The sequence below is a fragment of the Dipteris shenzhenensis genome, chromosome 10 (assembly GCF_047967505.1).
Source record: "Dipteris shenzhenensis isolate YYH24624 ecotype China chromosome 10, Dip_SZ_1.0, whole genome shotgun sequence".
Taxonomy (NCBI): domain Eukaryota; kingdom Viridiplantae; phylum Streptophyta; class Polypodiopsida; order Gleicheniales; family Dipteridaceae; genus Dipteris; species Dipteris shenzhenensis.
This window is the reverse complement of record NC_141605.1, coordinates 30679723-30747325: the sequence shown is the minus strand read 5'-3', so window position 1 is coordinate 30747325 and position 67603 is coordinate 30679723. Positions and strand designations below refer to the sequence as shown.

Here is a 67603-nt window from a genome sequence, read left to right as displayed (position 1 = left end):
CAATCTCATCCACCAAATGCACTATAAGATGTAGTTGGCTTGTGAGAATAGAACGTGGAAATGTCTCCTCCAGTAAAAAAACCACCTCCACTGACATAACTCGAGCATGTGGTGGGATCTATTTCCTTTGAGCTCACATACCTAGAAATGAAAAAGTACACCATATTAGCAATATGAACACCTTGCATGGAGCATTGATACGCATCATATTTTGTATCATGTAAAGTACCTCACAAGCTCACCCATCTTGTAAATACAATCTTTCACGTCCTTCAATATACTACGTGAAACGCTAGTAGGTAGTATGAACTGAACCCACGAGGAGGTGGTTGATTAGTTGCTTATAATTATTCACTCACAAAATTGAAAGGAAAAAAACATTATGCACATAAAATACTTACTTGGAGCATCTTGTGCCAATCATGAGATTTCAAGCCATATAATTGCTCTACACCTCTTTTCTTGCTCTTTGTAAAGGCTCCCTTCAAACACCTCATGCATCCAGTGGGAGTACGAATTGTAGTAATAGCGTGCTTCACTGCTGCCATCTCTAGCTTTGATAAGCTCCACGATGCACGAGGTAAAAAAACACACCCATTTGGTCTTTGTTGTGGCCAAGATTCACACATCCTCCCTATGGTACGTAGATCCTCCCTTATGCCTACAGAATCTCGTGTCCCATTCAAATGCTCCCAAATGGTAGATGCCACATTCTTGAAGATATGCATGGGATCAAGCAGGTGATTGATCTTGAGGTGGAACAAATATGGTAAACAATAAAAGATGGAGTATCTAAACAAAATAAAGTGTTAGCGGGCAATCTTTATTTCCATCCAATATAGCACACAATAGTTACAAACCCTTACTGGCTCATGCCAAATGGTGGAGGAGTCATGGAACCATCCCAAATTCTCATCCAATCTCCCAAGGTGAGTGATTGTGGGAGGACTTCATTCCAAGGGGCAACATATCTAGGATGATCAGGTGGGAGAAATCACTGGTGATTCTCATAGTTGACCTTGTTCAATACGTCTGCCCATGAGGCAACTAGTGAAGGACCACAAACAGGACATGCATGGTAACCCGATGTAGTGAGACCTGAACAATAGACACAATTAAGAGTTGAAGTTGGGTTTAACATGCCACATCCTTTGCCTATTCATAATTAGAAGTGCAATGCTTACCTAAACACTTGCCATAGCTTGGGAAGTCATGCATCGTCCACATCAAGACTGCTTTGCAATTGAAGTCTCGTGAAGAGGGAGGCCTGCTCACATCATGCACCTTGATACCTCTCCAAAGTATCTCTAGCTCATCAATCAAAGGCTCCAATAAACATCAAGATTTTTGACTTTATGTTTCTCTGGATTTAGAAGGGACAGCATAACATGTCCTTTCTTAATAGCCATAGAGTGAGAAAGATTATAATTCACCAATATCACTGGCCATACACTGTAAGAGGTGCTTTTGAGACCAAATGGGTCCACACCGTTCATACCCAATCCAAGTCTCAAGCTCCTAGGTTCTTCCTTGAAGCTTGGCCACGTGTCTTCAATATGCTTTCACGCAGGAGAGTCTGTGAGAGTTCTCCACTTGCCATTGGTTGATCGATGGGAGGAATGCCATGACATGAGCTCTGCAATGGATTTGCACTTGAACATATGTTGGATGCAAGGGATTATAGAAAAATGTCGCAGAACCTTACGAGGCACATCCAAAGTTTTGAGATCTGCTCTATGTCTTGCCTCTCCACAAGTAGGGTACTCTCTTGCATCCTTATGTAGTCCAAGAAACAAAACGCAATCATTGACGCATGCATGGATGCACTTGTAATCTAATCCTCTAAGAGAGGTCACATGTTGCCTTGCCATATCTCTTGAGGTTGGTAATTTATTCTCCCTTGGAAGCATTTTACACAATAGCCTACATGTGAAGACCATAAATGAGGAAAATCGTTCGAGTAATTGACCCACTAGCATAATTCACCATGTTTGCAAAATAGACTTCAAAGCTTACTTGAGTAAATAATAATGCATTCAAACTTGCATTTCTCCATCCATAGATGGTTTGCAAGTTTAGTAACTCAAGGGAGGCATGTAGAACAGAGAATGTGCACCCCTCAAATAGTGGAGTCGATGCTATGGTAAAAAGATCATCCTGCTCCATGCTATCATCCCTCCCTTGATGGACATATGAATCCCGCACCATATCATCAAACACCTCCTCCTCCACAGCTTCATGAGGTAATGGTGGAGGGCTACTATCACCATCACTCCATGCATCCGTAACGGTCCATCTTGAAGATCCCACCTCATATCGCTGACAGTTTGCCTCCTCATGACGAGCATAGGGCAACATATGCAGGTGTGGCACTACATCCTGTATCAAATTAAAACGGGATCATAACTCAAACATATGAACACCCATAGGTATCTCAATCAACCTTAACTCTTTAACACTTACCATGTTTACATTCTCCATACTTTGAGATGTGATTGAGTGTAATCCTGCATGCACGATACATGTTTCCTCAACATCAATCACAAATACATTTAATTTTTTGCTCCAACCACATTTCGCGATGGTGGATACAGAGGGATTCATCCTCACTGGAGCTACTTGTTAAAGATGAAGACATCCTGCAAACAAACAACCCAAAAAAATTTGTTTTTCTACAAATATTTAATTTTAAAGCTCTGTGGTGCATCTAAAACCACGTCTGCCTATTCTGTGGTGTGCATCTACAAGCGCGTCTAAAACCGCATCTGATCTGTGTATCTAGATGCACAATTACATGCATATTTAGACGTGTGTATAGATGCGCTTATAGATGCGGTTTTTAAATCTGCTTTTAGTGTGCTCACTTTGCTTTTCTTCACATTACTTATACTTCACGCAGCTTGCTTGCTTTGCTATTAGCAGATCCACAATTTTGATGCTTAAGAGGAAGGCACCCACACTTACTTCCAAGCTTACACTTAAGAGGAAGGCACCCACACTTACTTTCAGGCTTAAAGGAGAAGAGGGTGAACAAGGAAGAGAAGCAACTTTGAAAAAGGAGAAAAAGCTTCCATACCTCTATCCAAGGTAAGTCTTTTTACGGTTGATCTTTTTTGGAAGTTGCTCTCTTTGGATTTGTCCTTTGTCATATTTAAGAAACGCATGGTGTTGGTATTAGTTTACGTTTTTGTGTCAGGCGCATGTCCTTTTCTACTTTTTAGAATAGTCCGTCTGTCAGAGTGCGTCTATAGACACATCTTAGAGTGCGTCTAAAGCCGCATCTACAAGTGCGTCTAGATGCGCGTCTAGCCTATTTGCAGACACAAACAACCGCATCTATAGATGTGTTGTTATACGTGAAAATAGATGTGCTTCTCAGACACGTCTATAGACACGCTCCGACAATAATCTTTTTCGACAGTAATCTTTTCTTCCGTTCCCCTTTCTTCACAGCTCATCAGTAATCGTCTTTTTTTCTTTTTTCCAGTTCATCATGTGGCCAGGAAGCTCTTCGCGCTCACCTGATCTGCGAGAGTCTATTTTTAGGGACTTATATAACCTTTTAGGGCACCCTCCAAGTCCTGCAGAGTTATATGAGTATATGACGGGTACTCTAAACACCCCCCAGGAGTCGGCACTATAGACTCCAAACCACCCTACACAAGTTGAGATTATCCTAGCAGAGTCAGCACAGCCCAGCCAGCTACACAGTCGAGGCCCTTCTCCCATGCTATCTTATGTCCCTTCCCCCATGCCGTCTTATGCCCCTTCCCCCATGCCATCTTATGCCCCTTCACCCATGCCGTTAGGAGGTCCTTGTGTCTCGCAAAGCCATCGGCGTACTCCTGTGTAGTCGAGACTCGGTTCTCCAGCTACGAGTGGTCCATGTAGTCTCGTGTAGTCTCCAGCTACGAGTGGCTAGTGTACTAGCTTGACATGACACAGTAGCAGGCGTAGTAGCAGGGAGAGCGGTGGGGGATGCATGGCATAGTGCTTTCGGATGGGTGGTGGTGGGGATGATGATGATTCAGAGGATTTAGACATGCCTCTGGGTGATGGTACGATCTTCTATGACATCACTCAAATAGGAGGCATCTTGATGGATGCACAAGGAAAGGACATCATGGCCTTCATGCACTCTATAATTGCTAACAATTACAGAGATTGCTTTATCCACTACAAAGACCAACCAAAGAGGTTGGCTGATGAGACCCTTGCTGCTGTTTGCTCTAGGTATCCTAACCCCCCCAATCGTCAATTCACAGATAAATGGGCCAAGTCAAAGATTGTTACGATACTTGGCAATAAAAGATCTTCACTTAAGAGGTAGGCACTAGCGGAGCTTGCCAGGCTTGAGGGAGGTCAACCACCAAGGGGCCCGCCCCACACCGCTCACAAGCATGAGTGGAAGAAAGCAATGAAGTCAACGAGGGAGGACCCCAGTCTGCAGCACGTGGAGGCACGAAGGATCCAGATGGAGCAATATGAAAGCATGCATTTTGGAGTAGGGGGTGTTGAATCATGGGAGGCCCAATTTGTAAGTATCTATCTCAAATTATATTGCTTATGTAGTTTATAAGGAGGTTGTTTCTTTGTACTAACCCCTCCGCAAATTGTATCATCTTGCAGCTTGATATCATGGGTAGATACCCTACTCCTGTCTAGATAGCCTACCACTGCCACCATCATAGAGGAGATACATGGTATTGAGGAGCAGTATATCCGGTCTACTGGAGCGGCCCCCGAGGTATTTGAAAGTAATTAAATAATGTCAATATTATAAGTAAAGATTTGATTTTTCATACATTGATATATGTTGTCCCTTGTTTACAGGTCCCTACACAAGACAATGACGAAGAAGACGACGAGGAAGTAGGCGAAGAAGGGAGCACAGAAGGGAGCATGGAAGGGAGCAAGGACATGGAGAACATATATTAGTCGTAGAAGTAGTGCTAGCTACTCTTTTTTGTACTTAAAACCACTGGCTTGGCTTCATGCCTCTTGTATATACACTCCTCTTATTTTTTGTACTTGAAGCCACATGACGTGGCTTAGCTTTGTGCTATATGTATATACAAGCACTTTTTGAGCTTTCAAAAGAGATTTTTGAGCAATATGAGAAGCAAATCTCTTAGAAGGTGACTTTTCAGCAAGAGAAAGCCACCGATGCAGCAAAGATAGTGCAACTTGAGAAAAGTCTCAGGGAAGGTGCACAAGCCAAGGTAGAGGAGGCACAAGCGAGGGCCTTGCAAGCACAAGTGCAAGCTGAGGCTCCTCTACAAAATTGGTTGACATGTAAAGGCATACAAGAGAAGAAGCAGAGAAGCGCATGAAGGAGCTCCGAGATAGGCTCGCAAAAGTGAGAAATGATAGGGACATGGTAGACAAGGAGCTAGAAAAGATGCGAAAGGACCTTGAAGATCAGAGAGCCAAAAAGGAGGGTCTTTACAAATGGCACTGCAACATGCATAATGCATTGAACATTGAAAAAGATAGATGATGGAGGAGCTAAAAAGGGAGAATGCAGAAACCAGAAAGGTGATGCAGGAACTACAAGAGAGCTTCAAGGCCAGGAAGGATGGGGTAGAGAGCAGCCGGGGTGGAGACAACAACGAGGTAGCTCCCCAAGCCAAGAAGGATGTAGAGAGAAGCCACGGCAGGCACCACAGTGGATCTAGTTCTAGCCACCATGGTGGAGCAATTTGCAGCAGCCAAAGAGAAAGCTACAAGACCCTGCAAGAAGATCAGGATAGATGTTTGCATGAGCTTCTCGTGACTTTTGATAGCTATGAAAAGAAATCTTTCGTCTCATGAGATTTCCAAACTAGAGTGGAAGTCTTGGAAACCCCCCATTTAGATGTTTTTCAGCAATTTACACAGCTTCAACGAATGCTGAGGGATTCAGATGAAGCTGTTGCACATAGTGATCAAAAAGTGGAGGAGATGAAGGAGAACATCCACATCCTTAGGATGAGGGAGGAAGGAATCAAGAAGCAGCTTTGTCATTTACACAGCAAGACTGTGATATTGATGGTGGCAATAGTTAAATCAGATGCCTATCCTACTAAACAACAGGGTCCAAAATGCATGGTCTTCTATACCCCCATCATAGATGATTGTTGTATTCAATGGCCTGCATGCTACCACCCTATGCACATTTTTTTGCTTTGGAGTGTTTATGCATACAAAATCGCTATGTAGAGAATGCCATTTGCCATTGCCTAGGTCATGGATAGATCCAATGTGCCATAGCAGCTCAATTTGCCATTTAGGCAAAAGATCTTAAAGACAAGGAGCTCAAATTGAAGAAGGCCAAGATAGAACTTGACTGTGAGGAAAAGGAGCTGAAGAGAGGAACCAGCCCCCTTTAGGAAAGGAGCAAGAAGGGCCGAGCTTGCAACTAGGAAGCTCAAATAAAGGAAAGAGGAAGCCGCATGAAGGGAAGGGCCGGTCCCCCACAACATGGAAGCAACCCCATTCTGGAAAGGAGCAAGGAGGGTCGAGCCTATAATCAGGGAGTTAATAATGAGTTCTTGAGATGTAATTTGCAAGCTGATGATGTAGGTTTCTTTTGGCAGGACATGATAGAGGCCAGGGATGTTTTTATCGAAGCTGTGCTTATATATTAATATAAAATCTTGGTGAAAGTTTTCAAGCTCATTGTTTTAGTTTCACAATATTGGTAGAATGTAGTACTTTTTTATATAGTTTCTTTTGAATTTTGAAGGAAAAAATGTAAATCCTGGCAAAACTTTACATTTTTTTACATAAAAGTTTCAAATCTTGGCGAATATTTCAAACATTTATTTTTATTAGGGCATATAAACTTTCGATCCCAATATAAAGGTTTAGCTTCTTAATGAAACTAACTTGAAAAAATCATCTATGATAGAGGCTCAAAGATGAATAGACTGCAAAGACCAATGAAAAGAGGACCCTCAGTAAAAGGAGTAGTTACTATGGGCATATAAATCGGAAGAGTCAAGCAAGTAGAGTGAAATCTAAGTGTACAAAGAGGTTTGCCATTGTGTAGCATACTGGCCTCAAGAGCTAGGAGATGCTTGCTATAGAGAGATTGATAAGATTGTTGGGAGTCGTGAATATCCTTGAAAAAGCAAAATATCGTTGTGTTTTGAAATAATAAAAATCTTGCAGACATTTCTTGAACTTGTGGATATTCTCATGGTGCTCGTAGTACATGATTTTGTATTGACTTGCTTTCATGTTAGTACTTAAATGTTTTAAGTATCCTGGTGGTTGAAATCTGAAGGTTAACTACACCCAGTCTAAAGGGCACTAACACTATGTAACAAATTTTAGGATAGCATGGCAGTAGTGTAGGGATAGCACAGTAGTAGTGCAGGACAAGTTATTGCCAATGCGGTGGTTGGTTGCACTAGAATATGAACAGCCACTAGTGTGGTGGTTTGCTTGAATGCGTGCCTATGGAGAGGTTGGTTGTAAGCCATGTTACAGCATCATGGGCATCATTGAGATTTTCTTGAGGGCATGCTAATTGGTGTTTAAATAGAGCTTGCTTAATAATAGCACCGCATCCATCATGTTCACCCTTGCCATGGCTAGACCCAAAGAAATTCCACATCATGTCTAGACTGGTCAAGGATTTGAACCTTGAGACGAAGTAGAATCCACATGCTAATTTAAATTGAGAGGCAGCACCATTTGACCACACCCAATGTTGTTTTATATTTTTTACATGGGGATTTTCCTTTTTCATGCATTCCCAATGTAGTAGCAAAGCATGCTACACAAATAGGGTGTCATGTTCCCTATCATCTAAAATGTAGAAATGGTAAGTGCATTGCACTGACCTAGACTCCTGTGAGTCAGCAAGAAGATTGGCATCAAGCATGGAAGAATCAAGCAAATGACTGGATGTGACATGCACAAGAATTGTTATTCTGCTTGTTGTACCAGTCAGCACTTTGTATCTTATCTTGTTCTTGAAAAGAATAATTTTCTGCAAAATCTATGACAGATACAATAGTGTCACCAAGAAAATTGGCAACACACGTCCTAAACTACTTATCTTGCCACAGCTGGCCATGAAATCGTGAAGTATAGATTTTGGGATGAATTAAACCATGTGACCTACAAGCTTCCTTCGCTGGGTGCTCTTATATCATAGTAGCCATCACTTTTTATTAGATCCTTCAACATTGAAATTTTCAAATCTCCTCCATTTTAGAGCAATGTGGTTGTCTTCCCTCATTTCATTCGAATAGACATTGAATGTCTTCTTCTTTAGATTCAAACTACAATGCTTGCATGTGCCATGAATGCATTCAATCTTGTGCCACTCATGGTGTCCCTTTGGACAAACCACTAGCTCCCATAGAGACCTCAGGCTACAAAACCTGCCCTCCCTTGCAACACATGATGAAGATCCAGGTGGCCTACAAACTGTGCATTCATTGGAGAGGCATGGGCATTGATCCCCATGGAGCAATGCTCCAACATGACCAGATCTCAAGTCTGCCAGGCCAAGTCAACGTCTATGTGTGTTTTGCAATAACAAACATTCCTGTCTTTGAGTTTCTTGATGTACCAGGGCTTACAATGCTCAAAGCTCCTCTACCCAATTGAAATGTCTGGATTTTGATCCACAAACTTGAGATATAACTCCGTCTTCTGACCCAACATGCCGGAACAACAAAACAATGAGCCCCCTTTTTGCTACTATAACTCAAAGAATACAAAACACAGTCGACACAGTCTAATTAAAGTATATAATGAGGTAAAACAATTTTCAACCACATCACTGGTTTAGAACAATCACAATTTCAATCACTGGGCTACTTGGGACAGTCAACCATTGAGCTGGTTTAGGACATGTTAAGGATAGTCACAATTTCAATCGCTGGGATGGTTTAGGACACTATCACAGTTTCAACCATCGGGATGGTTTAGCCTGATAGTCTCAACTTCACATATTAGACAATAACAAGCATATTTCTTTTCATTTCTGAATTTCACCATTAGAAAATAAGAATATATTAATTCTCATTTTTGAATTCCATAATTTAACAGTTGTATATGACCCGAATAGTAGGAAATTAAATTTAACGAATTTAAGTACTAAGAAACACAATAATTTCAACCAAAGCTGGTCAATAACTAATGTCTGTTTAACCACATTGGTTTAAGGCAATCACATAACTGGTGATTGAGCTGAAGCAGCCACAGTTGCATGATGTTCCAACCACCGGGCTGGTTTAGTAAAATAACAATATATTGCAAAATATATTGCTGTTAATTTCTGCTCAACCATGCCACCGGGCTAGACAACAACTAATGTATGTTCAACCACACTAATTCAGGGCAATCACATCACTGGTGATTGAGCTGAACTAACCTATGGTTGCATGATGTTCCAACCACTGGGCTAGTTTAGGAAAATCACATTTAGTCAAAGCATAGTTTAAGAAATGAAACAAGTAAACTATCCCAAAGCTCAATCACAAACAACCACCAAGCTAGTTTAGGCACCACTATCCTGCATTGTACCTAGCATGTGTATGATGTGCTCCTCAAACACCTTGCATCCGATCTGCTTCTTACAAATGTCCTTTCTATTTAGAGAAACTCTCATATTTTCATGCCAAAACATCATGTAGCAATGACTTCTACATGTAGGCTATCTCTCCTTTTCTTGCGTTCTGTTGAAGCCCAGAGACTTCTCAGATTGGGATGATTGTGTGTTGCTTCTGCTCTATGTTCAACCACTGGGGTCCATTGGTCTTTCTGATTGACAACATCTTCGACATTGTGCACCCAAGCCATTTCTCCTTTGTTTCAAGGAACACCAACATAGCTAATGTTGTCCTCTTTACAGCAATTTGATCTAAGCTTTGCACCCCTTTCACTTTCTGTAGGACATTTCTCAGGTTAGAGAGCATCGCCTCTTGGGTGTGCATCTCTCGAGGTGTTGGTAGGGTTATTACTCTACGAACTTTAGGGTGATGCAGGCTAAAGCTTGTGAAGACTCGAGACTGGTAATCACCTAACTGGCCTGATGTTGCTGCCTCAAATGCTCCCACCAATCATGACACCACAACTCATGTTCTTCGCTCCAATTGCAATGATCGACTGTGTGCATCTGCAACCACTTCTTGCTACTGCTCTGTAAGGAGTCTTCTTTGTTCTTGTTGTTTCTCCCTTTGTAGATGTCGCAAAAGTGTCTTCCGTTGTTGCCGATTCGATAACGTGCCAGCGCTTTCCTCAACCTACACTCTGTTCCTTATGCCTTGACTTGGCTTTTCGGCTTTCCTATCTTGCAGCCTCTGTCTACTTCTCTTGCACGCCAAGCCAAGCTGCATGTTGCCATTGATGCCATGGCCACGATCAGCAGTCCATAATAGACCTAGAGAAGCTAGCTGGTGAGGCAAGCAAAGAATAGAAAACAACTTACCCGAAAGAAGACAATGGCAAACCAAAGTCTACACAAGGTCATGTCAAGGTGCATGCAGATTGCAGGGCATTTGTAGGGCAAGGGCAAGTTGCAAGTACTTAATCTTCTAAGATTTGATGGGTGGGAGGTGTGAAAATTTAACATTCGCGAGAGTAGCGAAATTTAAGCTGCCAATTTTTCCCCCTCCAACGATACACATCAGCTGAAGTGGATATCCCAAACAAGTGCAATCTAGCCTAAAATTCTTCAAAACACAAATAAGCCAAAGGGCATGCTATCGGGTTTGATGCTGTGTATTATTAAATGCAATGACCTTTGGCATGCAATGAGCCATATAGGAAGCAAGTGCATGGAAAAAGAAACAATTCAAAATTGTAAATAGTGTTGGGTTTATTAAAATTTCCTTGCACATGCACAAATTTCACTTTTCTAACTTCTTCCATTTTAGGGTGAATTCAGATACCAATACCAACAACTATCAATGTTTTAAGACCACCATGCACTAGTCCCAATAGTTTGGATTCCAAACTTTCAATCCGTTTTGGTTTTCAACAAGTCAAAAGCTCGGGGGGGTCACTCATCATATGTAACCCTATCACGTGAGTTCAACAGAAGGATATTTTTAATTTCTAAATATTACAGAAGTTAATTTACATAAGGGAGTATTTAAAACAAATTTGGAAAAAAGTTACAGATTTGTATAGAAAAAGGGTACATTTTATTAGTGAAGAATTTACAGATAAGGGATTTTAGAAAGAGACCTTGAACGCACGTGATATAGAGGGTTTATAGATAGTGACCCCCCCGAGGTCAAAAGAAAGTTATGGAGCGTGCCTCAAATGGGCATGCATCACTTTAGCACAACATTGGAGGCCCTTTAACCTATGCATAATGATCTCATTTAGGTGTGTCCTTGGCTTAAGGAGAAGCTCACATAGTATACTTTAGAATGATTACTTGGTTCCATGTATGTATAGAACAAAATTTTGATGTTTTTGAATAAATTGCTATATCCTATAGTCTTCAGGATGCATGCTTTAGATGCAACATAGCACTTATAATGCTCTAACAGTCTCATTCCATATCCTTATTCCATAATTTTTTTCTCTCATGTTCAAGTTTGGAATGTGTACTACAACTTGAATACAAAGTTTTCCAAATTCTGTTGAGCAATGCATAAGTTATGGGTCATGCAAGATACCCATATACATAAAAGTCTCTGAACCTCGACAAAAATGGCTACACCCAAGCAAACAATGACCCAAATGACAAGTATTGAGGTTGCTATCGAATGATAACCCTAGCATCAAATGACATGTATCAAGGCTGCTATTGAATGATAACCCTAACATTAAATGAGCTTTTGAATTCCTTCAATGTAGCTACATTTGTGAAATTGATCTTTTTAATATCCAATATCCTCTCTTCATGCCTCTTCAACTCATCTGTGCTTACAACAAACCAAAAAGTGGTCAACTTTACTGCTTCATCTAAATCAATAGTCCAAAACTTTTTGAATTTACACTATTTCCTTAACACTAGTTTGGTAGAAGGACATAAAAATATCCTAGGACATTTTTATTTCTTATTAACTTAGCAACTTCCTAGAATTATTCTAAGGCATCAATAATGTATTTTGGGGTTTTGATTATTTGCCATAATAGCTTATATGCTGAAAAAAACTTGAAATAATTATGGATTTGGAACTTGCATCTATTACTTTGAGATCTACCTAAAGTTTTAAGGTCAACCTATGTTGAGATATCGAGCTCCACTCGCGATATGCCAGGGTGATCGTTGTGCATTTATGTCACTGACTTGTTAGCTGGAGATGCGGTTGGTACACCGCCCACAAATAATAGCTGTGGATGACAACTATCCTTATCTACTCTAGTTTGTGGCTCAGTTAGTATGCCACCTTAGTTAGTTGAGTTTGGTTGAGACCCACATATAGGGTTCTTCTATTTCTTTGTACTAGAGTTCTTTTGGCTTTCACAACTAAGAAGAGGAAAACTGTTTTCAGCCTCCACCTTTGTGTGTATTCCCCCATTGTGCATGTGAGAAAGCCACAAGTGAGACTCCTTCCCTCTCTCCCACTATCTTCACATGGTATCAGAGCCTTGTTCGTGGTAAGGAGATCAATAAAGCAAACCAAGTTCGCGGTGTCCTGGTAAGAGGACCAGTGTTGCTTTCCTATTTCGAGTTTGGGAGCAAATCTCTGCAGGTAGCACAGCCAGAAGTGCAAGAGTGCACTGTCTCAGATTGAGACGCCCTTCGCGGTGTGGCGAGAGCGCAGTATATGCTGCAGGCGAGGGCTGAGCCCTTGGTGACTTCATTTTTCTGATTCAAGGCCATTTCGGGGCCCGTTTTGAAGGCGGAAGTTCTTCACAGGCACTCAGAAAAAGCCCTGTTTTTGCTGTGCGACCACTGCTCAGCTAGTCGGTGAAAAGTTGCCGCAGAAACTACATCGTATGCCTGTGTGCATAGATATTGGGAGTTGCAGATCATGCTTGTTGCCTGTTGATGCAAAATCGTCACTAGGAAGTGACTGTGTGGTGAAATACCACTTTTGTCAGTTTTGCAGATCTGCCCGTGTGAGGCAAAAGCTGTGTTTTTTGCAGTGACAGAATATGTTGTGGTGTTCTGTAATGGCATCTGATTCTCTTTCACAGATTGTCACTGAAAAGCTTAACAAGAACAACTTCCAGGCATGGAAATTTAGAATAACGAATTTCCTTATGGGAAAAGGCTATTGGGAGTTCATTACAGGAAATGAAGAAGAACCTGTTCTTCCTAATGTTCCCAATCAACAGGAAATGCAGGCATTTAAAGGATGGCATGAGAGAGCCAGGAAAGTTATGTACTGGCTGTCTATCAGTATTTTGGACTCCATGATTGTGCATATTCAGGATGCAAGTACGCCAAAGGAGGCATGGGATACTTTGGCAAAAATGTACAGCACAAATACGCAAGCCAGCAAAATGCAGCTCAAACAGGAGTTGCACAATGTGCAGAGAGAAAATTTGACCATAAACGACTACCACATGAAGGTGAAGAAAATTGCACTTGCTTCCATTGGGTCACCAGTGGACGATGATGATCTAGTTTCTGTGACCTTGAATGGTCTAGGAAAGGATTATGCACAGTTCCGGACATCCATTGCCGTCCGTGAAAAATTTCCTGATTTTGAAGAGTTGTTTGCTCTTCTAATTTCTGAAGAGCAGAGAAATGGGGGTGCATCTTCTTCAGGAGGAACTTCAAAAGAAACTGTCTTCTACTCAAACGCTGGCAGAGGTAGAGGCAGAGGTAGAGGAGGCCAATCTGCAGGCCATGGTAGAAATCAGAATATGCAGCAAACTCAAGAAAACCAGTCCTATGTAGGAGGACGTGGTAACTGTAGAGGCAGGGGGAGCCAAAGAGGCTGTGCTGGATGGCAGAGAGGCCAAAATGCAAACAGCAATGTTGAATGCTACTATTGTGGTAAAATGGGTCATATGGCTAAGGACTGCTACAAAAAGCAGAATAACATTATGAATGGAAAATTGCAGCAAGGCAATAATGCATCTTCCAGTAGACAGGGTGATGATAGAAATGAGCATCTATTTATGGTGCAACATATGACCAATTCTGTGACAAGTGCAGAAGAACGAAATGATGTGTGGTATGTTGACTCAAGTGCGTCAAACCACATGACAGGTCATGTAGAATGGATGCAAGATGCAAGGAAAATGGAAAAGCCAGGATTTGTGGAGACTGGTGATGATACTGCACATCCTATTGTGCAGAATAGTAAAATTCCTTTGTCTATGCAGGATGGGAAAAAGAAATACCTGTCCGATGTATTTCATGTCCCAAACATGAACAAGAACCTGGTTTCTGTTGGTCAAATGGTTGAGCAGGGCTTGCAGGTCAGATTTAATCATCATGGATGCTTTGTTGAGGATATGAAAAATAACGATCACTTGATAGCAAAAGGAAAGAAGAAGGGAAGGATGTTTACGTTGGATGCAGACATGCCTGAATTGAGTGTAGCAATGTTTGCACATGGGACCGGTGTAGTTGCAGATATTGATATCTGGCACAAACGCATTGGTCATGTTAATATACAGCGACTTAAATCAATGCAAGCCCAAAATATTGTTGCAGGATTGCCTAAATTCAAGGTTGCAGAAATGCACAAGGTTTGTGAAGCCTGTCAATTTGGAAAACAGGCAAGGAAAACTTTTCGTAGGCATGTTCAAGAGAGTAAAAAGCCATTGGAATTAATCCACTCTGATGTGTGGACTACTAAAGATGCATCTATTGGAGGCTGTCACTATTTTGTCACATTTATTGATGACTTCAGCAGAAAACTTTGGGTGTATTTTATGAAGAAGAAAAGTGAAGTGTTTGGGCACTTCAAAGCTTTCAAATCTATGGTTGAAAAAGAAACAGGCCTGCAAATAAAATGCCTAAGGTCAGATGAAGGGGGAGAGTACCTCTCAAATGAGTTCGCAAGGTTCTTGCAGGAGCATGGTATAAAGCAGCAATATTCATGCAGTCATACCCCATAGCAAAATGGAATTGCAGAAAGGAAAAACAGGCATATTGGAGAGGTATCTCGGGCCATGCTAAATGGAAAAGATCTACCAGATTATTATTGGGCTGAAGCAGTTGCTACAGCAGTTTATATAATGAACAGGACTCCCACTGCAACAATACATGGCATGATGCCAGAGGAGATGTATACTGGTAGGAAACCAGACATTTCTCATTTGAAAATTTTTGGTTGCATTGCGTATGTCCATGTGCCAGATGAGTTGAGGTCCAAGTTGGATCCAAAAGCTGAGAAGTGCGTCTTTATTGGTTATTCTCTACAGGAGAAAGGAGATAGATGCTATAACCCTTCTACACGTAAGTTCACAGTGAGCAGAGATGTTTTTGATGAGATGAGCAGCTGGTATAAACCAGTAAATGTAATGATTGATGTAGATGCACAAAATGGTAATGCTGCACAGAATTCACAACAGCAATCACAAAATATTAGTGGACCTAGAGTGTCCTCTAGCAGTGGTTCACATACTTCACCATGGACAGGCAGATTGAGATCAGGAGAATCTCCTCAAAGCAATGCAGAGAGTGGTATGCAGGTATCATGAAAAGGAAAAGAGAAGGTAGATCAGCCCATGTTTGATGTGAATGTAGGTCACTCTTGTGTGGATGGTGAATCCAGTGGCTCAGAACAGAGCAGAACAGAGCATTGATGATGAGTTGGGTATTCCTTCTGTTGTTACACCTGGAGTAAGGAAGACCAGGGATGTTTTGAGAGCACCTGGAAGTGAGCCTATTTTGTGCAGGTCTACTAGGGTTAGGTATCCTGTGGATAGGCTGAAATATGATGGATTTACAGCCATTCACTATGCCTATATGGTCAAAGTGATACAAGAACCAGAACCCACTTCTTTTGAGCAAGCCATGGGAAATGAAAAATGAAAGAAAGCCATGGATGAAGAAATGGATGCCTTGGATGCAAATGCTACATGGGAATTGGTGCCTTTGCCTAAAGACAAGAATGCAATTGGCTGTAAGTGGGTTTATAAGATCAAGCACAATGCAGATGGTTCTGTGAATAGATACAAGGCAAGATTAGTTGTCAAGGAGTATGCACAGATATATGGCATTGATTATGAAGAAACTTTCAGCCCGATTGCAAGGATGGCAACCGTAAGAGCAGTCATTGCTATGGCTGCATCAAAGGGATGGTCTTTACATCAGATGGATGTAAAGAATGCCTTCTTGCATGGTGATTTGCAAGAAGAGGTCTTTATGGAGCAGCCAACAGGTTATGTTCATGCTATTCATCCTGAGTTTGTTTGCACGTTGAAGAAAGCCTTGTATGGCTTGAAGCAAGCACCTAGAGCATGGTGAGAGCATGGTCTGACAAGATAGGACAGTATCTTGTCACTATTGGCTTTCAGATTTCCAAGGCAGATTTCTCACTCTATGTGAGAAAAACAGAGAAAGGGATTATGCTGCTTGTCATTTATGTTGATGATTTGATCATCACAGGTGATAGTGATGAAGATATCCTTCATGTGAAAATGCTATTGAGGCAGAAGTTTGAGATGAAGGATTTGGGAGAGCTGCGTTATTTCTTGGGCATTGAGGTGATTAGATCACCAAGTGGGATACAGCTCTTGCAGAGGCAGTATGGATTGGACATGCTGTCCAAATATGGGATGACAGGCTGTAAGCCTATTTCAGTTTCTTTGGAGCAGAATGTGAAGCTGAGCACAGATGCAGGTGAGCTTTTGGAAGACCCTACTATGTACAGATGCATAGTAGGAAGTTTGATTTATATGACTATTACCAGGCTAGATTTAAGCTATGCTATTGGATTGGTAAGTCAGTTTATGCAGGCTCCAAGGAAACCGCATTTGGATGCAGCTAGACGCATACTCAGGTATGTGAAGTCCACATTGCAATATGGACTATTTTATGAGGCTGGGGTTCAGATACAGTTGCATGGATACACTGATGCTGATTGGGCTGGTAGTATTTCTGATAGATGATCTACCAGTGGATATGTGTTCTCTTTTGGGAGTGCTGCAGTCACTTGGAGTAGCAAGAAACAGCCTACAGTTGCCTTGTCGAGCACAGAGGCTGAGTACAGGGGTGCAGCAATGGCTACATGTGAGGTAGCTTGGTTGCATAAGCTACTTTATGATATGCATCAGTCTACAGATGGGCCAGTTGTCATTTATTGTAACATGAGCAGTATACACTTGGCAAAGAACCCAGTCTTTCATGCTAGAACAAAGCACATTGAGGTGCATTATCACTATGTGCGGGAGAAGGTTTTACTAGGTCTTATTGATCTAGTTTATGTCAGCACAGAGGATCAGGTAGCTGACATATTCACGAAGGCATGGGGCGCAGAGAAGCTGCGCAAGTTCAGAGACCTGCTTGGTGTGCGAGAATTGGGATTGAGCTCGAGGGGGAGTGTTGAGATATCGAGCTCCACTCGCGATATGCCAGGGTGACTGTTGTGCATTTATGTCACCGATTTAGCTGGAGATGCGGTTGGTACACCGCCCACGAATAATAGCTGGATGACAGCTATCCTTATCTACTCTAGTTTGTGGCTCAGTTAGTATGCCACCTTAGTTAGTTGAGTTTGGTTCAGACCCACATATAGGGTTCTTCTATTTCTTTGTACTAGAGTTCTTTTGGCTTTCACAACTAAGAAGAGGAAAACTGTTTTTAGCCTCCACCTTTGTGTGTATTCCCTCATTGTGCATGTGAGAAAGCTGCAAGTGAGACTCCTTCCCTCTCTCCCACTATCTTCACAACCTAATCCCGACATTTCAAGCTATTTTCTCAAGTTTTAGATAAAATGGCCATACTTCTTACTTAGAATGAGTTTTCTTAGAGTTTGTATGTCCTAGAGTCTAAGGATAACTATTTAACACATATGTTTATATTTCCTTGGAGCTAGATAATCATATTCATTATGATCTATGGCCTTAAATGTAATTTTAGTGAATGCTGATAGCGAGGTAAAACTTGATCTTTTACAAATTCTTTGACACATCTAGCAAGTTCAAAAATCAACGATACTTCGTATATGTCTTCAGTAGGATATATGGAGTAGTGTGAGTTTTTAGGGGACCTAATGTCATGTAGAACATGAAATTCAAATCGTATATTGATTGTTCCTTGTGTTGTAATTGATGCTAAATTCAAGATACAAGGGTTAAAGCATATCATAAGAGCCTTCATACATTTAAATTATACTTATAGAGTGTCTCCAATCATGAATGAGTGATACCAATTTAAAAAAGTTATATCCATAACACTTACATATGTGATAATTCAAAACTATAAATGTGAGATTTAATCCAAAACCTATTTAGTAGTTGGTAATAGGAGCACTTAATCTCTTCTAGTTTTAACCTTTATTGTGATCTGGTGAATTTCCCTTATGAAGAGCTCCCAGACTGTGTAGGGTCCATTACGAGAGGGGTAAGAAGTTGCATGAAGAGTGCAAGGGAGATAGAAAGGGTCGAGAGGGATAGAAGATGAAACAGTGAAGGAAATAGATTACTGGAGGCTTGAGTTTGCAGTATGATTGCAAGGGAGAAAGAAATGATTGAGAGGGATAAAAGATGAAGCAGTGAAGGAAATGGAATAGTCGAGGCTTGAGATTGCAAGGGAGAACGAAACAGTCAAGAGGGATAGAAGATAAAATGGTTAATGGAATGGAATAGTGGTTTGTAGCCTGACTATACTATCAAGGTGAGAGCCACCATGGTGGTTGTTGCCCAACTACACTATTCTCGATGTAATCACTCAAAAATACATAAGTGTAGCATGTGGGTTCAACAAAAGGTATTTTTTAAATCCTAGTTTTACACATTTTTCACATACAGATGGGTATCATATAAAGGAGGTATTCACAAATTGAATAGAATAAGGGGTGTTTTATTCATGATAAATTTACAGACAAGGGGTTTTATAAATAGTCCTTGAATGCATGTGATATATAGGGTTTTTACATAGTGACCCCTAGTAATGAGGGATTAGAGGTGATCAGGCTTCATGATTTACTTTTGTGGAAATTATGCCTGATGGTGGTGGTTGTCATCATCCACATCTATCGTGGCTACGATTCCGCGAAGCTACTACCACTACAAGGCACGAGCCATTTTTTGATGGAAATACCGACCTTTCTTACATTAAAAAGTTTTTTTTTACGGGCTCAAAGGTCAGTATTTATGTCGCTATTAGCATTGGAAAAGAAATGTCGCTATATAAGCATCGCTATATAGCAACTCTAGTAAACGTCGCTATATAGCGACACTAGTAAAGCGTCACTATATAGCGACACTTTACATAAACTTAAAAAGACATAAGTGGGGCTAAATAGGGCCACAACAAGCACTAATTTTTTTTTAGTAATTCCAAAAGAATGTTTACAAGCACACAAGCGAGATAAAACTCTGAAACCTTGTTTGTTACAAAAATTCCCTTGTGAAAGGGGTGATACAAAATGTCTCAAACGAGCCGAGAGACTGAAGCATATACATGTCAAAGTTACAAAATTACCCTTTCAAAAAGAGTGATACAAAATTGCTCAAACAAGCCGACATACAAAAGCCTATGCATGCCAAATTATATACAAAGTACTACTAATATTACTACCACTACTGCTCATCTGAATCATCATCCTTGTCCTCATCATCGTTGTATCCTTAGCCCTCATGAACTACACCTGATCCCTGGCCCTCGTCAAAGCTAAGTAAGCCAAGTCCCTTGTCATCACCACTCACCACTGCTCATTGGATGTTCGAGCTTGTACCCTAAGAGTGAAACCATATTAATTGGAAATTAGATTGGAACTGAGAGAATAAAACAATTTAAAAAGTGAGATTATAAGTAGGAGTAGATTTATACCACGCAAGCAGCCACCTCAACCCAATTGATTGTCACTCCCATGGCCTCCATCTCAATAAACCATGGCTTCACTCCTATGCATAATGCGCATCTCACCTCTATATCTATGGGAAGGTGACCCATTGCAACTTGATGTGGGCCCAATTTACGAGTTAGATAAAGTGCATGCAATATGTAATAAAACAAATGGAACAATAAATTAAATGAGAAGTAGACTTACTACCCATGCCTCAAATGCCAATCGTTTGCCTACACCAAAGTGTGAAGTACTTACGGAGTATGCAAGTGTGGATTTAGCCTTCCTCTTTGCAATGGAAGTATGCAAGGTTGACCTACAATGCTTCAAGAATAAACACATGCACTCTTTCATGTAAGAGTTACTGAACTCTCAATTTGGGGTGTTAGGGTATTGTCTTTTCAATTCATCAATGACTACATTCTTCTTTTCGTCATTCTAGTAACGCTAGTCTACTGTGAGCACTTACAGAGTGAGGAGTAGTAGAGAGAGTAGGAGAGGGCAAGGGACCTGACTGGTACTGGGTCTCATGACCAAGAGGAGACCTATAGGGATGTGAGTGTGCTGACTTGTCTACATCTCTCGAGTCAGTATAGTAGCCTTGACCCTTCCTACTCTTCCTTCCCTTACAATGCGTACGCCCAAGTGATGACCCCTCGGTCAAAGGAGCTAAAGGGGATGACTGTCGAGTAGGTTCAGCCATCGATGTAGGAGAGGGAAGAGATGAGGTCCTCTAGGATAGCAAAGAGAAGAATATCATTGCCTCCGCATCACTCATTTGTGTGACAAACTCGTCAAGACTCTCGGTGAAGCCATGGGCTGCTAGAAAAGAAGCTCCCTGAGGGGTAGTCGCAATGCTAGGTCTGAGAGGAGTCAGGCCAGGCGTAGGGGTAGTCCCCTAAGGAGTCGCCTGAGTGGAATTAAAGTCCTCTGGAGAGTAGAGATCATAATGTCTCCTCCTACAAGGGTTTCTGTGCCCATCGGATGTACGATGTGATCCCATGTCTAATTTGGTGGGATTGGATAAACGTAGACATAAACACAAAGACAAAAACAAATACAAGAGTGGGTAAGAAGTGAAAAGACAATTAATTACTTAAGACAATTATGAAATTCAAACTCAAGAAATTATCAAAAGGCAGTTTATCACTTGTGAAATTTATAAAATGACATCAACGCAGAAAGGACAATTATTTACTTAAGACAATTATGAAAAGCCAGTTTTGAAATGACAAATATTTATGAAAGTCAAGTGGAATCCAAGAAGGTTTTCATATATAAAAAATATCGCCAAAAATACTGTTTTTAAACAAAAGTTCTCATGTACAAAAAGAGAGCGCAAAATATGTCTCCAAAAGTATGCTTAAGCAAAATCTGTCTCCAAAAGAGACATTCTCCAAAATTGCCAAAATAGTGGAGATCTACTGTCTACAATACTGTCTGAGGTACTTTCTTCCCATGAGCCGCTAGGCAGGTCACTAGGAACCTCATCCTCCACTTCTTCTAATATGCAGTCATGCTCTTCAAGGATTATGTACTAGCAATACACGAAGGCCTCCACACAATCCATTATGTCCTTTATAAAATCATCTTTGGTGCTCTAGCAGTCATGGCAGTCTCTCCAAAACCTATGGAGATCTCGTAGGTTGTCATGCATTCCTTAGTTTTCCCTACTCCACTATCCTTCGGCTTGGACCCCACCTACGTGCACGCACCTAGACGTTGTACTTCACCCAGTCGCTATCTTGCACAATCTTGCACAATCTTCTATAATCCGTGTGACGTGGGGAACCTGGTGGGGGTTTTGGGAGGACAGCCGTGGATGAGGGCATGGTTGTTTCATTTAGAATCTGTTTGAAAAAAACAGAACCAAATACCAGTAAGGAGCAAAAGAAAAATGAACCAAATATGGCTAAGGAGAAAAGAGATGGAGAAATAAGAAAAGAGAGGGAAAAAGAGAGAGGGGAAAAGACAAGGAATGCATATGCATATGAAAAGAGTAAAAAAGATATGAAAGAGAGGGAAAAGAGAAGCATATGAGCATAAGCATAAGCATACGTGTAAGCATAAGTAAAATGCAAGAGGAGGAAAAGAGTAGAGAAGGAAGCGATTGAAAGAGAGAAAGAGAGGAGAGAGGATGAAAGAGAGGAAGGGAAAAGAGAGGGAAAAAGAAGAGAAGGAAGAGGGGAAAAGAGAAGGAAAAGAAAGAGGGGAAAATAAGAAAAGAGTGGAAAAAAGAGAGGGGAATAGAAGAAAAAGAGAGAAAGAGAGGGGGAAAAAGAAGGAAGCAATTGAAAGAGAGGAAGAGAGAGAGAGCATATGCTTATGCTTATGCATGGGCATATGAGCATAAGCATATAAGCATATGCTCATGTATATGCATAAGCATATGAGCATAAGCATAAGCATGCGTATAAGCATAAGCATAAGCATACATAAATGCAAGAGAAGGAAAAGAGTAGAGAAGGAAGTGATTGAAAGAGAGGAAGAGTGGAGAGAGGATGAAAGACAGGAAGGGAAAGGAGAGGGTAAAAGAAGAGAAGGAAGAGGGGAAAAGAGAAGGAAAAAGAAAAGGGGAAAATAAGAAAAGAGTGGAAAAAAGAGAGGGGAAAAGAAGAAAAAGAGAGAAAGAGAGGGGAAAAGAGAAGGAAGCGATTGAAAGAGAGGAAGAGAGAAGAGAGGAGGAAAGAGTAGAAGGAAAAGAGGGGAAGAGGGAAAGCATATGCTTATGCTTATGCATGGGCATATGAGCATATGCTCAGCATGAAAAGAGAAAAAAAAGAGAGGGAAAAATAAGAAAAGCATAAGCATATTAGCATAAGCATACATAAATGCAAGAGAAGGAAGAGAGGAGAGAGGGAAGCAATTGAAAGAGAGGAAGGGAGAAGAGAGGATGAAAGAGTAGAAGGAAAAGAGGTGAAGAGAGAAAGCATAAGCTTATGCTTATGCATGAGCATCTGAGCATATGCTCATGCATGAAAAGAGAAGAAAAAAGAGAGGGGAAAAGAGAGCAAATGCATATGCATATGAAAAGAGAGAAAAAGACATGAAAGAGAGGGGAAAAGAGGGAAAAAGAAGAGAAAGCATGTGCTTATGCTTATGCATGAGCATATGAGCATATGCTCATGCATCTACTTCAGCATATGAGCATGAGCATATGCAAATGCATATGCTTATGAAAAGAGAGAAAAGAGGAAGAAAGAGGGGAAAAGAGAGGGAAAAAGAGAGGGGAAAAGAAGAGGGGACACGGAAAAAAGAGGAAAAAAGAGAAGGAAAAATAGAAGGAAGAGAGGAAAAGAGAAGGAAAAAGAAGAGGGGAAAATAAGAAAAGAGTGGAAAAGAGAGAAATCATATGCTTATGCTTATGGATGAGCATATGAGCATATAAGCACATGCTTATGAAAAGAGAGAAAAAAAGATGAGAGGGGAAAAAGAAGAGAAGGATGCGATTGAAAGAGAGGAAGTTAGAAGAGAGGATGATAGAGTAGAAGGAAAAGAGAGGAAGAGAGAAAGCATATGCTTATGCTTATGCATGGTCATATGAGCATAAGAATATGTAAATGTAAGAGAAGGAAAAGAGGAGAAGGAAGAGAGGAAAAGAGAGAGAAAAAGAAAAGAAGTAAGAGGGAAAAAGAGAAGCATGTGAGCATAAGCTCATGCATAAGCATAAGCATATGAGCATATGCTCATGCATAAGCATAAGCATATGAGCATGTGCTTATGAGATCATGTATAATAATAAGCATATGAGCATATGCTCATGCATAAGCATAAGCATATGCAAAAGAGCTCATGCATAAGCATACACAAAAGAGAGGAAAAGAGAGGGGAGGAAGAAGAGGAAATAATAGAGGGAGGAAAAAAGGAGGGGAAAGAGGGAGGGAAAGAGGGAAAAAGGGAAAGAAGAGGGAATAAGAGAAGAGAGGGGAAGAGAGGGTTCCTACGCCCATCACTGCAACTGCAGGCCAATGAAAATAACGGAAATAAAAATAGGAAAAGAGAGGAAGCACTTTCTTACTTGGAACGGTGTTTCATGGAGTGGCCCTATGAAACAGAGAAAACATACCATTTTTCAGATAACTAGTTAGAGGAAGGAGAAGTTTGGAGAAGCAACTTTCCAAAGGGATTGGATTGAGGGGACAAGCATAAGCTTACAAACAAGGAGAAAGCATGAAAGGAAGGGAAAGAGGAGGAAGAGAAATACCAAAAAGAGAAAAGGTGAGTCTTCTTTCTTTCACCAAATCTGGTTTTTTATCATTAATCTCTAAAAATCAAGCATGAAAATTAGCACATATGCTTAGAAATGCAAGGAGAAACATGCTTCAACACTCACAAAACAAAATCTCACAAAAAATGAACCTACTTCTTGAAAAACTTCCTTTCACATGAGCAGAGAGAAAGAAGGGTGGAGAGGAAGCACAAGTGTTGGGAGAGGGACTGGGTAGGGGTGAGGAGTGTGGGGAAGAGAGAGGAGGAAAGCGAGGTAGCCAAATATAAGGTTGGAGGAGAGATTTTTGCTTTTCCTACAATAGAGTTGTGAAAGATAACGTCGCATGGGATTTTGTATTTTAGTCCCAGGCATCGCTATATAGCGACACTAGTCAGTCACTATATAGCGACACTTAATATTATAAAATCATTGAGAGAGGAAAGGAGCTCATGGGTGGCTATTTTTTGGATCTTAATGGATTTCCTTGCATTTTGTGCTATGATTTTGGAGTTGTGCTGATGGAAGGGACAAGTGGAAGCTCGTCAAATGATGCGCCAACACCCGAGAGCACAGAGTGGCTTATGGAGAGGTTGTATTGTCATTACACTCATTGCAAGCAAGAAGTATGACATCAATGCCGTATTGTCATGCACCACTTGCAGATGTATGGGAAGGAGCCCGAACTAGTACCCACCATTGGTGGTGATCATAGAGCATCGAGGGGGGTTGTAGTAGGCATGCTGAAGATGAGTGGGTGAGTAGCAGATGAACAAGGGAGAAGATGCAGTGATGAGAGTTGGAGGAGGGAGCGTGGAACAAAGTAGAGTAGGGGCGAAAAAGAGCTAAAGGAGGGATGTGGAGCAAAGTAGCAAAGCGTGTGGAGAAAAGTAGCAGAGCATGGGCAAATCAGAGCAATGTAGTAAAATGTCAAATGCCATGGATCCTATATATATTATAAAGTTCAAGTCATTAGGGTGGTTGGAGCCCGGGGTTCCATTCATATCAATTGCAAGACACCGCAGGGGAATCCCCCAGACCACGGGCTAGTAATCATGAATAAGATGCCATGTGGTGCCACTCTGATTGTTGGTAATTAACTGCCACCTCGATGGAATCTTAACCATGACAGACGTGGCTGATGAGAACCACCACCACCGGGTAGTAATTCCCAAAAAGGTAAATCATGTAGCTCTAATCACTCATTACCATGTCTAATCACTCATTACCATGCACTCTAGTTCTCTACTGAGCATGCGAGCCCACTGATTGGTAATTTTTACTGCACTCATAGTGATCATGCATGCTAAAGCATGGTGGTGGCAAGGTGGAATCATTGTGCCATGTTAGACATGGCTGATGAGGACAGGCACCACCATCAGGCAGTAATTCCCACAATAGTAAATCATGAAGCCTAATCACCTCTAATCCCTCATTACCATGCACTCTAGTACTCTCCTGAGCATGCAAGCCTGATGACTACTAATTTATTGCGCTCATAGTAATCATGCATGCAAGCCCGATGGTGTGGTAACTGGTAATTAACAGTAGTGGTTGGTAATTAACTACCACTCCAGTGGGTCTTAGCCGCAACCACAGATGTGGCTGGGAATCTTAGATGCCACCACCTCTAATCATTCATTACCATGAAAGTCACTACTTCCGCCTTGAATTATTCAAAATTCGGGCCAACCACAGTAGTGGCTCTCACCTTGACAATAGTCGGGGGCTACAACCATCGCGGTGGCTCTCACCTTAATAGTGTAGTCGGGCTACAAACTGACAAACTGCTATTATGTTTCCTTCACTACTTCATCTTCTATGTCTCTCAACCATTTGTTTCTCCCTTGCAATCACTGCAAACTCAAGCCTCGACTATTTCATTTCCTTCATTGTTTCATCTTCTATCCCTCTCGATAATTTCTATCTCCCTTGCACTCTTCTTGCAACTTCTATCCCCTCTTGTTATGGACCCTGCATAGTCCAGAAGCTCCTAACACAATCTTTCCTCCCCCTTTGTAGTAGCATAGTGCGAGAGCCCCTCCTCCCCTGATCTTGAAATCGTGACAATTTCTATCTCCCTTGCACTCTTCCTGCAACTTCTATCCCCTCTTGTTATGGACCCTGCATAGTCCAGAAGCTCCTCACACAATCTTTCCTCCCCCTTTGTAGTAGCATAGTGCGAGAGCCCCTCCTCCCCTGATCTTGAAATCGTGACATATGGGAGCTCCTCTCTCGCTCTTCAAAAGCCTAATTTGAATCCTCTCCAAAACTTCACCACGTTGGTACAGGAGGTGAACATGAAGGATGGGCAACTATTCTATCAAAGGTTAAAGTTTACCATCAATGAAAGTGTGATTGAAAATGCTCTAGGAATTTCTGGAGGGAGTTTGTAAGCACACTTTTTCCAGAAGTAGTGGAAGAGACATGATATTCTAGACGTACGCCCCAATGCTCAAATTAGTAAAGATGATGGAGTCAAGAGTTTGAGCTTGCCAACATACCTTCAAGATGTGTTGAAGAAGACCATTCACTTCTTTCTTGATATGAGAGGAACCTGCAAGTTCTGGCACATTCAAGCAACAATAAAACAACTCAAAGGATGTGATGTATCTTTCTCAAGGGCGATCTCCAAGAGCATGCTAACCAACTTGAAGAATTGCGTGGATGGCAAATCCCAATTGTCATTTTGAGCAATACGATAAGCAGATATCTCAGAAGGTGACTTTTCTACAAGAGAAAGCCACCGATGCAGCAAAGGCAACACAACTTGAGAAAATTCTCAGGGAAGGGGCATAAGCCACGGTAGAGGAGGCACAAGCAAGGGCCTTGCAGGCATAAGAGCAAGTTGAGGTCGCTACTACAAAATTGGTCGACATGGAAAGGCATAGAAGAGAAGCAAAGAAGCGCATGAAGGAGCTCCGAGATAGGATCAAATAAGTGAGAAATGACGAGGACATGGCGGACAAGGAGCTAGAAAAGATGTGAAAGGATCTTGAAGATGAGAGAGTAAAAAAGGAAGTTCCTTACAAATGACTTTGCAACATGCAAAACGCATTGAACATTGGAAAAGATCATATGATTGAGGAGCTGAAAAGGGAGAATGCAAAAACCAAAAAGGTGATGCAGGCACTGTGAGAGAGCTTCAAGGCCAAGAAGGATGAGGCAGAGAGAAGCCAAGGTGGAGAACAAAATGAGGTAGCTCCCCACGCCAAGAAGAATGTAGAGAGGAGCCACGGTGGAGCAAGTTCCAGCCACCATGGTGGAGCAAGATCTAGCCACCCCACCACGATGGAGCAATTTGTAGCAGCCACGGTGAGGGTTGTTTTTTCAAAGCACTATTGGAAGTCCTAAGAGCAACCTACAAGACCGTGCAAGAAGATCATGATGGATGTTTGCGTGAGCTTGCCATGGCTTTCTACCCTCAAAGGGATTTTTGAGCAATACGATAAGCAAATATCTCAGAAGGTAACTTTTCTACAAGAGAAAGCCATTGATGCAGCAAAGGTAGCGCAACTTCAGAAAAGTTTCAGGGAAGGTGCAGAAGCCAAAGTAGAGGAGGCACAAGCAAGAGCCTTGTAAGCATAAGAGCAAACTGAGGCCGCTACAAAATTGGTCGGCATTGAAAGGCATAGAGGAGAAGAAGCAGAGAAGTGCATGAAGGAGCTCCGAGATAGCAATGAAGAAGTGAGAAATGACAGGGACATGGTGGACAAGGAGCTAGAAAAGATGCAAAAAGAGCTTGAAGATGAGAGAGCTGAAAAGGAGTGTCTTTACAAATGACTCCGCAACATGCAGAACGCATTGAACATTGAAAAAGACAAGATGATGGAGGAACTCAAAAGGGAGAATGCAAAAACCAAAGAGGTGGTGTAGGAACTATGAGAGAGCTTCAAGGCCAAGAAGGATGGGGTAGAGAGAAGTCGGGGTGGAGAAGATAATGAGGCAGCTCCCCAGGCCACAGAGGATGCAAAGAGTAGCCACGGTGGAGCAAGTTCCAGCCACCCCACCACGGTGGAGCAATTTGCAGTAGCCATGGTGAGGGTTGTTTTTTTAAAACACTGTCAAAAGTCCAAAGAGCAAGTTACAAGACCCTACAAGAAGATCATAATGGATGTTTGCATGAGCTTGCTGTGGCTTTCGACAGTTATGAAAAGTAGTCCGTCATCTTGAGAGATTTTCAAAATAGAGTGGAAGTCTTGGAAACGGCCCATGAAGATGTTTTTTGCAATTTATGCAGCTTCAACAGATGCTGAGGGATTCAGATGAAGCTGTTGCATAGAGTGAACAAAAAGTAGAGGAGATGAAGGAGAACATCCACAACCTTAGGACGAGGGAGGAAGGCATCAAGAAGAACTTCATCATGTACAGAGCAAGAATGTGGTATTGACGGCCACAATAGTTAAATCGGATGCCTATCTTGCTATGCAGCAGGGTCTGAAATGTATGGGCTACCATACCCCCATCATAGATGACTGCTATATCTGGTGGCCTGCATGCTACCACCTTGTGCACGTTTTTTGCTTTGGAGTGTTTGTGCATACAAAATATCTATGTAGAGAATGCCATTTGCCATTGCCCAGGTCAGATCAAATGGTAGAGGTTGTTTGGCTTTTGGAGGGTATGTGGCCAGAGGATGTTTTGAGTGTAGATGTGTGTAGGGACGAGAATTTTGAATGAATATCTTTTTACTTTGTGATTATATTGTCCAGTTGCTTTTATTGTGGATGAGGGTAGCTATAAAGGCGGGGTAGATCTATCTTTTTTCTTCATCCGGGGTCAACTGAGGTGGTGCCTGAGGTTATGGAATTTCGAAAGTGGAAGGGGGTCCAGGAGGTCTTTGGAGAACTTCCAAGGCCAACATAGCTTCTCGCTCCTCAACTTCTTTATCAATGGGCTCTTCATTGTAGATGTTGAAAGTGGCATTATGCATGCACTTCTCTGCACGCTTGCCTACCTTTTCACCATTTAATGTAAAATGAAAGGACTCAGACATGCCATACTCCATGACCAATAGGTGTTCCTACACATACCTGAGAGTCCATTGTGACATGATGATCATATTCTTGACATCTCCTTAATCAGAATCAATACATAAAATTACTCCTATATTATCATCATGATTAGAGTTAAGAGGGAGCCAATTGCCACCTGTTTTCTTCTAGTGCCTATATTGGAAATCTAAATATAACATTTGGCGGGAGATGTGGTACTTGACAACCACATTGTTCTTACAAACATGGCATTAAAACGGATCACACTTTTGTTCACCTGACCTGCTTCCCCAATTCACCCCAAGCAATTCCTCAAGGGCATTCTCATGTAGGCGCTAACCACATGGTTTTTGTTATGTGCATCTAGATATTCTGAAACCAAGAAGAAAAAATGTGCAAAGGCATAAACCAAGACAACCTTACACATTTAGAGCCAAATGTAAACTTGATGGCCATGCCCACATCCTTTGCAATCTTTCCTTGTATGATTGCACTGTTTGTGTGTCCACCATCATTGCAATCCATGTCTTCAAGTTGTGGTGGTGCAATGCATTGAAGATGGCCATAGCTTGATGCCGTCCTTGGAGTAATGTAATTAGCATTATACCAATAGATATTTCTCTATTTCAAAGTAGATGACTTCTCTCCAGCATGCATTTGTTTTCCTAAATCCTTATGAATGGCAGTAAACTTACCTAAGAAGCACTTGACTAGTTCCCACTCCTCAGGGTCCGAAGGAAATACATCTGCTATGCACAAGTGCTATTTCAAAATACAATTTCAAACTGATTCATTACACTTAGAAATCTTACACAAAGCGCAGACTTACAATGTGATGGTATTGTCGATTGATTGCTTGACGGAGCAGGCGCATGTCCTTTCCCGTGTTGCACATTCCTTTCTTCCCAAGCTTGGACTTCATGATGTAGCCCTTCCATTCATGCAAGAGATCACCTCTCTTTCTCGTGCAAAGCTTATGTGGACCCTTGGCAGATCTTCTCATGACATTCCAATCGTTCAAGCTGGAGGTGCAAGGAACCCATTCACCTAGTGCATTTTTACTCTGTCGTATTATGATCGTCAATGGCTCGGTGAGCGACATCAACCAAGATGGCTTGTTGCATTGTGTGTCCATTCCTAGCTGTTAATCTAGTTGCCTCTATAAAAGAAGAGCGCGCTAGTATCCACCTAACAAGGCAGATGCCTCCCAAGGCACCGTAATTAGGCGAGCGAAATCACCCAAGATGGTTCAATGTGTTTTTTGTTTGTACTATAGTATCTGTTCCTAGGTTGGTCTCATCACTATAAAAGAAGACCTTCTCATGGTCCAAGTTCCTCAGTGATCATTACTCGCACGGCCTCTCAGTTTACCTGGACCCAAGCTTTCAGCACATGTGGAAGGTTGTCTAAGTGAGCACTACTTAATGTACTACTCTCATATGTTAGCGTTCTTTGCTTCCTTTCTTTTCTTTTTGTTTCCGAAGGATTTTTTTGCATAGCACACCTGTCCATCTCGTGCATCCATGATGATCCAAGATCAAAGCATCACAAGGGCCAAAATTATGAATTATCCCATGTTGTTTCTTTTCCTCATGCTAATGATGGCAATGACAATGGCATTTCATGCACAATTCATGTGCAATGGCTACTTTGGGGAAGGTCCAATGGCTACTTTGGGGAAGGTCCTGATGAGGTGAGCTACGAAGGCGCTATACAGCATTTTCGGAATTCACGTAGCTACAACATACCTGCACTAGGGGGTCAATTTGAATTCACACAAGGAAACTGTGTTGCAACCGTGGCAAACAATGGGCAAACTTCTATCACTTTGATGTATAGCACCATCATCGACAGTCTCGAGGATGTGCTTGAACTATGCGTTGTACAGAATGAGGCCGAAGGGCAGTTCTTCTATCCTCCCACCAGTACAATTTTAACATTGACGAAGTCCACATAGCTGCTAGGCACTGATCTAAAGCAAATAATCATCTTTGGCAATAGTAATGCTAATATGAAGTGCTGCCTTCAACGTCTACACGATAACGGGATGGAGCATCTGAGATGGAGGCGAATGCTTCTCATAATCAGGGCGGTTAACTACAATAGCTAGTTGCATTTTAATTTGAGTGCATAATTGCAGGAGTCTCGTACTTTCATGTAGAATCTGTTGTTACGTGATTCACTACTTTGTATACATTTGCTTGTGCCCTTTACAGCATCTCAGCAATCTGGATGTCTTGAATTGTATTGCAATCTCTCTTTTTTGTGTCTGTTCTTTTCAAAGTTGTACATGCATGGTATGATGACCTCAGGTTCCACCACGTGTCACCAGCTCATGCAATCTCACGTCTTGCCCATGCACCCGTTGTTAAGGGTTTGGTCCAAGAACATCCTAAGTGTCATTTGAGGCAAGCCGTTGCAAGCACTGATTGTATAAAGTTAGTCCAAGCATGCAATAGAGATGATCTGTAGTTTTAAGTCCTTTCTTGCAGTCGTGTCATCACCTTTGTCGCTCTTCTATCTCTCTGTCGTGTGCATCTCGCAGTTAACCTTTAGTTAGTCGTTATGTAAGTGGTGGAGACGCTGGCCCAATGGAGTCAAAACAATCTTCTCCTTCTTGTCAACAGATAACGACCAAAGTACTCGCAACTTTGTTGTTAGAACCAGTTTGAACAGTTAAACATGCATGTAGTTGAGAAAACTAGTTCAGCCAAACATGCATGTAGCAAACCTTACTGCCCATCTTACTTCCAGACAAATTGATAATCTAGGACATGATTCAGGAGTGCGGCCTAAACTGTTTTCTGGTACTCACTTGAAGAAGATGTCTATCTCTGGCTTGACCATTTCACCAATCTATCAGAGTATCACCGCTGGTCCGATGAACAGAAGGTCGATGAGATCAAACCATCTTTTCAAGGGCTTGCAACAGCATGGTATCACCAGCTGGACGAGGGAATAAAAAGATCGTGGCTTGTAACACAGATAGAGTGGAAGATATACTCACACAGCTTCAAGAACTCCAACAATTTTTTGGAGATAGTGTTTCTCAATTTGGTGTTAAAACAATATGTTTCAAGGAGGACGCAAGATCAAGGGCCGAAAACATTGAACGAAGCATTATTGATCACTCAACACATCAAATTTTCTCTGGTAAAGAACAATGTGAAAGTTTCTCCACTACCTCCTATGTTACCAATTCCGACTACAGTAACGCCTGTGGAGATCGAAAACGTTCAACATTTCCAGAAATAACAATTTAGGAATACGAGATCAAATTTTCAACTAAAAGAATGCGACTACTAGAGTGGGATCCCCAAGGTCGACCACACTATCGTATGCTACAACCAATGTAGAATGCACAAACTTGGGAGACCAACCCTAATAATTTCCTAGTTTCAAGAAAAGCTCAACTGAAGCGGTAAAGGAGGTTTCGACTTCAGAATCACATTAGGTTCCTCCGATAGCATTTGTAGTCGAAGCTATATGTAGAAATAAACCTCAATTAGTGTTAGTAGATACAGGAAGCTTTGTGACGACTTCCTTCAAACCTTTTTCATTTGATTAAAAAATCCCTTTGTATTATTTACCCAAAAGTAATGTCACATTTGGTGATAATCAAACTAAAGAAGACACAAATTTAGGAGCTACTATGGAAATATGTTTAGTAGTTAATAAGTTCATTATTCCCGGCACTACTGTGTTACTGAGCCAAATCTTTCCTCTGAGCTTAGGATGTGACTGGCTAAGTCAACAATGTTGAGAGAGAAGAAGAAGAGATGATAGACACACCAAATAGACTCCCAAAGACTGATTCATATTGATCACTAGTTACACATATATAGGTGAGACCTAGTTCAAGTTAGGGCAAGCTATATATATAGCTCTAACACCCCCACTCAAACAAAGGTCTCTAGCTACGGATGGAAAAACCCTTGGGGAGCACAAGGAAAAAACCCGAGCTCCTATATACAAGTTTACAAGTTGATCATTTGTACAATTATTAACAAGTATGTAATGCAGATGTGCATTTATATATAAAAGGTCACCCATAGGTGTGTTAATCTTGGAAGAGAGAAGCTGCAAGAACTCCAAGTTCTAATCGTAGCACTGTGAAGCATGCCTCTCTAAGCTCTTTAGTGAGAATATCTGCAACCATCTGAGAAGTGGGACAATGTTCAATCATTATCATCCCTTTCTTCACTTCATGGCTGACATAATGGTAATGAACAACAATATGCTTGGACTTATTATGCTAAACATAGTCTTTAGCTAGACGCATGGCACTTTGATTATCACATCTAGGAGGCGTACTGGATGATGGAGGATGACCGATATCTGCAAGCAATTGTCGCAACCAAACAAATTCTCAAGCTGCTAGAGAAGCCGCTACATACTCAGATTCTGTCGTAGAAATAGCAATCCAGCGTTGCTTCTTACTTGCCCAAGAGACCAGAAACCATTGATAAAGAAGGAATTACCGCTTATAGACTGCATAGAGAAGTAAGAGCTTGCCCAATCTGCATCTGTATATCCCAAAAGGTCAAGAGACATCACAGAAGATAATTCTGTATGACGTTGATAAACTAATCCAAAATCAAAAGTGCCTTTCAAATACTTTAGAACACGTTTTGCTACAAACCAATGTTGCATTGAGAGAGCAGCCAGATATTGACTTAGAAAATTGGCAGTAAAAGGAATATCTGGTCGAGTGTTCAAACTAACAAACTGTAGGCAACAACCAAGATTGGCATAGGGTTGATGTGAAACCTCAACATCATGAGTCAATCGAGTATTTTTTACAAAGCTCACAAGACAAGGAGTGGTCGCAGAGTGAGTATTCGTCAAGCCAAACTTTTAAACTGCATCTTGAATGAATTTTGTTTATCGAAGCAGTAGAATTCCCTTGTGACCAAATCGCTAAACTTGAATATCAAGACATGAATGAATGTCACCAAGATCAACCATATCAAATGCTGAGGATAAGATTTTCTTAACATGTTGCAAGAAATCGAGATTATTGGAAACAAGTATGGTGCCATCCACATAAAGTAAAGAGCAAGAATGACAAAAAGAGCACCATCACGTTTGGCATATAAGTTAGGGTCAGAGAAACAAGAGTTGAAACCTTGAGATATTAGAAACTGATCAATTTTCATGTACCAAGAACCAGAAGCTTGTTTTAGACCATAAAGAGCACGATGAAGGTGACAAACAAGATGGTCCTGATCGGGAAGTATGAATCCTTCTAGTTGCTCCATATAAATCTCCTCTTTAAGATCTCCATTAAGAAAAGCAGTTTTCACATCCATTTGATAAATCTCCAAATCAAATTGAGTAGCAAAAGCCAAGAGTACCCGAATACTTGTGCTACGAACAACAGGTGAAAAAGTATCATGATAATCAACTCCTACAATTTGTGAGTATCCTTTCGTAACCAGACGAGCTTTAAACTTGTCAAAAGAACCATCAGCTTTGGTTTTGATTTACTGTGAGCATACAATAGCAACACCTTTGTAGCTCTGATACCATGTTGAGAGGGAAGAAGAAGAGATGATAGACACACCAAATAGACTCCCAAATACTGATTCATATTGATCACTAGTTACACATGTATAGGTGAGACCTAGTTCAAGTTAGGGCAAGCTATATATCAAACAATCCGTAGTAATTGATTTCAAAAAGCAAACTCTATGGCTTCTCGATTCTATGGAAGTTCTGTGGCTTTACTCTAAGATCACACAATCTCACACTTTATGCTCGATGGTATGAAGCAAGCCCAAGTTAAGCAAATTCTTTCAAAATTTCAAGATGCTTTTGCAAGAATTGTCCCAACGGTTACAATAGCATCAATCTATCACGAGATCCCAACAATGAATTGAAAACCCATCACCAGGACACAGTGCAGAAGATTAGTCAAAGAGATTCAAGTTCTGAGAGAACATGTTAACACGCTGAAAAATAAAATCACTGAGCATTCCAAGAGCCCGTGGGCGTGTGAGCCACATTTGGTGAAGAAAGAAGATGACTCCTATCGGTTATGCATCAATTATAGGCCTTTAAACAAGGCTAGAACTCGAGATGAATACCCTCCTCCTCGGCTAGACCACATCTTGGATTCCCTTTCTAGTTCAAAAATATTCACGACCCTTGATCTCAAGTCAAGATATTGGCAAATCCCTATTTAAGAAGAAGATAGGTCCAAAACAGCTTTTCGAACACCATTTGGCCTCTATCAGTTCAATGTGATGACTTTCGGGTTGAATAACACTCTAGATACTTCCCAACAACTGATCAATTTCATTCTGCAAGATTTGATCGTAGAAGGCGAAGTCCTTGTTTACCTGGATGATCTTTTAATCCATATTACAACTTGGGAAGATCAAAAAATCGTTCTAGAGAAAGACATGCGATTATTTCAACAATAGAATCTTAAGTTAAATCTAGCAAAATGCAAATGGACACAAGACAAACTCAAGTATTTGGAATTCATTATTTCAAGTGAAGGAATCAGACCTGATCCAGATAAAGTAAAGGCATTAAGAAAATTCCCTGCTCTAAAATCTATGACTAATAATTTATCTTAGCCGTTCTCTATCACCTCAAGAGAAATGATATGTAGCAACTAAATTACAATGTTTAGCTATTGGTGTGGCCAGCCACCAATCTTTATCCTTATGTGCATGGTACCTGTTTTGAAGTGCAAATTGATCACGATGCACTAACAAGCTTAATGAAAAAGAAAAGGTTTACAGGACGCGTCTTGCTTGATGGGTACTTTTACTTCCAGATTACGAGTTCAAAATTTCATACACACCTGACAAATGGAATCAAGTGACTGATGCACTCTCACGATCGCAAATTGCAAACGCTCAAGAAGTTTCCACAAGGCCCGTCGCGTAGAGGACTCCATTACCTCATCATTAAGAAGTTTTTTAAGTGTCTACCTTGGAGGAATTAAAACAATTATAGGTAAATGACCCAAAAGTATGTACAACACATCAAAAGCAAAATTATGTCGTGCTCACCTCCTCTGTATTTTTCAATCATAGAAGAATTGTTATACTACCACAAATCTCCATTCCAACCAAGGCTTTTTGTACCGGCATTTGCAGATAATAAATATACATGCATTCCATGATGGCACCTTCAAAGGGCATCTAGATCAATTTCAGAGAAACCTAAGGACAAGGATTTACAACGGTATTAAAACGTTAGTTTTAAAATGTTGTATTAAAATATTTTGAATGTTTTTAAATTAACCCTGGGGCATTTTAAAACGATCTAGTAGTGAATTTTAATCGAGACCAGCTCCGCACTCTTACTGTTCACTAACACCTCACTAACACCACACTTTTATTATTCACATAATCGAGATTCCTAGAATTCTATGGAGTCTTGGAAAAGACAAGAAGCATAAGAAAGATGATAAACAAAGCTACAAAGAAATTTGTAAGTTTTGTTAGTCCTTGCAAGTTCAAAATAGGATCTGGTGCCGGTGGTGGGCTTGCTTTTGCCAGTTGGAATGCACTCGCACTTAGATACTAATTGGATAATTAGCATTTACATACTATTAGGTAAAGATTAGTTAGTTGCATGTGACATTGTGCGTGGCTTTGAAAAAATAGAAGATTTTGATTTTTTACATGAAGTATTTAAGTTTGTTAGTTGCATGGCTTGGGATTTTAGTTTAATTACATAATTTAAGATTTCAATCTAGTTGCATGAAATATTGTAGAAAATAGCTAGCTTAGGAAAAATGGAATAGTAGGCATAACAAGATGCATGAAATGATTTACTTTTAGAAAAGCTTATGTTTATGTTTACATTTTTCTTAATTTTAGAATATGTCACTACAAGGTACAGACCATTTTCCAACGAAAATACCGACGTCTTTTACACTATTTTTTTTTTTAACGAGCGCAAAGATCAGTTTTTGTCTCTATTAATGTCAAAAAACATGCATCGCTATAAGCGTCCGTATATAACAACGCTGGTAAAGATCGATATATACCGACACTGATAAAGTACCGATATATACCGAACCTTAACAAAACTTTTTAAAAAACTTAGTAGGACAAAACAAGGCTTTCTATGGTCCCATTTTGCCTCACTAATGTTTTTTTTTTTGCATTACAAAAGAATGTTTACAAGCAAACATGCGAGATAAAACTCTCAAACCTTGTTTATTACAAAATTTTCCTTGTGAAAAGGATGATACAAAATCGCTCAAACGATCAGACATACAAAAGCATATAGATGCCGAAGTATATACAACCTTGTTTGTTACAAAATTTTTCTTTCAAAAAGGGTGATACCAAATAGCTCAAACGAGCCAACAGACAAAAGCATATACATGCCAAAGTATATACAAAGTACTACTAATACTACTACTACTACTACTACTACTACAGCTCATCCGAATCATCAGAGTCGTCGTTGTCATCGTCCTAACCCTCGTGACCTCTGCCTAATCCCTGATCCTCGTCGAAGCCGTCTAAGTAAAATCCCTCGAAACCTGCCTTCTCGTCATCACCGCTCACCTCGACTAATGGGACGTTAATAGGCTGCAAGAAGTAAAACTAACACATCATACATATTCTTGATACACTGACGAGTCAGTGATGGTTGTCTAAACCAATTTGGTGATTGTCTGTGAATGAGTTTTGGAATAGTTTAATTGTTTAACTTAATTTCTAAGCTAGGCTGGCTTAGACTTAATGTGATTATCCTAAACTAATCTAGTGGTTGGAACATCATGCAATATATCATGCTATTAGTTTAGGTCAAACACCCGTTATGAAGGATTACCAAAAAGCGAGCGAGGAAAAGCAAGAAAAAGCTAACAGGCTTAAAAAAACAACCAAAACAAAAAAAAATAGATTGACAAATCCCCTACTTAAATAGCAAAAAAATCTAAATTCTTTAAAATTCCATGAGAGGGTTGGTCCTATGTCATTGTCAAGGCATCATTAGTAAGGACACACCCTATCTTTGCTCATTTTGTCTCACTTGCTTTTTGATAATCCTCCTTTATCTCTCCATCAACATAAGTGAGATCACCAATGAAACCTTTCACACAGGTCAAAAGTTTCCTAAGACTCCTTAAATGGAATATTCTACATTACACGCATTTGCAAATGCTTTGTCTTTGAAACTCTATTCACTCTTGGTACAAAACCCATGTTTTTTTGTTCTTGCAAAAACATCCCTTCCCAGTGACTGACTCTTACATCCCACCAATCCAAAATCTAAAGAGTAGATACATCCCTTTTTATAAATGAATTAGATTCCAAAACAAATCAAACTTTGCTTATAGAAATCAATAGTAGAAGCCAAAATAGACAACATATCGACGTGTCCCGATAATTAAACTTTCCTCTAGATCCAATACAACAAAACGGCTAAATTTTTATTAAATTCATATTTTGATGCATACAACTTTACAAAATGATGCAAAATGGCATGATAATCATCTAAAGTATGCCTTTCCATTTGATTTGATATATAACAAGACCCCATTTGAATATGTAAATCAAAAGATAGAGGATGCTAAAATTCTCAAGTTTTGGACCAAAAGAGACAGCGCATTGACGCGCTCCCTATTTTGACTTACAACATGAGAATTTAGACATCCTGAATTCTCATGTTTTAGACCAAATCAAGAAGTGTGTTAAGCCGCTCTCTCTTTTGGCCTAAAAGATGAGAATTTTAGCGTTCTATATCTTTTGATTTAAAAATTCAAATGGGATAATGTTATATATCAAATCAAATGGCAAGGCATGATACTAATCTAAATCATGCCACTTTGTACTAATTTTAAAATTTTCATGTATCAAAATATGAATTTAATGAAATTGTTACCAGTTTCTTGCACTAGATTTAGAGCAAGGCTTCCCATAATAGGAAGCACGTTATAACTATCTATATTAGCAAAAAATAAGCAAATCTTTTCTTTACAAGTTCATCTAATTAAAATGTATATAACACTTTCACCAAGTAGAGTTTCAATATTATGTTGTGATCATGTTCAATGTTGAAGTTTTTATTGAATAGGATGCACTTCATCTATATACTAGTTGTTGGTAGCCAAACCATATCTATGCCAGCTCATCTCATGTGAATAAATAACACTATCACTAATGTAGACTTGCAAGGTTATGTTATAATCATCTAGAAAATTGTGGTGATAATATAAATCTTTATTAACAATGAGTACCTACATATAGTGAGGTTATGTTTTTATCAAATGATGTACTTCAACTATATAGTAGCTCTTGATAGCCAAACCATTTCTATTAAACTTTATCTCATAAGAATATAGAACACTATCACCAATGTACACTTGCAATATTATGTTATAACCATGTTATAATCATGTTAAATGTTGAGGAAGCAATATAAATCTTTCTCAATAGTGAGTACATATACACAATGAGATTATGTACTGATAGCCCAACCATTTCTGTTTTCCTCGCTCGACTACCTCCCCATCATGTGATTGTCCCAAACCAATGCAATATATTTCACCAGCTCGGTGGTTGTCTATGAATGATTTTTGGAATACTTTTAATTATTTAATTTCTAAATTAGGCTAGCCTAGACTTAATGTGATTGTCCTAAACTAGCTCGGTGGTTGAAACTGCTATGTTTCCTAAGAGTTAAATACTATTTAAGTTTAATATCTGGACTAGCTTGAGTCATATACCAATTAATTTCTAAACCGAACTGACTTAGACTTAATGTGATTGTCTTGAATAAGCCCGGTGGTTGGAACATCATGGAAATATCACCAAGTTGACTCAAGCTAAACAAAAGTTATGTGATTGTCCTAAATAAGCATGGTTGAAACAAAAATATATTACACAAATAGAAATAATTGATGACTACCCCAATGGTTAGTTGAAATTTATGTATTTCATAGTAGTTAGATTATTTAAGTTTAATTTTTGGACTGGTTGGGGTCATACTCCAATAATCGACTTATGTGATTGTCCTAAACCAGTCCAGTGGTTGGAACATCATGCAATATATCACCAGGCGAGTTCAGGTCAATAGGAGTTATATGATTGTTGTGAACTAACATGGTTGAACAAAAAATGAACAAAAATATATTTTGCAACTAAAATAATTGATGCCCATCCCGGTGGTTGAAATTGTTGTGTTTCCTAGTAGTTAAATTAGTTTATTTTACTAGTAGTTAAAATAGTTTAGTTCAAGTTTTGGGCTAGTTTGGGTCATGCGCGAATTGTGATCATCTAAAACATGCCCGGGGTGGGATTATGTTTTCAAGAGGAATCTCAAACTCCTAGCCTTTTGCTACTTGTTGCATGTTAGAGGTGCTTACAAGCAGAGAAAAGCTAACTTGTTGCAAAGATGCTGAAATGCGTCCTGGGAGAGGTGCGGCCAAATCACAAGCACCAAGATCACCTAAACAGGCTGGAACAGCATCAAACTGAGGCAGATTCAAGCGGTGAGGGTCAAGGAGAAGGGAAGGGGGGAAAGGCAGGTGAGAAAGAGAAGGGGGGGCGGGGGCGGGGAGGAAGGGGCAATGAGGAGGGGAAGAGAGAGGGAAGGCTATGGCGAGGGAGCAGCAGCATGAGCAGGAGGAGCAGCTCACTTCATGGAACTTAACCATTCTTTCAAAAGTTATGCTCCTAAAATCACAAGAACAGAAACATGCCTGAAAACCAGCCAGCGCAGTCTCAGCAGCTGAAACAGTCTTTGCAGATACCAATCGAGCCACATTCTCTGCTTGCACAAGGTCCAACCGTCCATTCAGGAAAGCTCGAAGAGTGAACTCCCCTGCAACATAGCAATATTACAAAATTAGGAGCCTTTCCAGTGGACATATCTTCAATCAAAGCAAATATATATTTTTAAGTTGCTAAAACTACTACTTATTTGAATAGATATGGCAAAGAGCAGCAGAACAACTGCTTGAGATTGAGCATGAAGGCTCGTGCTTTCAATCTGTCTCGACTTATTAGATTCAGACGTTCACGTTGCCAACACTGGTATATATTGAGGGCAGATGGCAAACAGCAGTACAATAATAGCTTAAGATCAAGTTTATTGCTCTGTTTTGCAAGATTTATCCTTTCCTTCAATTAATAATTCATTTTCTTTTGGCTTCATATGCCTAAGCTCTCATCCCTACCATTAATATTCTTCTGGAGATTTGCATTTACCCCCTTGCCCCTTGAGAGTTAACTTACTCTGCCTAGAATTTCAGACTCAGCAAGAGATACCATATTCAAAAGCTTGTGGACTTTTTACTATCAGAGCTAGACAGGCATGATATCCATGCGCATGCATACTCAGAACACACAAGACAAAATGACGATCAGCATGCTTGCCCCAGTACAAATATCAAATTGCTAAGGTGCACTGTTTGTGTGATAGTCCTTCATAACAGATTACCAACATTTGAACAATTAATTCATATGAGAAATTCCCACCATAGCATGCGATCAATGATAATCTGACATACCAGGTTGTGCAAGTCTAGCTCCAGCCTGAAGGCAAAGTTGCAGAACCCGACGTACACATATGTCACCACCATGACACTGAAGCTCAATAACATCCTCCCTGGTGTAAGATCTTGGGGCCAGCATCGGAACAACCAGAACCTGTAGTGAAATCCCAGGTTTGACCAAGATCGAATTCTACCATGGCCACTTCCTGAGAATGTCATAGGATTGAGTGATTACCAAGCCCTATATCTAGAGGACAAACGGGTCTCGCATGCACTGAGGTTCACCATCGGGCAGATGCAGGTCTCATCCGATTAGCTCAATATCAATAAAGGGAGAGCCATAGGCACACCTAGAGAGAAGCGGATTTGCAGGCTATGCACATTGGCAGAGATGAAGACAAAGGAACACTTCCTATTCATTTTCCCCGCCTATATGACTTCCAAGGACGATACCACTGCCTCTTCCAGGAGGGCGACAAGTTCAAGCCACTCTCCCAACTGATCCAATTCATGACCAAGTCTGCATTGACTTCTATCTGATGGAGATATGATGACATAGAGAGACCTTACTGCAACAAATTAGACAACCAGAGGTGACACTGCCACAAGAGACAGGTCGAGCACAACAACACGTCACCAACTCCTATGCCTTCGAGTCAGCCCCAAATCACAATTGGGTAGAGGAGGAGGAGATAGGTTACATGAGGGCAGCATGGATGAGAAGGAAGAGATAGGTGGAGCGGTGGAGCCACCATGCACGATGCAGAGACTGACCAGAGCACGTACTATACAAGTCCAATCCATCCCTACTCTACTCGAGGGAGACCGTCCGAGCCGAGGTGTCAGTCTTGATATGGCCCACTGGATACACTGATCGCAGGACCACGCCCCCCGCTAGCAAGAGACAGCTTGACAGATGCAGATACGAGATCTATTCGCATCTCACCAAAGAGCCACCATGGCACCCGGCTAGGTTTTTGGAGCATTAGCTTTGCATGTCTGGAGTGTTCAGATTTTTAGCTTAGCTTAGCTTAGCACTCAGCAAGGGCCTTAGCAAGCCCTTTGCTTCATTCCACAATGGCTTGTATGAGGACAGGCACAGCTAATGAGAGAGTATCTAACGCATCTTGCTCGTTACATAACAAAAAATGAAGTACAACTCCATCTCGACCTCCTTTGAATGACAGCCAGCACGTCCGTTGCTCACTAGCTCTATCTATATATACAGCTATAAGCCCTGATACAAACTTGGTTCAATGTCATTTGTAAAACATGTTAGACATGAAATGTTCATGTAACGTGTGTAATGATGTCTAAATAAGATTTCCAAGTGGTACCATCTTGAATGGGACAAGGTGGCCTTCTTTCTGAAAGTTTCATCTAAAACTCCTTACGAGTTCTTGCTACAAAGGATGCTTAAAAGTTCCTGCTAATGATACACAAGAAACTAACCTTCTTACATCTACTAGCATCGGACATCTCTTGCATTCTCTTCCTTGTTAGAGTGCCCTCAGTTTACCTCAAATCTGGCGTCATAGGAGCACTGTACACTCGCTATTATCCAACTACTTTTAAGAAACAATTCTTTAGGTGACTTCCCTTTAACTTTTGGCATCAAGGGAAGGTTGCTGTTTGTATTTTCAAGGAGTGTGTGAAGGTAACTACCATGTGTGGTGTCCATTGTGTGCAGAGTGAACAATAGTCAATGGGAACAACCATGCAAGTAGAATGCATGGGTGGTGATCAAATTAGACTGGTCAGCTCCAGCCATAAAGGGCAACTCCCCAATTTCCTATGTCCATCTTTTTTTTCACTTATAAACAATTGATTTCTAGGACCATACAAACTCCTTTTGTGACTTCTCTAGCAACTGCCCTAGCAAAAGCAAAAAGCCAGCCTACTTAATTAGTTTTATAATTCAATTTGACAAGATGAGATAATAAAGTAGACTGCCCAGCTCTGTCTGTGGGTCTATGACTGCAGTATGAAACGGGGCCTGTAGCCTATATCAAAATTTAGCTGACAATTATTGTAAATGCAGAAACTCAGTCTTTGGCGCAAAGGATCTTGATATGTTTTTGTCCTGGTCACGGCCTAAAGGCTTTTAATTGTTCTAAAATTTAATGTGCTTCAAGAGAAATGCAACATATGGGCTGACAGAGTTACCTCATCAACCAAGCTACCTGAAGAATCAACAAGCGTGCCATACTCCACCAAATGACTCCGTGGATTCCAAAATGGGCTGGATCTGCCATATTTTGACCACCTTGCTGGGACAAAGATACTTTTGGTACTGGTGATTGCCGAAGGGCCTGACATTCTAATGATGCCAACGGCTCCATTCTGGCCACCCATAGGAGTCACAATAGCAGCAATTGTCACCACTTGTGGTAGGCAGGTTAACTTTATTGTTCTCTGTTGACCTTCCCAGATCTTCAAAGCTTGTCCTTGAATCTTCAAAAGAGAGAGAAATTTCCACTGCAAATTGAAACCCAAGGGATTCTATCAAAAAAATCCTTGATAAAAGTAAATTCTGCCTGTATATTCACCCCTAGTTGCTTAATGATGCCTAAGACTTTGACCTCATTGCATTATCATATCTTGTCCTCCTCAAATGGAGATACTCTTTACGTCACTAAAGCATAACACATCCAACGCTGCATGCAAGGTGAAACATAGATCATTCACTTTGATAAAAATCAAAGAACATATTTTGAACTGCCCACCTTGCTTTTTGCAAAAGTATAAAAGGAGGGAGGAGAGAGGAGATCTGCTGCTAAACTCTTACTAAAAAAGTGCACGCAGTGTATAATTAAAATAATCCAATCTCATATTTTAAGTAATTATAGCCCTTTAGCGAAAGGAATAAAGCTAGCCACCTGAAAAACACATCCAAGCTAAAGAAACTCAAAAGGGTCCAAAAGAGGTCCTCTGCATCTGCCACCCATGGGTAACCCTTGTTTTCCTGCTTGATTCTCATACCATCTCAGCTTCCGTGTGAAACATTAAACCCTACCTTGTCCCTAAGTTAAAACTGAATTTCAATTCTTCTACACACCCACAAAGAGGAACATCGCCACAACAATGTCTCAATAAGAGTTTACAGAAGGAAAACGCGTACAGGCTTGCATTACATGTCCATACACATTATTCTTGGCAAAGCATTTACAATCTTGTTATCTCTACTCCCTATTTAAAAATCACGAAATTAAGTTTGAAAAGCAGCTGCCCATTCGAAATTATTCTCCAGCACCAACATGATATCCTGATAACTGTGGTACATATAGTAGGGATCCAAGGAGGAGTCTATTGCTAAAAAATTCAAATGTCTGATGTTAGGCACTTGTGTCTAGAGGAAGAGAAAGTTCAGTCAACGCAGTTTCATAGATTCTGTTATGACCACTAGTGTCTACAAGAAGAGAAAGTCCAGTCAGCAAACTCAGTTTTATAGAGTAAGGTACAAGAGCCCCATAAAGCTCCTCCCTAGCCTAGTCCCAAGGCCACAAGACTGGGTTTCTTGCTTTTGCAGTATTTATATTTGTGTGGTAACCAGTTTTCTGAGAATAGCATGAGTTGGCACGACACCGTACCTCATTAACCACGGCCAACCTAGCTCAGTACTATCTTTGATTTCTCTAATTCCTACTTGATCAATTAGGTTGAGTGTGTCCTCAAAATTCCAACCAGAGAAAATGATGCCATTTGGAAAGCAAGAAGCCAAACGATGAGTGCAGATACGCGTTGCGCTCTACAGACCTTATATAGGACAGTTCACTCAAGGAAACTACATAGCTGCTAATGAGGGCCTATGGATAAATTATCCCAAAGTACCTATAAGATGCTTCAAAGAGAGGACGTTGATTTTTTTAATGCCTAAATTGCCACCGTGCATCAAACAATTGGAGCTATCATTGAAGTACCGCATTATGTGCATGTACAAGCCTAAAAGAGAAATTTCCAGTCAAAGAAAAACAAAACTTTTTAAAGGCTTGAGAAAGAAAGAAAGAAAGAAAGTCTATTGAAGTCTACTAAAGACCGATGGGTCTATGAGACTGATAGAAAACCTAATACAATGAGCAAAAGGGTGGAGCTACTAAGCAAGCATCCTAACCCATGCTAGAAAACTGTGTAGACATAGTCAATGCCATCATCATACATATCACCATAGTCATCATCATCATAACAGATGTAATCTGATCCGATACCATACAATACAATGCATCACACACATGGCATGAAACGTCAAGGTATGCCCGGTGACGGGCTAGGTAGTGTAGGCAAGTCTCTGTGATCTGATGAGGCGCTGTCTATGTCGGACTGCCTCATGAATGAAAGCGGCAAGTCGCCTCTGATCTGGGTATGAGAGAAGTCTAGAAAGGCCCTTGAATCCGTCTCTGAAAAGGTTTAAATCTTAGACCCTTAGATCTAGAAATTCAAACACAAGCCTTGATGTGACCTATGAACATTTAAAAAATCAATATCTATCTATGAGTCTAGAGGTCAACTCCCCACCTGTGGGCCCCCAAATGAGGACATGGGAGATTGTAACCTATAGTAGGATTTCGGGACCAGAGAGAGGCCACATGGGCAGATCCAACGCTAACAGGTGTGCAAATTTGAGTGCTCAGTGAACAAGAAGTCTGCCACATAGGCAATGTATAAAGCTACTGCCTGCAGAAGGCAGTCAAGCAGTACATCAATTGTACGATGACAGAACAAGAGGTAAACAGTCATTCAAAGGCTAATGAAGGTCGGCAGCAGCAGGTATAGATGGCTGGAGCAAGCACACGGTACAACATGTGGAGCAACAGGTCTATGGCTGCTTGAATAGCCCCAATACAGAGTCGCTAGACTGCAGGAATGGTCAGCAGCATGCAGACAACAGTCGGTTCAATATAGGAAGTCAACTGCACAATGAGCTGCGGAACACATAAAACAAAAGGGATCAACGAGAAGGCCATGTCATTACAAAGTTTGAACCTTTACGCCATAGCCTCATTTTATATCGCTCTTTCCCTCCTTGGTAATATATAAATATAAATGTATAAAGTGTGTGTGTGTGTGTGTGTGTGTGGAGGATTTTGAGAGCAACTATGGTGGTTTGCAGCCCTCTCTAGGGTTCGTTTGCAGCTTTGCTTCATCTCCACAGCCCTTTCAGACCCGTGGTGACCTGTACTGACCCTTCTCTACAGGCACAACTGCAAATGTCTCCTCCTTGCTACTTCGTCGGGCTGTTTTGAGCCTCCTGCAACCTGCTCTTGCGTTGCCTGCTGCTCGTGTGGGGTTTAGATGGCTACATGATGTCACAACCAGCCTATTTGCTGCTGGACCCTCCATCCTACAGTCCAGGGTTTCGTGCTGTTACCTCGATTCCTGCGCAGCCAGTTTTGACCCCTCCTTGCTGTCGCGATTCTCTGTCCAGCGAAATTTTGAGCTCTTTCAGCATCCCTTTGGCTTTTGTCACCATCTTTCCTTTGCTTTTCACCTGCTCACTGAGTATGGGGGCGTTGCTGCATGGGTGTGTCCAGTGAGCTTTGTTTGCTTGCTATTTTTGGGTTTATTGCCCTTTTTCCCCCTTCTTCCATCTTATAAATCCTTGTCCTTTTCTTTTGTTGGCTATAAAAGCCCTTCTCTTCCTTTGACTGCTGTATTTCTCCTATAAATCTCTGTACTTCCCTTACATACTCTCTCGAGTTGTTCTCCATTGCACGAGATGGCAACTACGAAGACTTATATAAGGCCTTTGGTCAGGATGACCCTGTTCATGTGTTAGATATCAATGCTCCACTCTCGTGTAACTACGCGGGAACCAGCTAACTCTACTTGTAAGCCCTCCATATGAGGAGAAGGCATTTGAGTAGCTTGGTTATCCGGTAGGTCCTGGTTTTGGACACCAGATGAGGGCCATGTGTGGCCTGATGGCTGGACGGCTTCAGATAGAGTTGGCAGACCGCCAACTAGGCTACATGCAAGTGCGAGAAGGCATCCCTTGACTGACCGCACTGAGGGTAGACGGAGCATTTCCCGGGGCAGCCCACTCTCGGGTTGCGGGGCCCGTTTGGAGCCTCAAATGATCCCGGATGGCTCTGGGTCGAACAGAGACCGTAGGATAGTTGCTCTATTTTGCGCACCGGTTCTATCGTATGGTCGGTGGCCTAAGAGCAAGCCCGTGAAGCCCATTTCATCACTGGCTACAGCAACCCTGATTCCTTAGCATCCAGCCTCCATCTTCTACTGTTTCCAGCACGCCATCGAAGCTTCTTTCACAGGAGCGCACGGTTGGGAGGCAGTGCCATCTATTGTATCAGTTCTACAGTAATCAAATTTTTGATTCTCCATACTATCTTGTTTTCTCTCTTGCATACGAGATCCTGTTATCTCTTGAGCACAGACGTTGTATTATTTTCTTACATGGTATCAGAGCCCGGACTCTAGCAAGAAGATTTGGTAGTGTGTTTCTGTTTGCGAGCAGATTGTGAGAGATGGCCCAGCCCACAAGACTGCGAATCCCACCATTCGGCGAAAGCGAAAAGTTGGACAGCTCTAACTATCCACTCTGGAAGTTCAAGATGAAGACCATCCTAAGCGCATATGAGCTTTGGGACACTACTACTCGGGTGGACATGAGGCCGGTTGCGAGACCGGATACAACCAATGCAGGACAACAGATAGTACCAATTGCGGATGAGATTCTTGCGTGGACAAGAAGAAATGCAGATGCGCTATGTTCTATTGTCTGCAGTGTTAGTGATTCCGTCATGGCGTTAATTCAACATGTCACCACAGCGGAGGAGGCATGGACGGTCTTGAAAAATCAGTATGAGACCACGAATCAAACGCGGATTCAGAATTTGGAGACTCAACTCGCGAACGAGAAGTTGTCTGAGTCTGAAGCGGCAGAGAAGTTCATCACCAGGGTAAAAAATCTGCGCAATCAGATGACTGCGATTGGCATCACCATCACCAGCGAGAATCTAGCACGAAGGTGCATACGGATTCTCCCACCAAAGTACGACGGTCTTGTTACGGCACTGAATACGCAGAACAGAAATCCGCCCCTCAACTTTGAGGATTTCAACACGATGCTTCGGGAGGAGGAGATGCGTCAAAAGACAAGGACTGGAGAAGATTCAGCTTTCTGGACCGGATCAAAGAAAGGTAAGGGTAAGGACTCTGGTAACCCATCTTCTTCTGATGATAAAAAGAGAAAGAAGAAGATCAAGTGCTTCTATTGCAACAAGGCAGGGCACAAGCAGAATGAGTGCCGAAAGAAGATTGCACATGAGAAGAACGAAGTAAAGAAAGAGTCCAGCAACAGCGCACAAGCAGCACCAATAGAGCTGTTCGTAGCAATTGAGGAGATCTGCATGGAGGCAATTCATGTACCTGCGGATGAACCTTGGATCATTGACAGTGGTGCATCGCGCCACATGGCCAATCAAAAGGATTGGTATACCGCTCTACAGCCGGTAGAAAATGACGTCCTGGTAGCAGTCGGCAATGATGCAAAATGTCCACCAAAAGGAAAAGGTACGATGGAGTTGTAAAACAGTTGTCCGATGTTCTTTATGTGCCAGATATCAAGAGGAACTTGTTGTCCGTTTCTGCGATCACGGATCGGGACCTCAAAGTTCAATTCGATAAGAATGGTGCACAGATCCTGGATCTTCAAGGAAAGGTCGTTGGTAAAGATACACAGCGCAACAACATTTACGAACTCTCAGCTTTCAATGCTCGAGCCGATGTGAAGAACACTAAGCTGTGGCATGAGAGGTTTGGTCATCTAAACCTTAGTTCTTTGAAGGAGATGCATAAAAGTGGAATGATTGCAGACCTACCAGAAATTTCAGATCTACCCGATGTATGTGAAGCTTGCATGATGGACAAGCAGCATCGGCAGCCTTTTCCTAAAGAGGCCAGCAAGGCAAAGGCTCCTCTAGAGCTCGTTCGCACGGACCTCTGCGGAAAGATGGAGACGGAAGCTTTGGGTGGTTCCTACTACTTCATGACACTAATCGATGACTACAGTAGAAGGATATCGATATACTTCCTGAAGACGAAAGACGAGGCTTTCAGTAGGTTCAAGGAATGGCATGTAATGGTCGAGAAAGAATCGGGGAGGAAGGTGAAGAAGTTGAGATCAGACAGAGGTGGAGAGTTCACATCGACTGAATTCGAAAGTTACTGCAAAAGTCACGGGATCAAGAGGCAGAAACCCCTGCCACATACATCACAGCAAAATGGAGTAGCAGAATGCAAGATGCGCGTCATCTGCGAAATGGGCCGGAGTATGATGAAAGGGAAAGATTTGCCAAAAACTTTCTGGGCTGAAGCATGTAACACTACAGTTTACATCCTAAATCGTAGCTACACGAAGGCTATGAACGGGATGACTCCACAGCAAGCCTTTTCTGGTAAGAAACCTTCAGCTGCACATTTCAGAGTTTTTGGATGTGACTGTTTTGTGCATGTCCCTGATGCTACCAGGACCAAATGGGAACCGAAGAGCCGGAAGTGTATTTTCTTGGGCTACAGTGAAGAGGCGAAGGGTTACCGTCTCTATATCCCTATTGCCAAGAAGGTAATTGTAAGTCGCGATGTGATCTTCTCAGAACAGCCGCATCAATTGGAGGAGGATGCTTCCTTCCCAGACAACCAGGACCAAGATATCCATCCAGTGCAGCCACCAATAGCAGACCGAACTCCCCCACGGTGCTTGGGAGGATTCAAGACAAAGAAGATGAAGAAGAGCCTGTAGAACCACAACGGCAACGGCCATTCCCGAAGTGGGTAAAGCAGCTTTTGGACGGCAGAGAACCTCCAGCCATTGAGGAGAAACCATCCAAACACCGCCGGTCCAAGAGATTAGAGGAGCAAAGAAGGACACAGGAACACTTGGTCAACTATGCTTTGATGACAGAAGTGATCCGTGCTGATAAACCCAAGTGTCTTGAAGAGGCACAAGGCGATGATAGGTGGATGGAGGCTATGCAGTCGGAGTATGGCTCCATAATGAAGAACAACACTTGGGACCTTGTGGATCGACCACCAAAATGCAAGGTAATCGGAACCAAGTGGGTGTACAAGACCAAGTACAAGTCCAACGGCACGTTGGATAAGTACAAAGCTCAACTCGTGGCAAAAGAATTTGCACAGATACATGGTTTTGATTATCAAGATACTTTTGCTCCCACAGCTCGGCTAACCACAATTCGCAGTGTTTTGGCTCTAGCTCTCCAGAGAAGATGGCCCGTGTTTCAAATGGATGAAATCCGCCTTTCTGAATGGAGATCTCAAGAAGGAGGTATACGTGGAACAACCACCAGGTTTTGAGATCCCCGGTTCAGAAGGTAAAGTCTGCAAATTGAAGAAGGCACTTTACGGGCTGAAATAGGCCCCATGAGCGTGGTACTAGCAAATTGATGCCTACTTTCTGCAAAATGAGTTCAGGAGAAGCCCATCTGATGCAAATTTCTATATCTTCAGAGAAGAAGGCAGGTGTATGATCGTGGTCCTTTATGTGGACGACCTTGTCATAACAGGGAACCATGAAGAGAAGATCTCGCAAACGAAGCATTTGCTAGGAAGAGAGTTTGAAATGACAGACCTCGGACTGATGCATTTCTGTTTGGGGATTGAAGTTTGGCAGGAGCCGAAACAAATCTTCATTTCACAGCTGAAGTATGCTGGAGAGATACTGAAGGCATTTGGCATGGCGGAGTGCAAGACAGTTGGTACCCCTATGGAGGTTAACGCGAAGCTCTCAAACGAGGATTCATCACCACTGGTGGACGAAGCGAAGTACAGAAGGCTTGTGGGCAGCTTGATTTACCGGTACAACACACGGCCGGACATCAGTTTTGCGACTGGTATACTAAGCAGGTTTTCCAATAAGCCCCGGGAGAACCATTGGAGGGCAAGGATGCGGGTGCTGAAATACATCAAAGGCACAGTTGATTATGGCATCACCTATACCAAGGGCAACATCTTGACCGGATTCTGTGACTCGGATTGGGCAGGAGACGTGGACAGCAGGAGATCAGTGACAGGGTACTGTTTCTCACTTGGATCTGGAGTTGTGTCATGGGTCAGAAAGAAGCAATTCACAATTGCTCTTTCTTCTACCGAGGCCGAGTACAAATCTGCATGCTTTACTTCTTGCGAGGCAGTGTGGTTGAGGAGGATTTTGGGAGACATGGGTGCAGTGCAGAACAAGCCTACGCACTTATCATGTGACAATCAGAGTTGCATGGCGATTGCAAAGAACCCGGTGTTCCACGCTCGCACAAAACACATTGAGATTCAATATCACTTTGTACGCGAGCTCATCATGGATGGAGAGGTCGACTTGGTGTACTGTTCGACTACAAAGAATGCTGCGGACATCTTCAAGAAGGCTCTTGGAAGAGACTTGCTGGAGAGGCATCTTCATCGACTTGGCATTGGACCGAAAAAGTAAGTTCACTTGCGGGCGGACATTGAGGGGGGATGTTAGATATCAATGCTCCACTCTCGTGGAACTATGCGGGAACCAGCTAACTCTACTTGTAAGCCCCCCGTATGAGAAGGCGGCATTTGAGTAGCTCGGTTATCCGGTAGGTCCTAGTTTGAACACCAGATGGAGGCCATGTGTGGCCTGATGGCTAGACGGCTTCAGATAGAGTTGGCACACCGCCAACTAGGCTACATGCAAGTGCGGGAAGGCATCCCTTGACTGACCGCACTGAGGGTAGACGGAGCATTTTTCGAGGCAACCCACTCTCGGGTTGCGGGGCCCGTTTGAGGCCTTAGATGATCCCGGATGGCTCTAGGCCGAACGGAGAACGTAGGTTAGTTGCTCTATTTTGCACACCGCTTCTATCATATGGTCGATGGCCTATTTCGAGACCGACCCCCAGTCGTCCGTTTTGGGCAGACCAAATCAGTCATCCAATTGAGCCTAACCGACTACGACTGGTGGCTATATAAGAGCAAGCCCATGAAGCCCATTTCATCACTGGTTACAGCAACCCTGATTCCTTAGCATCCAGCCTCCGTCTTCTACTGTTTCTAGTACGCCATCGAAGCTTCTTTCACAGGAGCGCACGGTTGGGAGGCAGCGCCATCTATTGTATCAGTTCTACAGTAATCAAATTTTTTATTCTCCATGCTATCTTGTTTTCTCTCTTGCATACGAGATCCTGTTATCTGTTGAGCACAGACGTTGTATTAGTTTCTTACATCATGCCTCTCTTGAGGCCCTCTAATTGAAGCAATCTCCAAGTTATCAAATTCTTGATCTACAACTCTTGTTGAAAAATTGCCAACTCCTCCACAAATCAAAGCGCCTACCTCTCAACATAGAGAAACCTCAAATATTTTGAAAGACCTAAAATTTATCATGGGGAAGAAAAGTAGAGAAACAAGCATGCTATAAATACGTTCTTGCAAAACTGGCAAGATTTCCACATACTTAGGAATACACAACCTGAAAATTAAGTCGCGGAAGCCAATCTTTCCTTGGACAAGAAAGCATATAAATGGTGGATAAGTCTTATAGAGACTTATACGAGTTTGAACAAGCCTTCTTAAAAGAATTTTTACTTAAAAATTAGCTTGAAAGGGCATGGAAAGGTTGGGATAGTTATAATTCTCTATTATGACAAGTGGAATTATGGAACAAACTATTTTTGTTCCCCAATTCAATAAACTTTCTAATTGAAAAAGAAAGGGGCAATTTAAAAAGGAGGTTCTCACGCACAGTCCAAGAAACTCAAAGTATCCACTTTTGCAAAAGAGGATATGAAAAAGCTTGGGCCTTTTGCAAAAAAGCTATGAAAAAGCTAACCCATGCTAGAAAACTGTGTAGACATAGTCAATGCAATGTCAAGGTATGCCCGGTGACGGGCTAGGTAGTGTAGGCAAGTCTCTGTGATCTGATGAGGCGCTCTCTATGTCGGACTGCCTCCTGAATGAAAGCGGCAAGTCACCTCTGATCTGGGTATGAGAGAAGTCTAGAAAGGCCCTTGAATCCATCTCTGAAAAGGTTTAAATCTTAGACCCTCGATTCCTGCGCAGCCAGTTTTGACCCCTCCTTGCAGTCGCGATTCTCTGTCCAGCGAAATTTTGAGCTCTTTCAGCATCCCTTTGGTTTTTGTCACCATCTTTCCTTTGCTTTTCACCTGCTCACTGAGTATGGGGGCGTTGCTGCGTGGGTGTGTCCAGTGAGCTTCGTTTGCTTTTTATTGCCCTTTTCCCCCCTTCTTCCATCTTATAAATCCTTGTCCTTTTCTTTTGTTGTCTATAAAGCCCTTCTCTTCCTTTGACTGCTGTATTTCTCCTATAAATCTCGGTACTTCCCTTACATACTCTCTCGAGTTGTTCTCCACTGCATGAGATGGCAACTACGAAGACTTATATGAGGCCTTCGGTCAGGATGACCCTGTTCATGCCTCTCTTGAGGCCCTCTTATTGAAGCAATCTCCAAGTTATCAAATTCTCGATCTACAACTCTTGTTGAAAAATTGCCAACTCCTCCACAACTCAAAGTGCCCACCTCTCAACAGAGAGAAACCTCAAATATTTTGAAAGACCTAAAATTTATCATGGGGAAGAAAAGTAGAGAAACAAGGATGCTATAAATACGTTCTTGCAAAACTGGCAAGATTTCCACATACTTAGGAATACACAACCTGAAAATTAAGTCGTGGAAGCCAGTCTTTCCTTGGACAAGAAAGCATATAAATGGTGGATAAGTCTTATAGAGACTTATACGAGTTTGAACAAGCCTTCTTAAAAGAATTTTTACTTAAAAATTAGCTTGAAAGGGCATGGAAAGGTTGGGATAGTTATAATTCTCTATTATGACAAGTGGAATTATGGAACAAACTATTTTTGTTCCCAAATTCAATAAACTTTCTAATTGAAAAAGAAAGGGGCAATTTAAAAAGGAGGTTCTCACGCACAGTCCAAGAAACTCAAAGTATCCACTTTTGCAAAAGAGGATATGAAAAAGCTAGGGCCTTTTAAATGTCTAGGCAAAGATCATTCTGTTTGGAGCTGCACTAGAAACCAAAAGGCAGGGACAACAGCCCCAAATAAACCTCAACAAGAACAAATGTGGTGCAAGTACTACCCCTTAAAGGTACTGAAAAGTACACAGAAGTAGACGTTTATCATGAGAACAGCACCACATATTATCAGAATTGTGGTAGCCCAACTTTTTTGCATTATTTGCAGTTTATTTTCACTAAGACCCTGCTTCTCTCCTTGCCATCCCTATAAAATTGCCCTACAATTTTGTGCATTACCATACCTATCTGCTTTACCGCATAAACTAGTGAACCAGTTACAAAAGTCCAAATAATGCTGACACCCTGGGCATTCCCAAGCCCAGTTAGACAATGATAATTGAATTAAATCTCTTCTCCCATCAAGACGAGAACGAAAATAGGTCATTTGCTTCATTAAAAGGAGTGTTCCTTAATGGAGCATTATAGCATTGCCAAGTTATATCTGGGCGTAACAAAAGACTATAACATGAATAGAGCTCACAAAACCGAATAGATAGGGAGGCAGAACTTATGAAAAGAAAGAGAGAAACAAGATTTAGATGACTATATGCAAATGTGCGAAATGATGAAAAGAACTAGAGAAAAAAGGGAAAAGTTGTGCACTAATAGAAAAAACATGAGACTAGAGCCAGTTATCAAAGATGTTCCTGTCCTGGTAATCTTCTTGCATATATATGGAATTTAGCTGTGTTTTGGTGTTGCATCCTCAGTGCTTGAGTTTCATTTACCAGGGGATGGATCGTGAATCGTAAAGACCATTAGACAAATAAAAGAAGACGTGCTTACTCACCTCAAATGTATAACTTTAAGCGTAGGTGGAGTGGAATCTGGATGCAAAGACATCGCATATGCAGAACATGGACACCTAGTTTGTAATACGTGGGTGGAGTGGAATCTGGAGGCAAAGACATCGCATGCGCCTAAAGAATTCGGCTCTGGAAGCATTCGGTCGTTCGTGCTGCCCAGAGCTTAGGGACAGTTTCTTTTTCCCTATTTTCCTCCCAAAGAAAAGCACCTCCTATTAAGCAAGAGTCAGCTACAGTTGTAAGTCATATCTCAACAGCTAATCAAGAGACAGGAATAGAGCTTATGAGAGTCTACCAAGCTTACAAAGACGCATGTAACTACTAGAGGATCCCCGATATATGGAGTAACTTCAAACCAGTGCTGCTACACGAGTATAGAAATCTCATCTCCCCATATGATTACAAAGAGTTCCCAACTAAGCTCACTATGGTGTCAATTTGACAGCTTTGCGACATTCAAACCGTCTCGCAAAAGCACTTTCACCTTCAAGGATGAACTGGGGCTTACCTGAGCTACGGTCTTCAAAGGCAGCAGATCGTGTGATCAATATGCGACGAACCCCTCTGCTACTACACTGTAGACCAACACGACATCCTCTTCGCCAAATCCTGCCAGCAGGGAATACTATTAACCCTTGCATTTTGAGCTACAAGTTCTCAACTACCTCTGTCATCATGCCAGAGCAAACAGTCTCAAACAAATTCATGAGAAGCTCGCTCGTTAATTCTCAAGAGCAATGAACGAAAATTCTTAGAGCAAAATGGATCAAACCAATTCGCTAGTGAATTCTCAAGCTCAATGAACTGAATTGTTACAGAAATTGTCGACATACCCAGGCGATAGGCGAGTGATCGAAGGGATGCCGAAAATCCTACAAGCGAATGTCCCCATCATCATCTTCTTCTGTCGTCTACAGAATGTGGCGCAGATTTTTTAATCTTCTGCCTCAAGTTCAAAATGCACCTGTCTCTCAACTTGGTGGTGTAGTAATCATGTAGCATGCATGTGGGTACCCACGCCCATCCCTCCTATTGGGCCAACTAGGACGGTAGCCCTTCACATGACCTTTGGGAGGATGGCGTGCGGGTTGTGTGATGAAATTGGCCCAAATTCCAAACGTAGAGGATTTACTAAAGATATATTAACCGGGTGGTGTGCTAAAGATACACTAATCGATTCACACAGTGTAGATTTCAAGGGTCGTACACACGCAATCCTTTGTGCGAGGCGGCGGGCAGTGTTGCACCTTGGGGCACGCGATGAATGGAGAAGGCGTTCTCCTAAGTGCCCAAAATTGCATCTCCATTTTGGGATGCCAGTCAGGCACCTTCCGACGAAAACTCCCTTTTAATAGCCCAACGCACTTTTAAACAAGGTGAATGATATATTTCATTCAAGAGGCCTGCCCAAAAAGAGTTTATTGAAGGACACAAAGGGAGCAAACAACACGAAACGCAAAGTGACACCAACGAAGATGCAGCAAAAGTATCTTCTTTCATCTGACGTAGAAGAAGCAAGCGTAATAGCCCAACGCACTTTTAAACAAGGTGAATGATATATTTCATTCAAGAGGCCTACCCAGAAAGAGTTTATTGAAGGACGCAAAGGGAGCAAGCAACACGAAACGCACAGTGACACCAATGAAGATGCAGCAAAAGTATCTTCTTTCATCAGACGTAGAAGAAGCAAGCGTAATAGCCCAACACACTTTTAAACAAGGTGAATGATATATTTCATTCAAGAGGCCTGCCCAAAAAGAGTTTATTGAAAGACGCAAAGGGAGCAAACAACACAAAATGCAGAGTGACACCAACGAAGAAGCAGCAAAAGTATCTTCTTTCATCTGACGTAGAAGAAGCAAGCGTAACTTAAATTAATACTAGTGAACATCACAAGGTTAAACAATATGAGTTCTAGAACTAGAAAAGAAGGAAGACGTATGAGATACAATAGGAGCAGAGGGAACCAGCGACACGCACACACACACACACTCCCAAATAATTATTTTCTCAAGAGCTTTGTCGCAGTAGTTGATTTCATAACCCCCTCCCCTAGCACCTTGTGGAAATTCCCCATGTGTAGCTCCCCCACGAGCATGGAATCGTTGATCGTCTTGTTGTTGTACGTGATGTAGTTTGACATGTCAAAATTGCAAGGGTATTGAAATTTTGCTTTTACTAGTAGTATTGCTTCTTTGTTGCAAGCCTGGATGCGTTGCTGTATCGAACATGAGAAGTGCAAGACCTTGTCTCAAAATATAAATGCCAGAGAAAGACAAACAACAACTAAGACATACTTATAGTAGCTCGTGTTGTAGTTGAAGTTATGAAAGGTCAAACTACTTGTAAAAATTTTGAGGAGTACAATGCGCAAAGCAATTTCTGTCTTGGGAAGGCTTTTGTGAGAAGGTAGACATATGAAACTTGCTCCGCACTTCTGTACGCAAAAGGATTTTGAGTGTAGCAAGACGGGCGGTGCTCACGAGGAATCTAACACTACTTATAATGGCTATTAGGAAATTGGAATGACGGACGGGAGGGCCATCATAATGCCTTTGACAGCTAGACACATGAATCGTTCGATGCAAGAGTGTAGATGCCAACAACGAATTGACCACACAACTCCATAGTAGCGTCCTTGCATAATGTTGCCCTGTTGGACCTCCTTGTTGTGTGTGTTGTTGTCTCCCTTGTAAGAGAATCCAACAAATATACATTCTAAATAATGCTTGCCAAAGTCGACAATGCATGCAAGGATTTTAAATGGTGAGTAGTTGTGTAGACCATAATGTCTGTGCAAATTCGTTGAAAAATTGCATCTCACACAATTGACGACACACATGCATGAAGCACAACGTTATTTGAGCATTCAAAGGTATTTAATTGGGGGTCACATGGTACAGAGTATCATGTGTGTGTGTTGCTAGCGATCTGTTTTCTTTCCTTGTTTCATAAAAAACTCATTCGGGAAGTTTGTTGTATGTTTTTAATTGCATTAATAGAATTTACCTATTCCAAGGGGGGGGGGGGGGAGAAACGTGAATTACATTCATTAGGCTTGCTTTTGGAAAGATTTATTGTGTGGATATAGAAGGGGGTGTTTGTATGTGCAAATCATTAGTGGAGTCTACGCTTTTTTAAAGAAGGGAGTGGTCAGACCAATAGATAAAGTGTGTTCCTACGAAAGTGCGTTCGCTTTTTTGGTTTGTCCAAATCTCGTCCAAATGTGGTCAATGGTTGATCTATTTATAGTCATTGGATGATTAATCAATTATGAGAAATTTCTTTGGCACATGAAATTGTGGAGTTTTTTGTTGGAATTGTTTGAATTGTTCAAGTTAATGTTGAAATCTCCTATGATTGTTGTGGGTATACCATTGTCTATGTTTTGGAGTTGTTCTTGTAGTGAGGCAAGAAGTGTTGTACTTGTTGTTAGAGGTGAGTTGTATACATTGATGATGGCAATGGTTTTAAAAGTGCTTGTTTGAAAGATTGTGAGATAGCATTCCAAACCTTTTTTTATTAATGTAATGATCTTTGAGTAGTTGAATGTCTTGTTTGTAACACGTAGCTATTCCTACACCTTGTGTCTTATGCAAGCATGTGAATCCAGGGAAGGATAGATTTGTTGATGTGGTGTTATGCAACTCTTGGAGGCAGAGGATTGCGGCACTCATGAGGCTTTTGTCGTCAACAATGTTTATCCAATGAGACTTAAGTGTGCGTGTGTTTAGGGATTGCAATGTTTTGTAGTTATTTTTTGAGGTGGAGAAATTATATTGCTAGGTAATCCATTGTCTATCTGATTAGAGGCACTCAATTTCTTTTAAGACGTTGTTATCTACTTTGATGTGTTTCCCTTAGAGTGGTTTGATGAGATAGAGGTTTTCAGGGTTTCATATGTGTGATAGTGTTGTGTATGTGAAGCCGACCATGCAATTTGATGAGGGAGAGGTCGAATGCAAGGCAATCCTAGTCCTTATAAACGATGGATTGTTCTAGCAGCTGCTGGCTGTATGGGAAATTTTTTTCTAGAGATTGAATTCAAGTTGTTTTTGCCTATTTGAAATTCTCTTGTGATTGGTGTTCATGTTTTTGGAATGTTGTTGTCATAAATGGAGGAGTTATTGAAGCGAGCTTGTCTTCCTATGTGTTGTTGAATAAGATCCACACAACACTATTTCCATTTATTTTGTTTGAATGTTTAAATATTCCGTGAGCTCCATTGACCAATCCATCGAAAATGTCAAGATTCCCAGAACAAATCTCGACAATAATTCCAGGCTTCAAATGAAGTGTCTTGTGCAATCTTGCTGTGTTTCTTGGGCTAGGGGGGATAGTGATTGTCTTGCTACATGTCTTGTGTCTTTTGTCTATTGCTTCGAGGGTATGAGGATCATGTTTGAGCAATTGGAACACCTCTTTGTTATGAATGTCTTTTGAAGCATTAGTGTAGAACAAGTGGGGAATGTTTTGTTTTTGTTGAGGTTGTCTAAGGTATTTGTTGTTAATGTAAGAGATGTCACTCAATGTGTGTTTTCTTGTTCGTATTCTATTCAGTACATCTATGAATTCTTTGTTTGTTTGGTGCATTGGTGTATTAAGTTCATATAGTAGGACATTGTCTTTCCAAAAAGATGTTTGCATTGATGTGTGTGTTGATTGGCTCAAGAAGAGCCATGAATCTTTTGTTGGGCTAGCTTGGCAAAGGTCTCCACACAATAGAACATCAATACCTCCAAATGGTTGGTGGTGGTTGTGCTTGATTTCTCGTAAGCACATTTCATTTGCAACTAATGTACTATGGCCAATCCAATACACTTAGTTGAAGGTCCTTGTAGAGTTGGGATAGCTCTCGTAGCTTCATGTGAGAATCTTGTATAGGGGGATGCCATAAGTGGGAGGTGCAGTGCAAAATGAATTGTTGTGCCACCAATGTTGAAAGCTATTTTCCCAGTGTAGGGCAATAAAATAACCTTTGGGGAGTCCACATTTTCAGTTTCTATGTGCAATTACGTGCAAAGAAGTGCTTGAATGATGGCCATAGGCATGAAAGTTTTTCTTGTTCCAGCATTTCTTGTGAGAAAAAGATGAAATGGCTTTGTCGGGGAGATTCTTTTGTTGAGCATAATGTGCTCTATAATTAGACAGTGTTCGTCATTTAGTGCTCTAAAGGTAATGTAATAGTCATTCTTGGACACAAGTTTATATGTTAGCAAGCTTTGGTTGTGGAATTGATTATTATTGGGGGGGTTTGGCATGTCAATCCCAATGTCGTAAACATCAATGTTTTTTGTTGTGTGATGGCTTGTAGATGATTTTGTGGCATTGCTAGTACATGAAGAATTTGTTGGGAATGTGGGAATGAGCTTGTTGAACTTTGCTTTGTTTGTATCTATGATATGTTTGTATTTACGATACATATCATGCCACGTAGTGGTATCCTCATCAAGAGATGGCTCGATGTTGTGGTATGGGTAGAATAGAAGGCATAACTCTCTGTAGTGGTTTTTGGGATCGTTTATCTCATTGTAGTTGGTGAATCGTATTATTTCCTCTTTTTTTCTTTGCTTTGCTATGTTTCCAATGAGTGTGTAGCTGCTCACAAACTTTGTAAGGCAAACACTGTGCAAATCCTCTTGTCGCTTCAAGTACTTTATGATGATGAAAATGTTTGTGCTTTTAGGATGCCTTTTTTGAAGTTGCTCTTTGCGTTTAAGCAACAATGTTCAATTCTTTGGTGGATTCATATTATTGTATTGAAATTGTTGGGTTGAACTTGAGAGTGGCAATGATTGTGCTAGGTACACAACTTGTTGAGAACTTATATGTTGAGTATTCAAGATAACATTGCCAAATCTTCTGATGCTCTCGTTCAGTGCTGCATTTGAGCTCATGCTTTGTGACAGAGCTTGTTTCACTGCTAAAGTGGTTTCTTTGTCTGATTTAGTCATGTAAGATGTGCAATAAACTACTGCTCCATGAGGATTAAGTATGAACTGCACATCAATGTTTGCCACCCATAACCTTGACAATGTAGGGTTGAAGTTGTTAGTGTAAATGGCTTTTGGTTCTCTTCTCAAAAAGAGTGTTGTTTGGGAAATAGATGCCTGCAAGGCAAATATATATTGTTCTTCTATATTATATTAATAGTTGCTAAGAAGCCATTGTAGTCCAACGAGGTTGCATTGTCGTCTAGGAGAGTAGAGTTGATCGTCTTTAGGTGCCTTTTAAGAGCATAGACATCAGAATCATCTTGCCGTGGCATCAAAACCCTTGTGTGTCACATCCGTGGCCAAGGGAACCCAAAGCGGCATTTATTTTTTCTCTTGAAGCATGTTTTACGATGTTTATGTGTTGGGATTTCTTTTTTTGCATTATCAAATTTGGATATGTCCATAGATATGTATTGATCGACAAAAGATTCAATCTCGAAAGTACTAGAAATGTCAAATGTGGGTGCATTTTCCATCCATAGTAGCCCATGATCATGTTGGCTTCCTCTGTTTTGGAATTCTGTGACGAAGAAGAAATTAGTAATTCTTCCTAGTATATTGTGGTCTTTTCTTAATAAGGTCTTTAGTGCTTAGAATCTATGAACATAGTATTGGGCTATAGCAATAGGATTTGAAACGAAGAAGTCACCATTGCTCTTCTCGTCGATTTGAAGGAATTCCTAAGTCAGTCCTTGGGTTAAGTTTTTCAAGCACACCTACCAATGATTCCCATTATTTCTATGCTGCTGCTGATAGCGTCACGAAAAAAGTTGGTGGACCCAATTGTCTCAACATTGAGAAGAGGTTTTTCTTAAGGTAGTGCTTGTAGTCAGCAAACGTTTAAAGGTGTGAGAAGTTTTGATAGCCTATCTGTGAGAAGTTCTTATTCCTGTGTTTCTTGTACGTGTTGTTCATTGTTCTATTTTGTATTTTGCTTCTATAATTTTAACATGTTCTTCCCCCAAAGATGGTTTATATGCACATTATTGTCTTGATACAAGGGACCCGATAACAATTCATTCAATGCAAGCATTGTAAAAGTTGGTCGCACAACTCCGCTCATGTAATTATGGTTGAATGAAAGTTTACGCTTCAATGCCACAAGGACAGTGTCATGGTCATTTAAAAACCTAGGTAGTACTTGTTGTGCCTTCTCAATGTCAGCAAATACATTCACACCACACTCCCATAAAGTCCATACTGACCTTCATATGCTAGCTCATGAATTTGAGCAAATGGTATTCTAACTGACACCACGCGAGCCTCAATGTCATTGAGAGTGCTTGTAAAGTTCGTTTTGTCGACCATGTGCATGTTCTTCGAGGATAGTAAAGGTTTATTTTTTTCAATGACATCTTTATAACAAAGCATACATATTAGCTTATTTGACGATTGGCCAATTGCAACGTTGACCTCATTGGATTATGGGAATATTGCCATTTCAGTGTTTAGCTTCTTCATCTTCTTTTGAAATTTCAATGAGCCACAGCATGTGCATGGAAAACTTGGAGTGTCCAAGACTTTCTTTAAATATTGTTGCTCGTACAACATAGTATTTCTTTTTCTCTTTTAACCATGAAGTTCATTGTGAAATGTTGAATTTTCCATTCATGGTGTTGATGTTGCTATAGAGAGAAGTGGTTGTAGATGGAAGAGAAGGCAAATCAAACAGGCTTTGACCCTTCACGAAAGCTCCACTATCCGTGTCCATGAAGTCATTTGAGCATCCATGTTTGCGAATTCTGTGTCCTACTACATACCAGAATCCAAGTGCTACAAAAGGGTCTCTAGTTATGATTTTATAGCGGAGCAGAGATTGCATATTGAAGAGCACAATGGAAGCCTACAATGAAACACAATCTTTGGAAATATTCGATGTAGAGGCCCTTAACTTGCAGGACACCAAAATTCGTTGTTGAGGAAAACATGCTCCAACTTAATGGACCTTAAGAAACACTGATCTTCTTCTACATAAGGATGAAATCCTACGCTCCACCTCCTCTTGCACAGCTATTAACCTTTCATTACCATTAAACCAACAACGGCGCCAAAGGCAAAATCATAGCGCAAAAAGACAACAAACACGAATGCCATCGCTGAATGCATGCGCCATCCAATGGATGAAGATTTCAACACCAATTAAGATGAGACACTTCAAAAACCTCCTTCGAATTTATAAAAATTGCTAATATCTGCTTTCTTGAAACACCACCATTGCTAAGGCTACCCCCATGGGGTAGGCCAAAAAAGTTTCTTCCACCACTTACCACAATATTAGAAGTTAGTCCCCACATGCACTTGTGTCCTCTTCTCTTTAATAAAGCCTCTCTTTTTACCCCAAAAAATAGAACCCTGAGTCAAAAAATAGAACCAAGCCCCGCTTGTGGCAGCGAGTCAGATTGCAGTAGGCAACCAAGGACCACAGAGACTCAACAATCCACAACCAAGAAGACCCAATCAATAGAATTGGGGAAACCAACAAGGGCAAAACCAGAATCAACCCTGCACATACTATGGCATGGAAGGACACAGACAGGGTCCTCAGTGTGAACTTTGGTGCAAGCATCGAGGAGAAAGAGGAATTCCCATTATCATCTATAATGCACGGGGTAATCAAATTCAGCAATAGCAACCACCACTAGGCGTGCATATGGTGTGCTTGGATCCTATCAATGAAGATTACAATAAACAAACTCAAAGAAGTCAGAGTAATATACAAGCACTGGCAGTGACTAGATCTAAAGGTACAAAGCCCATGCCCGGCCTTGGAGATGCACCAAGAATGACAGCAAAGCCAATGAATTGACCCAATCAGGCACAAGTTAGAAATCAAGCTCTATAGTAAACACGAGAGAATAATGCAGCATCAAAAGCAAGAAGATCACAACTCCAAAAAAAATGTAAGACTAAGCTTGACCTTGAAAAACTCCAAACACAGTCCGACAGTCTTCCGACAAAAGACGTCCGACATCAAGCTACAACCAGTCACCTTTAGCATGATAATATACAACAATTTAACAAGACCCCAGACACACAAAGAAAAGTACAAGCCTCCCAGAAATATATTCCAATAGATAGATAAGATTTGGTGGCCGGCCAGCTCGGACTCAAGTTAGCAGCAAAACAATGGTGACAAAATCAAGATAACAGAAATCAAAGAGGAACAGATAGTTCCAATCCCAGAAACCACACTAAAAAATAGAAGTCAGATATAGCAAAAGGACAAGCAAGAACAGGAAGATCCCACACTCTTCTTTCAAGAGCTTTTGAAGTTCAAAGTGCAAATAACATTGGATCAACTTCTGAATCTTGTTCTAGCCTTTAAGCATCAATTATCAAATAAAATGGCACTGCAGATTTCTTAGATAGCTTGTTGACATATGCTATCCTCTCACCAAACTGACATAGGAAATAGAGCCATACATTTGCGGTGATGCACAGCAATATGCTGAAGAAAATGTTGATGATAGCTCCTATACTACAACCATCTGACTGGACTCTTCCTTTTGAGGTTTTTGTTGATGCTTCTGATGCAGCAGTAGGTGTAGTACCTATGCAACAAAGAACACAAAAGTGGTTCAGACCAGTGTACTATGCCAATAGAATCTTAACTAAGCATGAGAAAAACTATGCAGTTAGAGAAAGAGAAGCACTTGGAATGATCTATGCATTGCACAAATTCAGACATTATTTATTGGGCAACAAGGTACATATTCATGTGGATCATCAAGCTCTCATTTATTTAGTGAGCAAACTGCAATTAACAGGAAGATTGGCCAGATGGATGATTTTGTTGTGGGAATTTGACTATAGCATGTGCATAGGCCTGAAAAACAACATGCCATTGTTGATTACTTGAGTAGGTTGCTATCAGAAGAAGCCCCAATTGGCATACCAGATGAACTTCCTAATGCAGTAAAATGCTATTCTTTCTCACTGATGGTTTAATCCCTGAAACAATATCTAGGGATCAGAGAAAGAAACTTGTTTTACAGAGCAAACCTTTCCTAGTCATTGCTGGTGTTTTGTATAGAACAGGAATTGACCAGGTAATCAGAAGATGTGTCCAAGATCATGAGTAGAAAGCTATCCTAGCTGAAGCCCATGGAGGACCAGGAAAAGGACACTTTTCTGGAGACATTACAGGTAAGAAGATTTGACAAGCTGGTTTATGGTGGCCTATATCCTAAAAGATGCTCATAATTGGGCCAAAGCATGTTTGCCATGTCAGAGAGATAATAGACCACTTGACAGTGATAGGATGCCCCATCAACCAATCCGCCCCTTGGGACCTTTTCATAAATGGAGACTAGATTTCATTGGACCCATCAAGCCTCCAACAAAATTTTCAGGTAATAAATATATTTTGGGTGCCATTGACTATTGTACAATGGGTTGAAGCTATAGCACTCAAAACATGCAAAGCTAGAACTATAGCACATTTCTTTTATCACTATTTTGTCATTAGATTTGGTGTTCCCATTGAAATAGTGTCAGATAGAGGAACACATTTTCTCAACAAAACTATTAGAAAGATGACTACGATGCACATGATGTTGCATAAAAAGTCTACAGCCTATTATCCACAAGCCAATGGGCAAGCTGAGAGCTCTAATAAACTGATGAAAACGGTCTATAGGAGAATAGTTGCTGATCGCCCTGAGGATTGGGATTAGCGCTTGGATTGACTGCTATGGGCAATTAGAACAACACACAAGGTTGCAACTGGATTAACACCTTTCAGGTTAGTATATGGCTATGAAGCAGTAGTATTATGGAATTTCTGGCAGGTAGCCTGAGAGTGGCAATAGATACTAAATTATCTCTAGAAGATTCAATCAATGCAAGATTTGAGCAACTTCTACAATTGGATGAGGATAGGCTCACAAGTTCACATACTACTGATATAATTCAGAAAAGGAGGGCAGCATGGATAAACAGAAACATAAAGTTCAAATTGCTCAAAAAAGGTGATTTAGTGTTAATGTTTAACACAAAGTTGGGGAAAACGCCAGGAAAGTTCAAGCCTAGATATGATGGTCCCTTCAAGGTACTTGAGGTTTTTGAGCAAGGTACCTTCAAATTGGTTGACCTACATGGGCTCAAACCTTATATTGGACTTGACCCCACTCAAGAAAAATCAACACCATCTCTCTGCAAAGACCTCAATCATGATCCTATACATCTTTCAGCTATTCAGATTGACAAATCTATCTTTAACAGGCTTTCGACCCCAGGCTTCGACCTGACACAAGTCCGACAGGCACACATGAAACGTGTTGTGTCATCGATAGCAACATTTAGGTAATATCTAATCCCAGCCAGCCCAATTCAATCAGTGATGTAGGTATGGCAAACTTTAAAGAAGCAAGCACAGTGGCGACGAGCCTGGCCCCAACAATAATCCGACAACTGTTCGACAAGAAAACATCCGACTCTGACTTCGACTCTGACTCCGTCTTCAACTACTCCGACTCTGGCTCTGACTTTGACCCCAATCGACACCACGTGCGACATCACTCCTCCCATCTGACCTCACTCCGACTCAAATCTAGCTCCAACACCTGCTCTCACTCCACTTCATGCCGAAGGGGACACTCTGTCTCTGACCCGACTACTTTTTTGCCATCTGGCTCCATTCTGACATACTGACAAACTTTTGATAGCCCTCCAACCCTGCTCCACCAACAAGGTAATCTATCTCCTACATACCCAATCCTCTGTACTGAAGGGACAGCCAACAAATGTACACGGGATGAATTAGAAGATTATCGACAAGCTGCTTGACTCGCATGAGGCTCACACCTCCACATTAGCTGTTTTTATCGAACTCTCCCCAAGGAACTCCATCATCACAAATGCATCCCACGGTGCTAAACGCAAGCTAATAAGTAGTTCGTCACACGGCAAAAAACAGTAGTAGTTTGTTGCATGCGCCACTAACAATCCGTCCCTTGAAACATAATATAGATAGAAGCTTTTCCCACGAGCCCCCTCTACATATAGTGCCCAAATGCATCCATCACCTCACATTTTCTAACACATCAGAAGAGCCTGTGAGTCCAAGCTTCACCTCTTGAGCACAGTAGCACTCTTGGATGCAGGCATGGGCCCTAAGCTATCCATAACGCTCGCTCGAAAGAGTCCATGGCAACTCCCAGCTTCGGAGAAGATCGTCGACATACCC

General features: G+C 41.2%; 1 protein-coding gene across 1 annotated transcript; it reads right to left on the bottom strand.

Annotated features, from left to right (window-relative positions):
* Positions 1-37534: 37534 nt before the first annotated feature.
* Positions 37535-47099, bottom strand: LOC147897684 (uncharacterized). Its single transcript, XM_087380091.1, has 6 exons — positions 46928-47099; positions 43729-44040; positions 41578-41716; positions 40768-40889; positions 40432-40539; positions 37535-37651 (listed from the first exon to the last, which is right to left on the bottom strand). The coding sequence occupies exons 1-6, from the start codon at positions 47027-47029 to the stop codon at positions 37535-37537; spliced, it is 900 nt and encodes a 299-aa protein (XP_087236217.1). The 5' UTR covers positions 47030-47099.
* Between the last annotated feature and the right edge of the window lie 20504 nt (positions 47100-67603).

Bases quoted from the DNA above. Each gene is read 5' to 3' on its own strand.
- LOC147897684 (XM_087380091.1), bottom strand. From the start codon at position 47,029: ATGGTGACAAAAGCCAAAGGGATGCTGAAAGAGCTCAAAATTTCGCTG. The intron at 40,890-41,577 runs GTATGTCAGATT...GCTATGTTGCAG, and splicing joins AGCTAGACTTGCACAACCTG to GGGAGTTCACTCTTCGAGCT. The intron at 37,652-40,431 runs GTAAGCACCTCT...TACTTCTTGCAG, and splicing joins AAGTTAGCTTTTCTCTGCTT to CCTATTAACGTCCCATTAGT.